This window comes from Anastrepha obliqua, chromosome 1, assembly GCF_027943255.1.
Source record: "Anastrepha obliqua isolate idAnaObli1 chromosome 1, idAnaObli1_1.0, whole genome shotgun sequence".
Taxonomy (NCBI): Eukaryota; Metazoa; Arthropoda; class Insecta; order Diptera; family Tephritidae; genus Anastrepha; species Anastrepha obliqua.
Window position 1 is genome coordinate 25,210,397 of NC_072892.1, and position 60,948 is coordinate 25,271,344.

The 60,948-nt window shown below is 37.9% G+C and overlaps 2 protein-coding genes across 2 annotated transcripts; both read left to right on the forward strand.

The window, feature by feature from the left end:
- The first annotated feature begins 50,273 nt into the window (after positions 1–50,273).
- LOC129252956 (monocarboxylate transporter 9) lies at positions 50,274–54,969 on the forward strand. Its single transcript, XM_054891153.1, has 5 exons — positions 50,274–50,366; positions 50,433–51,488; positions 51,568–51,712; positions 54,499–54,619; positions 54,716–54,969. The coding sequence occupies exons 1-5, from the start codon at positions 50,289–50,291 to the stop codon at positions 54,927–54,929; spliced, it is 1,614 nt and encodes a 537-aa protein (XP_054747128.1). The 5' UTR covers positions 50,274–50,288; the 3' UTR covers positions 54,930–54,969.
- Positions 54,970–57,257: 2,288 nt separating this feature from the next.
- On the forward strand, positions 57,258–59,881 carry LOC129244438 (protein qua-1-like). Its single transcript, XM_054882104.1, has 2 exons — positions 57,258–59,019; positions 59,518–59,881. The coding sequence occupies exons 1-2, from the start codon at positions 57,258–57,260 to the stop codon at positions 59,697–59,699; spliced, it is 1,944 nt and encodes a 647-aa protein (XP_054738079.1). The 3' UTR covers positions 59,700–59,881.
- Positions 59,882–60,948: the final 1,067 nt, after the last annotated feature.

Sequence of the window (60,948 nt, forward strand, 5' to 3'; positions counted from 1 at the left end):
TTATGGCAGGCCTAAGTATTACTTGGCTTCCATTGCTCTAAACAGCAGTGAGAAATTTTTCATTTCATTGTAAATGTAATTTGGAAAAATTTTAAATATTTCATATTCAAAGTAAGTATATAAATTTTTCGTCTGTCTCATTTATTTATTTTTAGTCACCGCTAGCCATCACAAGTACATAAGAAATATTTTTTCAAAGTCTTAATACCTAAATAAAGGAAATAAATAAATAAAGTCTAAGTAGTAAATACCCACCACCTGTTTATGCAAGTCGCGTGAGTCCCTCATTACCGCGAGCATATCAACGTACTGTTTACCAGCAACATTTCACTGACAATCGCCGTAACAATGTGCCCATTTACACGATGTCTCCACTGGAAGGGAAACATTTTGTTCGGGGGTGAAGGACGGCCGGGGAAGAGGGAAGGGAATTTGTCTCCTGTACTGGCGACACGCTTTGCTCTTCTTATTCGTATTTCCAATCTTAAAGCAATTTTTGACAGTTGCTTCATTCGTTTTCTGCTTTTGTGGAAGAAAGTTCTAAGTTATGTGTTGGTTTTCATACAAACGGAAGAAAACAACGATGACAAACATCCGAACGCTGCTTGGGAAATGCACGATTATTTTTGGTAGTAAATTAGGTATAATTTAAAATAGTTATGGGACATGTTTATGTTGATTTCTAATTTTTCCCTGCATTTCTAGATACTCAAGTTAATTTTAAGTTAATTATTTACATATGAAGTATTTTTAATTTAATTTTTTTTATTCAAGTATAAGAATTTATAAATATATTTCAATAAAAAAAACAACAAATTATTTATTATTTAACCAGTTTGCATTTTTCATTCATATATTTTAGAAATTTTTGACGAACGTTTTCCGCTTTACATGTAAGCGCGTGCGAAAATACTTCCGAACCATACGATGCTAAAGTATTAAATGTCAAAATGTCGCCGAAAACAATTTTGCCCGTGTGCCCGCGAATGAGACATGAAAAGAGAATTTCCAGTGTCTCCATTCCAGATGTCTCCGTGTGTAAATGGGGTGAATGCAACATTTGGGATGAACTCTCTGTTTATTCCACTGGAATATACTGGAAAAGACCGTTATACCAGAGGATGTTAATGAAATGAGAAGGCGCAAATGTTACTGTTAAGAATTTTTAATAGAATTTAGTACATTCTCTGGTTATGCCACTCTACAGCAGTGGGTTGTTGTCTCTGACTGTTTTGCTGCTGCTGTATTTTACATTATTTAAAGCAGAGAATATGAATGAAATGAGAGCACAGAATGTTAATGAAATTTTATGGGGAGGATTTCAGATTTTTACTCTTTTTACCACACATAGAATTCAGATTCAACACATGTTAACGGCGAATCGAATAAATAAGCCATTTAGAACAGGCGCTAAGGAGTTAGGCGTTAGCACAAACATGAAAGACGAAGCGTAAACGCACGTTTTGTTCCGTATTTGACTCAGGTTCAAGTCCTGTACACATTTTTCTTTGTTCGATATTTTTATTATAGTTTTTGTATTTGCTTTAATTAGAATAGATTTAAAAGGGAGCGTGTCATTATTCTGTATTACAAAATTCTGGATGACAAAAATCTGTAAATTGCAAAAAAATTCTGCTTTTTAAAATTCTGCTTTTTTAAAATTCTGCTTTTTTAAAATTCTGCTTTTTCAAAATTCTGCATGTTTAATGCGAAAAATTCTGCTTTATTCAAGTTTTGTGATTTTCGTCATAAAAGAAGTAACCAAATAAACATTTATTCCATAAATATACATATGTATGTATATGTTTAAGCGATAACAATATTTTAGTTTAGCCAATTACAATATTTTTTGGAATTCTTTTTAAATATTATATGTAGTGTGACTTAATTCATTTCTTTTCTTAATAATTCTTCGCAGCTGTTCGTTTTTTTTAGAAGAGTTCTACGCAAAAATACGGTGGATTGCGTAGCCGGAGTTGGACTAATGAGGGTTATTTTTTTGAAGCGCGGCCGAAGCCGCCCACGCGAAAAGGAATTCTACGCAAAAATACGGTGGATTGCGTAGCCGGAGTTGGACTGATGAGGGTTATTTTTTTGAAGCGCGGCCGAAGGCCGCCCACGCGAAAAGAAGAAACTGAAGAAAAAATTATTATTATTATTATTTCCCACGCCACTCTCCCCCCCGCATACCGCGCGAGGCGGGGTCCATTTTCACCGAGCACGACGGCAGTTTCGTGCTGCAAGTCGTGTCGGCACTTTTTTTTTTTTTGTGTTATGTTTTGTATTATTTTATTAATATTTATGTCAGTGTTTATTTATTTATGTCAATGTTTTTCTAATAATGTTGCATGTTTTTAAAATGACTGCTTTTTGTATCTTATGATGTATAATTGGGTTGATGTTGAGTTCTTTTAAGTTTTTAATAAATGTTTTGTGGAGTATTCCAGTTACTGAAATCACAAATGGAATTGTTTTTACAGTTTTTTGTTTCCATATTCGTTTTATTTCTTGCGTTAATTCACTATATTTTTCAATTTTTTCTACATATTTTCTGTGTATGTTGCTATCATTTGGGGTGCTGATTTCTATGAAGTATGTTATTTTGTTTATTTTATTTATTAAATTAATATCCGGTCTATTGCTTATTACAGTTTTATCGGTGTGTATTGTAGTGTCCCAGTATAGGGTATGTTCTTCATTGTCTAAGATGTTTGAAGGGATATATTTGTAATATGGATCTTTGTTTTCTTGTAAATGTTGTTTATTGGCTATTTCTTGATGTATTATTTTTGCAACTATGTTGTGTCTAAGTGTATATTCTGTGCCTGCTAAAATTTGACATCCTGCGGTTATGTGGTCTATTGTTTCTGGGTGTATTTGGCATCTTCGACATTTGTCGTTAGTTATACTTGGGTCTTTGATTATGTATTTTTGATAGTTTTTGGTGAGAATTACTTGGTCTTGAACGGCAATTATAAACCCTTCCGTTTCAGGATGAAGCTCTCCTCTCTGAAGCCAAGTGTAGCTATTCATTTTGTCAATATTTGGGTCTTCCATAAGATGTAAGTGTTTTCCGTGTAACTGTTTCTGTGCCCAAATAGTTTTCTTTTCGTCAACAGTTGTTTGGGTGATTGTTATTTCAGTGTTTTGTAGGTTTAGTGGGGTGTAGTGCTTATCTGCAAGGACTATTGCTTTGTGTAGATCAGATGTGTGGGTGTGGAAAAATTGTCTTAATGTTGAGATTTGGCTATTGTGAAGGTTTTGGACATCAATAAATCCTCTTCCTCCTTGTAGTCTTGGTATTGTAGGTCTTTGTGTGCATGAGTTGGGGTGAAGTTTTCTATGTTTGGTAAGTTGTCTTCTCGTTGTTCTTTCCAGGTTGTCAATATCAGTTTTGGTCCAGTTTATTATTCCAAAGGAGTAAGTGAGTATTGGTATGGCATAGGTGTTGATTGCTTTACAGAGGTTTTTGGAATTTAGTTGTGTTTTAAGTATCTGGTTAAGGCGTTTTTTTGTATTGCAGTGAAAGGTGGTTTTTAATAGAGGTGTGGTCTATTTTTGTACTTTGTTGGAATCCAAGATACTTGTACGTTTCATGTTCTTCCATGTTTTCAAGGATTTGATCGTTTAACGTTTCAGTCAGTGTGTCAGTCCATTTTCCTTTCTCTATGTGTTGTGCTTTACATTTACTGATGCCAAAACTCATTTTTATATCGTTTGTTATTTGTTCTGTTATTTTTAAAAGTGCTTTTAGGTGTGTTTGTGTGGAGGCGTATAGTTTGATGTCGTCCATATATAGAAGATGGTTTATCGTGTGTTTTGTAGTCTTTTCGTGTATTATATTGTATCCATATCTTGTATTGTTGAGGGTGTTGGAAAGAGGGTTCAGACAGAGACAAAACCAAAGAGCACTTAGAGAGTCACCTTGGAAGATTCCTTTTTTTATGTCTATTTGTTCTGTTGTTATTGTTTCTGAAGATGTTATTAGATTTATTTGTATTTTCCATTTATTCATTGTGTTTTGTAGAAAGTTTATTAGTTTTGGGTGTATTTTGTATATTTGAAGCACTTTGATTAACCAGCTATGTGGCACGGAGTCGAAAGCTTTCTGGTAGTCTATGTAGCATGAATGTAGGTTCCGTTGTTTTGATGTGGCTTGTTTCATAATTGGTGTGTCAATTATAAATTGCTCCTTGCAGCCCTGACTGTTTTTTTTGCATCCTTTTTGTTCATCAGTTATGACGTTTTGTTGTGTTAGATGAGTTTCTATTTTCGAGGAAATTGTGGAGGTGATTATTTTATATAGTGTAGGTAGGCATGTTATTGGTCTATAGTTGGACGGGTTGGAGAAAAAATTATTATTATTATTATTATTATTATTGTTATTATTTTTTATTTAATATCTCGAGTAATAATAAAAAATAATAATAATAATAAATTAAATAATTACATTCCCTCTTTAACATTGTTAACATTATATTTTAATACAGAATTTTGTAATACAGAATTTTGAAAGCAGAATTTTAAAATGCAGAATTTTAAAAAAGCAGAATTTTAAAAAAGCAGAATTTTAAAAAGCAGAATTTTGTTTTTAGAATTTTGTACATACAGAATTTCGACACCAACCCTATATTTTATGGTATTTCCATAACAGAAAAAAAAATATTTTTTTCATTGTTAAATAACATGTTTTATTTAATAACAAAAAATTACAAAAAATGTTTCTTCATAAGAAAGATATGGCAAATTAAAATAATTCAGTTACAGTTTTGAGGTCACAGCTTAAATGATGCACTAAATTAAAAGTTTTCAAAAAAGATAAACCCATTAATATTTCGATTTCATGATCACGGCTAACACTTAGTGGGGTATCCCTTTTGATTCAGAACAGCTTTTAATCGGGAATTCATAGAATCTACAAGTTTTGCTGTATAATTCTTCTTCTGTGGTGTCCGTTTCAGATCAGAATCATTAGAAATTTTTGGGTTTCCAATTTTATTTTCCAGCACTGATCACAAATTCCCAATAACGTTGAGATCTGGACTCTGTGCAGGTGTCTGTACTACATGTGGGCAGTTCCAGATGAGCCAAGACGTATGCTTGGAATCGTTGTCTTGGTAGAACCTAAACGAATCCCTAATACCCATTTTATCCGCACTTCGTATTAAATTATCTTTTAGCAGATCCAGATACAACTCTTTATTCATGCTTCCTTCGATAAATGTTAAATTTCCACCGCCTGAATAGGGCATGCAATCGCATACCATCACACTGCCCCCGCCGTGTTTAACTGCAGAGCGCAAATTACATGGTTGAAGCGCGGTGCTTGGTTTTCTCCAAACACAAGACTTCCCATCAGACCTGAAAAAGTTTAATTTGTTTTCATCCGCAAAAACAACGGACTTCCGGAACGAAATGCCTTTGTTCAAATGTTGCCTGTAAAACTCTATTCTTTATTTTCTATTACGAGCATTAATCAACGGCTTATTTCGGGCAGTCCTGCCATGAAAATTTTCTTCGCGCAGAACTCTACGAACAGTGTCAGGGTTACAGATCTTGTCTAAATATTTTTCGACTTCGTTCGTTAATTTTGGAGCACTTAAATCGGGTTTTTCGAACAATCCACCTCTGCATCATTAAATATTTTATTTGGCGCAGATCTGCCCTTATCTTCTATCCTGTTTTCGTGGCGAAACCTTTCTATAATGTACTGGATAGCTGAGCAACTAATAGCAACAATTTCCAAAATTTTTCGTTGGCTTTTGCCCTCTTTATAATGACGAATAACGTCTTCCCTTTTCAAGAGAGGTTCGTTTTCCCATTTTAAAAAAATTACATTTTTCCATCTCTTCTTTACAAAACTGTTTTGAGAATGACTTAAGACGCTAAGCTAAACAGAAAAAATACATTTCACCTCAGAGAAAATATAAAATACACTGCATCATTTAAGCTGTGAGCATATTTTGATGAGAAAACTATTTGTTTCTATATTTTTTCAGCAAGCTTTGTTTTTGTTATTGTTCTTTCTGCAATGCTAAACAGTACATACATATCTCATTACAAGACGTATATATTTCTTTTATTAAATTTAATAAACATTAAATAAAAAAAAAAAAAAAAAAATACTACGAGAAGCTCGTTGCGCCAACACCATCCGTAGCAATACAGCCATGTGAATGTCCACGTCACTTGGTAAGACGCGATATCTCCACCACCTTGCCTGATGAGATCGAAGTTATGAACTCAATTAAAGCCCTAAAGGCCAATAAAGCGCCAGGACCAGACAACATCAATCCTGAACTACTTAAGGCTGACCCTCAGGTGAGCGCTCGAAGGCTACTCCCTCTACTGCAAAACATTTGGATGTCCGGGAAGATCCCGAATGACATTAAGGAGGGTGTCATCACGCTCATACCGAAAAAGGGCGATTTATCCGATTGCAAGAATTGGAGAGGCATAACACTATTAAGCATGGTCAATAAAGTAATAGCGCATATAATTAATAAAAGGCTCTCCGACGCACTGCAAAGTGGCCTACGGAATGAACAAGCGGGATTCCGACCACGCTGTTCTTGCGTCGATCAAATCAACACCCTGAGAGTGATTGTCGAGCAATCGGTCGAGTGGCGTTCGCCACTTTATCTCTGCTTCATCGACTTTGAAAAAGCTTTTGATACTCTTAACCACGAGGCAATCTGGGGAGCACTTTACTGCAAAGGAGTACCTGAAAAAATCATTTCACTTGTCAAAGAACTGTACCGTGAAGCAAGCTGCCGTGTGAGACATGAGGGCATCCTGAGCAACGCTATTCCAGTTCGAACAGGAGTAAGACAGGGATGCGTGCTATCTCCGCTCTTATTTAATCTGGTACTGGACTTAGTGATGCGACAAGCCTCAGCGGCGAACAGAGGCATATCCTGGGGCCTGAGCGGCAACCTTGAGGACTTAGACTACGCTGACGATATTTGCCTGCTATCACACAAACACTCACATATGCAAGCAAAAATAGAGGCGGTGAGCGAATTCGCAGCGAGGGCTGGACTGAAAATAAACATTGCGAAGACAAAGATAATGCGCATCAACACCACCGATTCACATATCTTTCAGATACGCGGCACTAACATCGAAGCTGTAGATGAATTCTGCTACCTAGGCAGTGTAATAAATAAAAACGGCGGTTCAGCGGCTGACATACGTAACCGGATATCGAAAGCTCGCGTAGTGTTTGGCATGCTTGATAAAGTTTGGAGAGCAACGCACATAACGAGGCGCACGAAACTGAGAATCTTCGAGTCCAATGTGAAATCTGTCCTCTTGTATGCATGCGAAACGTGGAACGCGTCAACACGTGACATACAAGCAATGCAAGTATTCATCAACCGCAGCCTTCGCAAGATCACGCGCATTTTTTGGCCTAACGTCATATCAAACTCCGATCTGTGGACTATAACGAAACAGACACCAGTCTATCTCGAAATTCGACGCCGCAAATGGAAATGGATCGGTCACACACTTCGAAAGCCATATGGTGATATCACTAGAGCAGCCCTGGATTGGAACCCCCAAGGCAGCCGCAGACCTGGCAGACCATCTAACACGTGGAGGCGACTAGTAGAAACAGAAGTGCAACAAGCAGGCCGCTCCTGGCGGCAAATAAAATTCCTAACTTCTAATAGATTTAACTTTAACTTGTTCATTGAGGCCCTTTGTTCCACCTAGGAACCACGGGAAAATATATATATATATAATAAACATCGAGTCATTTTCTCTTTTCTAAAAAAGTATTACCTGCATCAAATAAGCTGTGAGTCACTGTTTGTGCCTTCGAATACATAAACTATAAATTGAAATACAATATAAAATAAGTGTTGGTTTATCTTCATTATGTAAATACGTAGTGTGTACACTCATTAATGGATGTAATGAAAAAACGCTATGAATTACTTTTCAAAAAATGTATTAAAACTTATGCCGGTCGCACGCAGAGACATCACACAGCTGTGCTTCACAGCGTAGCAGCAGAAACAAACGCACAATGCCTTTATCCCTATTATGTGCATGCATGTCTTGACTTCAATTCCCGGCGCCAATTTTTTTTTTTTTTTACTTTGTTTTTTCGTTTTTGATGTAATTGAAAAAAAAAAATTTGTAATAAATTTTATGTATGCGCTTATTATTTCAAAAATAAGCAAATAGTGTAAAATTTAATTCAATTTATTGTTGAGGTGAGAGATGTGTGGTGTTTTTAATTTGTGTGTGAGCCAAACTCAGTGTGGTGTCTATAAAGTTGGTGTTCTAAAACCCTTTACAAGGAACCTTTCAAAATTCAATTGAACTAAAGATATTTAACAGTAACATTTTCGCCTTCTCATTTCATTAACATTCTCTGCCTGTAGCTGCTAAGGCAAATGTAAAGTTAGCTCGCCGCTGTTAAGCTGAACAAATGTAAGTAACATAGCCACTCAAATATTTAAGAAGCTAAATACTTCATATCAATAAGCACATACATACATAACATAAGTATGTGTTACATTTGAAAATGTTAAAGTGAAAAAAGGAATAAAAAATTGGAAAATTTCTAGCTGTTAAAAACGTATGCTCGCATGTATGGAAGTTCATATTTGTATGCACATTTCGACTACATATTTTTCTTTGAAGTTATAAAAATTATTATAAAAATTGTTTAACTGCTCTTAATTTACGTGCGTTTTAAAAAAATCAAAATTATTTCGGCATAGGTTTTTTTTATATGTAAATTTTTGTGTGGATTTTTATTTATTTTAAGAATAAACCAATTTTGTGTATTCTCAATAATTAATTTTGTAAATCAAAGAAATTTGCAAGTAATAATTTTTTATAGCATTGGCCAAATTTGTCCCAGCAGCCGCGATTATACAAATAATGCAAATAAAAATTGTTTGGTGAAAGAAAATTTTTTTTAATACGTTGCGTGCCATGTGAGTCCAGGTTGGTCTCACAGTGCGAAGAGACTTTCAGGCCTCGTGGTGACACTTGGTCTCGCGGTATAATGTGTGATATTTCGGTTTGTGCTGATGCAGCTGCTTCATAGAGGCTATTAGTAGTAGTGTATTCACGCCATACTAGAGCCATTGCATTGTTTATGCTGCTTGGCCTATAATTTTGGTAGGTGAAATTTTAAAATTATTTATTTTATTATGATTTTATTCGAAACTACTAAACAGACAATGCAAATAGATTCTGTACAAAACCATAATTACACCAGCCTTATGCTATGGAGCTAATTTGCCGACGCTAATTGAAGCAGATAAATCAAAACTATAAACATTCGAACGAAAAACACTCCGATAAATTTTCTGAACAAGCAAAGATCATGGCGAGTGGCGTACAAAGTGGAACGACGAGCTAGACCGGCCTATAAATGGGAAAATGTTTTACGTTTATCTAAGCGCATCGATTCAGATAACTGGGTGATATTACAAGAATGGACGGTACGAGGGTGCAGAAGAAAATTACGGAAGTGTAGTGCGTTTAATACTAGAGCAAGAGGAACCGCGAACAAGCTGGACCGACGAACTAAAAGAGAACATCAATAAACTTGGGATAAGGAATTGGCGAAAAATCGCAAGCAATCGAGATGTACCTTTTGCTCAAATATGAACGAGACGGTTTCAATAAAACGGTCCGCGGATGACATATGGCAAAAATAAATTTTTTGTTTTTTGGTAGGACTGTTATAAGCTTACATGGTAAATTTCAGCGTGATAGGTTACATAGTTTGTTTTCTGTGCTACTGTAAACAAGTCAAGCTCGAGTGTGTGAGTGACATTAGGGGCCAATCGCAAAATTTATAGCATTTTCTGATAGGAGGATTACTTTAGCGCCACCTGTTAGTTATTGAAGGAGAGATGCGTTGTAATAATATTATTTAAATGGATTTGATAGTAAAATGTTAAAGATTATGAATTTGATTTTACCATGTTTTTTTAATTTCATTTTATTTAATTATTATTTTTTTTTTTAAGTAAAGCTAAATAAAACTGAGTGAATTATTGAAATAATTTAAAAAAAATGTATATTTTAAAATTATACTCGTAAACATTACATTTTAATTAGAACCGGCTAGAAAAATGTTATGAAGAAAGATCTAAAACTCCGAGACTAAATAACACAAACAAAATGCTAAATCAAGTTACGAAAATGGTAATCTGGACATACTGGTACTAATACAACGTCACTCATTGCCAAATTTGCTGAGCGCAAAGTAACGGTATCACTATAGGCGCCATCTCATTATTCTTCCCATGATGAGTCGTACCATACAATAGTTATATGAAATTAATATTTTAGTCATTTTTTATAAAAAAATAAATTTAATAATAGTTTATTATGCATTGGGAAGAAGTATTGAAATATTTTGAAAAGTTTTTAAAAAAATTTTATTAAAAACAAAATTGTTATTGTATAACAGCGTTGATCAAATAATTAGTAATTATTTATTAATCTCGATTTTGTAAGAGTTAATGATTCATTCAAGTTAATATGTCAAAATGAAATGTTATTCGTTCGTAAAGGTATCTAGTTTTCTTAGAAATAAATTTTGTTCGCAAATTTTTAATTTTTTTCTACGAAATCAAAAATTTATTAAGGGGTTACATACGTCCAGCAGCGCCAAAAAAGCGCTAAAAGAAAAACTGTTTTTAGAAGGGGTAACAATAGAAATTGATATCATCGGCCTTAACAACCGCGCTGTTAGTTCTGCCTTCTCCAAACTGGATAAAGAGGCAAAGCGAATGGGTTTGGTGGTGAACGAGGACAAAACGAAGTACCTCCTGTCTTCAAACAAACAGTCGGCGCACTCGCGTATCGGCACCCACGTCACTGTAGACAGTTATAATTTCGAGGTTGTAAAAGACTTCGTTTATTTAGGAACCAGCATTAACACCGATAACAATGTCAGCCTTGAAATCCAACGTAGAATCTCTCTTGCCAACAAGTGCTACTTTGGACTAAGTAGGCAATTGAGCAGTAAAGTCCTCTCTCGACGAACAAAACTAACACTCTACAAGGCTCTCATCATGCCCGTCCTAACGTATGGCGCAGAAGCTTGGACGATGACAACATCCGATGAAGCGACGCTTGGAGTGTTCGAGAGAAAGATTCTGCGTAAGATTTTTGGACCTTTGCACGTTGGCAATGGCGAATATCGCAGACGATGGAACGATGAGCTGTATGAGCTTTACGGCGACATAGACATAGCGCAGCGAATAAAGATCCAGCGGCTTCGTTGGCTGGGTCATGTCGTCCGAATGGATACAAACGCTCCGGCTTTAAAAGTATTCGATGCGGTACCAGCTGGTGGTAGCAGAGGAAGAGGAAGGCCTCCTCTGCGTTGGAAAGATCAGGTGGAGAAGGACTTGGCTTCACTTGGTGTGTCCAACTGGCGCCGGTTAGCACGAGAAAGAAACGACTGGCGCGCTTTGTTAAACTCGGCCAAAATCGCGTAAGCGGTTATCGCGCCAATTAAGAAGAAGAAGAACAATAGAAATAAATATAAAAAAATTGTATACATATATTTGTTAGTACTTAAACTTTCTTTTTGTATTTTCTTTTCGTATAAAAAAATCACATAACCCAAAGTACAATGAAAAAAGTGACTCCACGGTCTGCATCATTTCTCGTTGAAATGTTTATGGATCTGTAAAAGTAAAAAAAATCGTGTAAGATAAAGTTATAGATATAGTCTGTCGATTTTTGAGAAAAATTTGGCCTTATGGCTTTTTAAAAAAAGTATGCGTTTTACGTCATAAATGTCACACTTTAATTATGTTTATAAAAATTTTTAATAAAAATATGAAAAATCAAATCTATAGAGAAGACACTTTCGAATATTTAAAAAAAAACCGCATTAAAAAATATTAAAAACTGTAGGAGTTATCATGCAGACCGTGCCGCAAAAAGTAGTACCGAGAAAAACGAATTTAAACTTTCAAGTGCATTTCGCTCGAGGTCGCGCGCATTTAAAGCAAGAAATTAAAATTATTTTTTTAATTTATTTTGTTAACTTACGTCTAATCTCCCATTCACACATACTCTCATAATGTTTTATAGATCTCCCTATACAAACTTTAGAATAACAAAAGAACCGACAGGCTGAAAGGTTCCGAAGGAACGAAGGACAGCTACCTGTGCGCATCAAACTCTCGTGGGAAAGTTACATTTTCTACCATAACTTTGTATCTGTGGGGAATTTTTGCAATCGACTTCCACAGAAATACGCCTACAACTAGAAAGAATAATCGATTTTTTGAAAATTCTGGACGTATGTAGCCCCTTAATTTGACTATTTTAAGGGATAATCAGTATCAATCACAGAAGCAGTGCAAAACATTTTTTTTATATATAAATAAATAAGAAAAAGTTAATGCAAGTCGCAGAAATGAAATATAAAAACTTGAAAAACGTGAATTTTTCTAAAAAATTTCAAACGAATCCGATGAATTTTGAGTTTCGAAAACCATATTGGATCCATCATTTAGAATCTTTTAAATTTGATATTGGATTCGCAATTAGCGACACCAAAAACCCCTAAGTAACGAGTTTAGAAAGAATTCGATGCATTTTTTTAAATTTGTCCGCCATATTGGATCAGCTATTTTGATTTTTTTTTAAATCTCACAACAGATTCGTAATCAGCGGCCGCCAAAACCCCCGAGTGAAAAGTTTCAAGCGGATCTGATGAATTTTGAAAAAATATGTCCGCCATATTGAATTTCTGAAATCTGATATCGGATTCGTAATCAGCAATGCAAAAACCCCCGTGTAAGAGGATCCGTTAAATTAAAACAAACATCCGACATATTGGATCCGTCATTTTGATTTTAAATAATCTCACTTCAGATTCATATTCAGCGACCTCGCAAGCCCCCGAACAACAGTTTTTAAATATTTTAATTAACTTTTGATGTTGAAACAATGCCACAATTCGTGACAAAAATTTTGACAAATCCTTAAAAACCACCATTTATAAAGTTATGAATACATTTTTTGTAACAAATTTTTTGAAAACGGACTTCAGTATCGTATTCATTACACCTCAGACTGTCCAGGAATAGTTCAGTCTTTAATTTGCACAAATTATTGTCTACGTTATTCTAATTAGTATCATGACAAAAAAATCAGTCTTTTTCGTATTTGTACTTTTCTTTTTTTTTTCTTTTAACAAACTTTTAAACAAATTATGACTTTTTGGTTTTCACCATTTTAAAGAGCCTTTCACACACTATTCGAATCAACAAAAAAGTGAAAAATGATTTTTTGACACGTAAGGTACCTTTTCATAGACCAGGTTACATATGATCTTTGTTGCCATAAGAAAAAATGTTATGTACCAATTTTCTTTATAAAATCGAGCCAGCCTTTTTACATTTCTGTATATGTGTATATCATGCCCTATATCCCACGAGGGATCAGGGATCTGATGAAGAAAGAGAAAGATATCGCCCCCTTTCTGTGTTAACCTAGTATCTACAAAATCATAATTTTCAGTAAACCGATAAAAATGTTTAGAGTTACTTAACTTCTATGTATATTTGGAGAGTACATTTTTTGTAAGGTATTTGGCCGAACTTCTGCTGCAGCTGCTAGTGTGTGCCTTGCCGTACATATGAAGGTACTCAACATATCTCAAAACCACCTCTGAATGACTGATATTTTTAAGAGAAGCTTTTTCAGGCAAAACTACACTCGGAGGAAGCACCTTTTTCTATGGCTTCATGTTTCATGTTCACAGTAGGCTTCGTACTCAGGACCGACCATGGTGATCAATCACTTATTTAGCTTTTCAACTGGTTGTATGTAATATCAATAGGTATAAACACGCCCACTCTCATCTTAATATTTTTTTTTTATTTTTATTTTTTTGTTTGAAGGCCATAAATATTTAGGTTTGGAGATTCTGGCTTCAATGCTTTCATATACGAAAAAATAATTTCTTAAACATTTTACTTCGTTATTGTTACAGTGAAGACGTCATGCCAGTTTTTCGCTTTTCGCTTTTCACTTTTCCGTCTCTATTTCCATTAAAGCAGCCATGCGTTATGCAAAAGAGTTGCTCTAATGCTCTAATACTCGTACTCCACTATTTACTTCAGAAATATCTACTTAGTTTTCCTTGACTGCTACAGCAGCACCAACAGCATCAATGCAAGCACGGAAGTATGGCTATGTGAGTATGTAAGTGCATAAAAATATGTGTGTGTGTGTGTCGACCGCTCACGCAAATGTATGTATGTTCGTATGCACGCACGTTTATGCTTCAAGATAATTTTATTACCTTTCTTTCGGTGAAATATATTTTCCTTGCTTGAAAGACGGAAGTGAAAATGTAAAACATGAAAAAAGTAAACCAAAATCATACCACAGCCGGTGCTTATACCTATTATAGAAAAACGTTGCAAAAGTAGGTTTGCTTTTAACTAACAACATTGCTGAACTAAAAATAGATGGGCAAATATCCATTTAAATTGGTAATTTTATACTTGGCCGCTTTTACAAATGAACGTAAAGTTTAACATTTTCAATGGTCATTGCGTATCAAAATTCAAAGCGAATACCGATTAGATTATATACAGAAGATTAACCGAAGTCGGCGCATAAGCTCATGAAGTAAATTTTATTGCAACAATAAAATATTCAAGCAGTAATTACGATCATAGCTGAATATACGGCATGAAATAGCGGAGTAACGGCAAATGATTTGGCTAGCCGCCAAATATGCATCTCGTCATCATCATCAATTTATTTTGTTCCTAATGAAACAAAGTCAATTGTAGAATTATTTCCATATAAACACAAATTCTGCAACTCCAAATCCGACGTCGGATGCCCTATGCTCCAATAGGAACCAAAGGAAAAAAATTATAATGCCATATAATGCCATAGCAGGTGAATATTCCCCACATTTCTGTGGGTACCACTTGGGGACTACATATATTCCTCGCAGGCTTCAATTCAGGTTTTTTACCTGTAACTCGAAAAAGGTGGAGTTATAAGTCTAAGAAGGATCTGGTGAATTCCACAGGTAAGATGACCAGATACTGTATAACATGAGGCCATTTCTAACCTGAAGAACAGATGCTTTTGCAACCGCTCGCTCCGTGGGAGACGCTGCGAACTTCGAAAGGCCATTAAATTGTATATGTCAAAGTAGTTCCGCCGAAGCTTCCTCTCTCCTTAACCCGGACCATGCATCCCACACAGATTGGATACCTCGTCATCAGCTAAGCAACCATTGCTGATGAATAGACAATCCTTCAATATTGGAGAGAACAGCATTGACAAAGTGGGCGGCTTTCAGTATCTTCGAAGCCAATTCACGGCAGTTGGGTGATGCAAAAGTGATGTTTTCACAAGACTGCAGAAACGCATTTACTATTCTCCGACTAATGTGGCTGTCCAAACAATTCAGTGAGCATTCCAAACTTCCAATCTATAATTCAAATGTTAAATCTGTCCTTCGCTATACTTGTGAAACATGGTGTCTATCAGCAGAAAGCGTTCAAAAGCTGCAAGTGTTTGTAAACCGCAGTCTGAGGTACATCCTGCTCATTTAGTGGCCAGACAATTTGATATCGAATGCCGGCTTACAACGACGAAGTCAACAAAAGCCACACGGGCAATCAGAGAGGGAGAAAGGGAAAATGGCTTGGCCAAACACTACGCAAGGCAAGCACGGAGATCAGCAGGCGAGCACTAGACTGGAATTTCCGGAGTCAGCGGAACCAAGGTAGTCATAGGGGCTGATGGCGCCGTTGCATCCAAAGTGAAATAAAAGCTGTGAACAAAAATTTAACGTAGTGCCAAGTAAAAGCAAAAGTTGGGTACAGAACGGAATGGAAAAATTTTGATTTGGCCCGTGGCTCTGCAATGGAGCTAGAGGAACTATGAGGCTGATGATTAGATATGCCAAACTATTTTCATCGTAAACAATTCCAACAATTTAAATTCGGCAGCTACAGCTGGAAATATGTAAGTATTTTAACATCGATGAATTAGACGCTTTCGATTCACCACTTCTCTGCTCGCTATGTTTGGGTTCTGCATTTTTAGGTAGGTAGGTAGGTAGGGTGGTTGTCGTAAGACACACCTTCGGCAGGTCCATTGTGATACCACTGGAGCTTCTCCTTACTCTACGTGTTCCCTTTCAAACCATCCGGTTGCTTTAATAAACGAGCAGAGCTTCGTTAGTTTTAGATGGGCTATATCCGCTACATCGGTTAGAAATGCTGTATCGAGGGTGCGCAGGGGTGCATTTGTGGGAGTTTGAATAAAAATTTTCGCAAGATTCGCACCTCAATAGAATTGGTATTACTCACTACTTTCAATGCTGCCAGCTCTCTTTTCTGATACTTGGTAAGTCCCATTATCCTCGCGTTCATATAGAGAAGCTTTAGTTGCTGCAACTTTCCGAATTCTCTTTTGGTGTTGCCTGTTGGCCTCACACACGATAGCTCCGTTTTCTGCAATTGTTAAGTTTTTAGTCTACAGTCAACAACGGGATTGAGCAGAACAAAAACACAAAGGGTGTTGACAAAGCATGAGCACTACGAGTAACGGGTTGAAGTAACAAATGTTTCCGATTATTTATGTCAAATGGTGCTATTGGTCTCCCATGTCAAATTACGGATTAGCCTAGAAAAAAACACTGATTTTTTAGTCTTTTGGTTCGTTGGTGAGAATGGTGATTCATCCAGAATCAAACTAGCGTTTTCGCGCCATTTTGTTGCCACATCCTCGTTACCAACTTGTTTAACAGTTATTCACAGCAAAACTATATCCAGTCTGTGGGGTTTAGGAACCTTATTAGGCCATTGACGTCTAAGCCAGACAGTTGTTCGAGACTCTCGAACAGCGGTTTGCCCAAGCTAACATTCTGTCCTTCCATAGGTCGGGGCATTCACAGAGGAAATGGAAGATCGTTTCCTTTTTCTCCGTGTGCTTACAACCATGACAGTATGTGTTGTGAGGGGTGCCCATTTTGGCAGCCTTTTCTAATTTTTAGTCTTTAGTTATTAATCTTTTTTCTGTATTCTTGCCTCTTGCATATTTATTTATTTACTAGGGTTACCTGTGAAATAATAATTAAAATGATTTTATTGTTTCTCAAAATATTCTGAAGTCAATGCACTTCTGCTTTCGCTTGAACCAATTTTCATAGCACTTTCGCCACGCAGAAGTGGATACTTCCAAAACGAGCTGTTCAAAGGCTCATCCAGGCGTTGAGAAACGTTGAGCTTGCTTTTTATTTTTGTTGTTCTGAAACAAAATGCTATCATTAGATACCAAATCAGTGCTGTAAGGCGGATTACCCATTACCATCGATCTTTTGAATGCTCAGAACTCGCTTGTGTGAGCCGATACGCGAGGCTCGCAATGGCTTGGTGAAGAACAATTCGTCTTCGGTGGTTGGAGTTAGTGGAGAGTGATACAGGTGACCATTTGTTTTGAAATGCTTCTTCCGCGAACAATTTTTCCGGGATTATACTCATCTTGGAACGAGTTGTCGATTGCTATTTTGTTTCCGCCTTATGTGCATAGATAAGATAAGAATATTCGTGTTTTGAACCACCGTATCTGGATTGCTTTAGCACTTCTTTATACAAATCGACAAGCGTCCTTTTATAGGCAATTGTCAAATTTTCAAATTATAAAGTATCCAACGTATCAAAATGTCAGCCTGGAAATCCAACGTAGAATCTCACTTGCCAACAAGTGCTACTTTGGACTGAGTAGAAAAATGAGTAGTAAAGTTCTCACTCGACGAACAAAACTAACACTCTACAAGGCTCTCATCATGCCCGTCCTAACGTATGGCGCAGAAGCTTGGACGATGACAACATCCGCTGAAGCGACGCTTGGAGTATTTGAGAGAAAGATTCTGCGTAAGATTTGTGAACCTTTGCACTTTGTCAACGACGAATATCGCAGTCGATGGAACGATGAGCTGTGTGAGCTTTACGACGACATAGACATAGCGCAGCGAATAAAGATCCAGCGGCTTCGTTGGCTGGGTCATGTCGTCCGAATGGATACAAACGCTCCGGCTCTGAAAGTATTCGATGCGATACCAACTGGTGGTAGCAGAGGAAGAGGAAGACCTCCTATGCGTTGGAAAGATCAGGTGGAGAAGGACATGGCTTGTGTTCAATTGACGCCGGTTAGGCTGAGAAAGAACCGATTGGCGCGCTCTGTTAAACTCGGCCAAAATCACGTAAGCGGTTATCGCGCCAATTAAGAAGAAGAAGAAGGTATTCAACGAGAAAAAATCTTCTTGACAACCAAATTTTCATGCAATGTAGAATGCGTGCCGGTCCCACTATTAGTCAAGAATGTCTCTGTACATTTCGCAAAATGTCAATGCGTCATATGACGATCTTGCGTTATCGGTTGACGCACAACATCGACTATTTCTGGCACAACTGCCGTTTTTGGAAAATTATCGATTTCTTTTAGAAATGCGCTTCTGATGCCACTTCCGCTTGGCATCTATTTTCACCAGCTGACAAATAAAGTTTATGCCAAATAAATTCTCCAAAGAAGGCGAATAAAACAGCGAGCGTTTATATAATGCAAAAATATGTTTGTATGTGTATTCGTACGTGTGAATGTACAATACATACAAATATGCAAGTCCTAAATAGAAAATATCTATAAAAATAGAGACTGTGCTTTTTATATGTGTATATGTACGTATGCATGTATGTATGCAAACACTTTAATTCTCTTTACTTTGGCTACCACCAGCAGAACTTCGCTTCTTTAGCAAACTTTTACCTTCAATAATCCTCCAATGCTTGTTTGTATGCAGTTCAAATGCGTCGGCGCCCCGACAAAATGGGCAATAAATAAAAGATTTAAATAAACTGCTGCATGCAAAGTAATTTAGGTCGGCTACTCAAACACTTTCACACATTGAATAACTGCTAAGATAGACAGGCTGTCGGCTTGCGGTTTTCGCTCGACTTCGAATTTTAGCGGCTGTGCCTTGAGTCCGTGATGTGCTCCGCACTCTGCGTACGTCTTGTGTATGCACGTGAATGTGTGCAATTTCTAGAGTTTCATTCTGCCCAGTGGCTGATACGCTTTTGTAGGAGCTTTATTCTGGCAAAATTTTAAATATTGTTTTAGCCGCACAGATTTCAATGTAGCTTCTTTGGCAAAAATTGCAATTTATAAAGTTTATTTGTGCGCCACATAAAACGTTATTAATAGCAAAAGTAAGCGTAAGCAGTGGGGGAAGTGAAAAGTAATATTTATTTTACATAACCCAATGGAGTGGAATTTAAGAGTTCAACGCTTTCCCTGCTCACCCGTCAGAGTTTTGCATAGAAATGAAACGCATAAAAATATATTAATCCAGCATTTGGATAGCAGATGTTGCATCAATATTTTTTGGTTGTCGCTTCCTTGGCAATTTCGATTGGAGTATCAAACGTATAAAACGCACACTCAGCTTGGCTTCCTTGAAATGCTATAATATTATGTAAACGTTTTCTGTCATGTAAGCGTTTTTCCCGACATGCCAATTTCTATGTGAGCTAAAATTGAAATGCATTAGCCGTTTTCAGTTGTCTATTCCGGAATTGGAATGGCAGCTAGTAACTAAGAAAGTGAGGAAATTTTGTTGTTGGGTTAAAGAAAGGTTTTTAACAGCTATTTAAAGTAGATAAAGGATGGTGGCCGCCTTAGCCGAATGGGTTTGTGCGTGACTACCATTCGGAATTCATAGAGAGAACGTAGGTTCGAATCACGGTGAAACACCAAAATTAAGAAAAACATTTTTCTAATAGCGGTCGCCCCTCGGCAGGCAATGGCAAACCTCGGAGTGTATTTCTGCCATGAAGCTCCTCATAAAAATATCTGCCGTTCGGAGTCGGCTTAAAACTGTAGGTCCCCTAATTTGTGGAACAACATCAAGACGCACACCACAAATAGGAGGAGGAGCTCGGCCAAACACCCAAAAAGGGTGTACGCGCCAATTAAATATATATATATATTATATATATATATATATAAAGGATGGTGTAAATATAAGTAATTTTTTAAAAATAAAAAATAACAGAATTGCTCAGTAAGAGTAAGGAAGTACTGCAGAGGATAATACTCGTAGCTCCTCAGGAGCCAAACTTGCCTCGGAGCCCTCCATATTTAGAGGCCCTTACTAATAACTATACAAGAGCAATTTTTTTTTACTAAAGGTTTTTCCAATAAGAGGTGTTATTTTGATATTCAAAGAAAAATACTATTTTTTAATATAAATGATCGGATGTTTATCTATACTAATATTATAAAGAGGACAACTTTGTTTGTTTGTTTGTTCGTTTGTTTGTTTGTAACGAATAGGCTCAAAAACCACTGGACCGATTTTAAAAATTCTTTCACTATTCGAAAACTACATTATCCAGGAGTAACATGGATTACATTTTATTTTGGAAAAAATAGGGTTCCGTAAGATATTTGGATTTTTCAGACACAAACTGAAAAAAATCTTATATATAAAATAAAGTCAACTTTTTGTGTGTGTTCGCTAACCGGCCGTGTCTGCACCGAATTAAACCAAACTTACACACATTGTTAAGAAGGTATTGAAGATGGTTTTCGTATAGTTTGGATAACTATTGGTGGATAGGGCTCGAGATATAGGTCAAAACGTGGACCCGGGTAACCTTCGGATGTGTATGTACAATATGGGTATCAAATGGAAGCTGTTGGTGAATGCTTTAGTTCAGAGTATTTTTCATGCCGCTCCGTGACTAGGGTCTCGAGATAGAGACCAAAACGTGGAGCCTAGAATGTGTTTGTACAATATGGATATCAAATTGAAGCTGTTGGTGAATGCTTTAGTACAGAGTATTTTTCATGCCGCTCCGTGACTAAGGTCTCGAAATATATGCCAAAACGTGGACCCGCCGTGTCTTTGCACCGAATTAAACCAAACTTATGCACATTGTTAAGTAAGTATTGAAAATGGGTTTCGTAAAGTTTGGTTGTAATTTGGAGCAGTGGCAACGGGTACAGCGTTCTTTTGAGCCAGCCATAATGTCGCTTACTTTTTTAATGCTTGGGGCGGAACTGAACTGTCAAATTGACAGTGTGAGTTACAATGTGTCAATATTTCTTTCTGATTTAGATGCCATAAGGAAAAAACGTAAGTGCAACATGTAAAAATTGTTTGTGAATTTTTTTGGAGTGGATTTTTGAACAGTGAATAATTTCTTACGAAATTTGAGAATTTAATGTGAAATCCGAATGAAATTATGTGTTCGTGGAAAAAACAATTTTTTTCGTTTTTTTTTTTTTGAAAAATATAAATGGATAATGGTTAAAAAAGCTCCAATGCTTAATAAAACATATAAATTGAAACGAAAAATTCATGGATGATCAGGAAAAAAGACGATTGTTTATTCATATGCGTTGATTTGAAATTTAAAAACAATCTTCTTTTTTCCTGATTTTCAATTTATATTTTATATTTACTCAAAAACAAATAAGAAAACAAAAAATATTGTTTATGCCAAAGCGCTTGAATAAAGAATAAAGAAATAAATAATATGAAAACCATATATTTTCTGTTCTAAACCATATCTATTCTATTTTAGTGTGCCCAGCGAAGGGGGCCGGGTTTGCCACTTTCATTATAAAGTGGAAGGTATGCCGTTAATAGTGGAAAATATCATCAGGCAAATGACCACCACGGCCACGCTTACAGGAGAATATCCTTTTCATGAAATTTTCCATAATCGAATTGCAAAGTGGCTGCCCTGTGTCCTCGATAGCCTCACGAATTCCATCTTTGTGGTCTTGAACCGACCCTGGGCTGTTGGCGTAGACCTTCTCTGTCACGTGGCCTCAAAGAAAAACGTCACAAGGTGTTAAATCACAAGATCTCGGTGGTCAATTGTGATCACATCTACGAGAGATAACACGGTCCGGAAACTTTTCCCGTAAAAGATCAATGGCTTCGTTGCTTGTGTGGCACATAGCGCAACTGGGTCTGCAAAGAAAAACTTGTTTAAACCTCCAGAAGTGGTCTCCAAATATTTAAATGTTTGCGTTTCTTGTGAGATGATGCAAATTTTCAAATTTTTACTGACGCTGGTAATAATTAATAAAAATTCTTATTTGAAACGTTTCAAAATTTGAAATAATGGCGCATACTCTTGAGGTCATGCTACGTCCCAAACTTTAGAGCACTTTTTAAAAGATTCTGATATGTCAAAATGAGAATCATTCACATCCTGCAATGTGAGGAGCTGGAAGTTTCTGCTTTTAACGTCAATGCCAGAGCTGAGCATCTTTTATAATTGATGTGCTTAAGGGAGAACGCCACTGTGGGAGGTCAAAAAATAGTCGATTTTTGGGAAATTTGTTTTGTAAGTAGGAACAATTATTTGAGCTTCGGGCAAAAGGCAATTTATTATATATATATTAAACTATGTTGATGTAAATTTTTATCAAAAAATATTGAAAATTGGCAAATTTATGTAAATAAAGGTAACGAGTTAAAAAAAAATGACGTCATCTGTTGGCAGCGATATAGCAATGAATAAATAAATAATAAAATCAAATAAATAAAAATACAATCTGAAATCAAAAAAACAAAATGTTTATTAATCTACACAATAGTGGCTATCGTTGTACGTAGCCGATTTTTTTTTTTTTCTTTTTTTTGACAAAATGGTGGTGATTTGAATTTCGATGTGTGTTTTTCACCATTTTTTTGATTTTTAACAAGCCCAAAAAAAATAGTTAATATATTTTCAAAATTTTGAAAATCGGCTACGTTCAACGATAGCCAATGTGATAATAAAAATAAAAAAAAGAAAATTAAAATCGGTGCATTAGTCTTCGAGAAATCGTTGCCACCGTATCAAAAAACGTCGTTTCGAGAAAAACGCGTTTGAAATAAAGCATCTTATCGTAAGCGCTACGGGGCTGAACCGACGGGCGCTCATTTAAGTGCACATAGAATCGGGAATAAAGCGAATTTCGCTTTAAATTTTTTACCACATTTTCTTGAGTAGTTATACTAATAATTTATGCAAAAAAAATCGATTTTTTTGAATTTTCACAGTGGCGCTCCCCTTAAAAAATTCAATGAATAACCATGTGAATAAAAAGATAATTAGCAAACTAAACGGTGGCGTAAAATTATTCGTCCAATTTGATTTTTAAATAACTTTTTTTCTAAACAAAACGAAATGATTCTGAATGATGGTAGTAGAGCTGCTTCAACAATATTACGGTACTATTTTTTTTCTAATCAAGTTGTTGCAAAATAATGAAAATCTACATTTCGGGACCCATCACGAAATTTCGGGACCGAGATCCCGTAAAAATTTACATCCGAAATAAAAGGTGGCGCAAAACTAAGCATCCAATTTTGTTTTTGAATACCTTTTTACTAAATAAAAAGAAAAAAATTTATTTGGGTGATGGAAATCTTTATTTTCACTTTTACGCGCTCCATTGCTTGTCTGCTCGTAAACTGCAGCTAACTCGTTCACAAGTGTCAAAAATTATTGATGTACGATGCCATTTGGAAAAATCATAAATTTTCGAAGCTTGAAATTTCATCAATGTTGTTGAGAAATGGCTTGCCAAAAGCTCGTGATCTTGCTCTTGATAAACCCGCACAGAGTCCAGCAGACGGTGCTCAAAAGCACAGCGGATCATATCAATGCGTTGATTAGCGCCCCAAAATACTATGGAATGGACCAACTAACTATCTTCGTGGGGCCCGATAAGGTATCTAAACATCCGCCATATTCAGGGCCGGCACCCGGTTGCAATGCAAAATGCAATGCCAAAAAAGCTCTACCCGCATTTGGGTATTAAAGCACATAAAATACACCTCGTGTGGCGGTGCTCAGGAATAGGTCGGAGCGAACTCCGAGGGCTGCTGCTCGCCGCAGCACCATTTAAGTATCCGACCAGACTTCGTAGACTACTACCAAATTTTTTATGCCATGGACCAAATCTTATAATCATACAGTTTTCGTTTTTCTTTTTCTAGTAAATAATTCTTGAAGTCTTTGTCGCTCAAACTTGTATGAGTATATGAAGAAGAAAAATCTATACTCAACAAATTCTTTTACTTCTGATATTTATCAGTCATTTAATCATTTATCACTCATTTAATTAAATGCTCTTCTTTTACTCCACAAATTGTTCGACAATTCTTAATCTTCGAATGTCCATACATACATACATACATACATATATAAGTTCGTACGTGTGCAATTATTGAATCTGCGCATCCGCTTTATCTGGCTAAGGACAAGCTCAACTCGGAAATTCGAAAATGCGGTGACAAATCGCACAGTTCAACAAAGGTGAGAGAAAACGCATACACATATAAGTGCATACATAGGTAAGCGAATCTATTAACGCAATACAAGCCACTTGCGGTATACTCTCCATTTGCTCTCAAATTGTCGGCATGTGGGGAATGCGCCCAACAATACTGAAAATCAGTTCACTCATTGATTCAATTGACGACCAGATGGAATTATTGCACGAGTAAGTGAAAGTGAGAGCTCGTCAATAGCCTTTAGCCGGATTCATGGTAATTTGAGAATTGATGGCTTTTCAACAATTTTGCAGTGAAATAGCTGACTGTGGGATAGCTGACTGAGCAAATTAAAACCACAAGCATAACACAAGTCCATTGTTTTTTTTAATGCACTTCATAAAATGCGAATATGTACAGGTATGAAGCTATTTAGGTGTTATTGCTGTATGTGTGTATTCTCGGATGGGCACGTGGCTGCCACTACACATCCAATTCATAGAATGAGTTAAATACAACTTTGCAATACTGTGAGGATGTGGTGGTAAAACCCGCAATGAAAGCATATTCGAAATCAAGTATGAGGTTGCTACTTATACAACACAAACAAATGCGTTTATAGTGGAGAACTAATTGAAAATCATACACGGCTCTAAGCATATTTTAAGTACGTGGCTTTTTGAACTAGTAATGGTAAGTAAAATAGAAAATTGCTAGTTTTGTTTCTGCTCAAATATGAATGAGACTTTATCAATAAATCGGTCCGCGGATGACATATGGTAAAAATAAATTTTTTGTTGGATGGTAGGACTGTTATAAGCTTACATGGCAAATTTCAGCGTGATATGTCACATAGTTTGTTTTCTGTGCCACTGTAAACAAGTCAAGCTCGAGTGTGTTTTTCGAATTTAACGATGGAAATTCAAAGAATTTGTTTAAAATTTTGTTATTGCAACAAAATTTCGGCTTCAGACGCCTTAAAAATGTTGCAGACAACCTATGGGGACTCTGCTCTATCGCGTGCACGTGTTTTCCAGTGGTACAAATCGTTCAAAGAGGGCCGTACAGAGGGCCCAAAAAACCACGCCAAAGTCGCTCAAAAATTAAGGTTATGCTGACTGTTTTTTTCGATTACGAAGGTGTGGTGCACTCGGAGTTCCTTCCGCAAGGCCGATCGGTTAGCGCTGAATATTATTTAAACGTTTTAAAGCGTTTGCGCGAGAACATTCGTCTTAAAAGGAAGGAATTGTGGGACAACAAGTCATGGTTCTTGCATCACGATAATGCACCAGCTCACACATCACGTCTTGTTCGCGATTATTTGAACAAAAATAATGTTAATATCGTTCCGCAAGCACCGTATTCGCCTGATATGGCTCTATGTGACTTTTTCCTGTTTCCCAAGCTCAAGTTGCCGCTCCGTGGAAAACGTTTTGAGACAATTTAAGTCATAAAAGAGAATTCGAAGAAGGAACTGAAATCCATACCGAAATCGGCCTTCCAGAAATGCTATGATGATTGGAAAAAACGTTGGCATATGTGTATCGCCTCCAATGGTGATTACTTTGAAGGAGATAAAATAAAAATTGAACAATAATTACCCGTTTGTGTTTTATTAAATCAGTCTCGTTCATATTTGAGTAGAAAACATGGTTTGGCAGCTGAGAATGACAAACTGTATTGATATTTCTATTTACTAATATTTCTGTTCAATACCAGCAGCGCCGTCAGAATTGGGAAGGACCTCTCCGAGCCGTTTGATACCAAACGAGGTTTCAGACAAGGTGACTCGCTATCGTCTGACTTCTTTAACCTGATGTTGGAGGGGATCGTACGAGCCGCAGAACTTAATCGTTCAGGCACAATTTTCTATAAGAGCGTACAATTGCTGGCGTATGCCGATGATATTTAAACCATTGGCCTTAACAACTAACTAACAGCGCAGTATTGCCTTTCCAAACTGGGTAGCGAAGCAAAGCGAATGGGTATCGTGATGAACGAGAACAAAACGGCGCTCTCGCGTATCGGCACCCACGCCATTGCTAATAGTTATGAATTTGAAGTAGAAAGAGACTTCGTTTATTTGCCAACCAGTATTGAAACCGATAATAATAGCAGCCTTGAAATAAAATAGTGAATCTTTTGGCAAACAAGTGTTGCTTTGGACTAAGTTGACAATTGAGTAGTACACTCCTCTCTCGACGAACAAAACTAACACTCTACAAGGCTCTCATCATGCCCGTCCTAACGTATGGCGCAGAAGCGTGGACGATGGCAACATCCGATGAAGCGACGCTTGGAGTGTTTGAGAGAAGGATTTTTGAAACTTTACACGTTGGCGATGGCGAGTACCCTAGGCGATGGAATAATGAGCTGTATGAGCTTTACGACGAACTTTTATAGACATAGTGCAGCAAATAAAGATCCAGCGGCTACGTTGGCTGGAACATGTCTCCCGAATGGATACAAACGCTCCGGCTCTGAAAGTAGTAGGAGAGGAAGACCTCCTCTGCCTTGGAAAGATCAAGTGAGGAAGGACTTGGCTTCTCTTGGTGTTTCCAACTGACGCCGGTTAGCACGAGAAAGAAACAACTGATGCGCTTTGTTAAACTCTGCCAAAATCGCGTAAGCGCCACGTAAGAAGAAGAAGAAGATTTGGAAAGTCATCATGAAGCATTTGACGTCCGAACAACGCTTCCAAATAGTAGAAAATTTACTTCAAAATAAAAAATACATCTGTTCACAAAGTTCGTAAAGCACTTGCCATACAGCGCGTTAAGGGGTCAGTCTACTTTGGAGACTCGAAAAAAAGGCTATATTCGTGATTTTTTTTTTGAGAAAACTATAAATGATAGTAATATAAAATTTGTTTGATTTATTAAATAAAGTCTTAAAATTCAGAAATAAATTTTTTTTTATTCAATTTTATAGTATTTTTAGTAAAAAAATAGCAGTGAAGCGTAACGTCTCAAACATGGGTTGGTGAGGCAGCTCCATCAGAACTCAAGAACGGCTTGTCTGAAACAAAAAAATCAAAATGTTTCAGATTCAGTAAGATACTGGCTACAAAATGACCCTCGGATATTAGGTTTTAATGAAGACAAAAAAAATGGCTGATAAAAATGGAAAATTTTTGATAGAACGGTTTTTTTTTTCGCATATTTAAAAAAAATATATAGTAAAAATTTAAAATTTCAAAACCCCCGAGCGTCAATTTGGTGCAAATTATGTCTAGAATAGGTGATCCAAATTTTATGAAAATCGGTTGATTAGTTTTTGAGATACAGTGGAGCTAGATTTAGAAAACGTTGTTTTGAGAAAAACGCGTTTAAAGTTTTTAATGCACGCTATACGCGCAGGTAGACGAAATGATGTTCAGGTAAAAAAAAAATAGTTAGAGTGCTCGGATTTTCTTAAAATTTTTACACAATATTTCTGGATATATATACTTTCAAATTATGCAAAAAAAAAAAAATTGAAAAATTTTAAAGTGACAAAGTAGACTAACCCCTTAAGGGGTTATATACCTTGTGTTGGACTAAGACATCAAACATTTTATTATGGCATATTCTAAAAGTACACCATCTTAAAAATATAAATTCAAAAAATCAGAAAGACCCGAGCACTAGAACGAAAGTTACAGACCGTGGAAGCGCGCAACCTTTCTTGAAACGAGAAGTGCAGGCAAAACTTTAGACGCGATTATCGCGAAGTCGTGTTTTTTGAAAATTACCGTCGCGATGCCTATTATTTATCAAAAACTATTTGACCGATTTGTAAAACTTTTTTTTTTATTATTCGGTACACTTTTTATAAATATTTGCATAGTTCGCTGGAATTAATTTTTTTTTTTTAATTTTTCAACCCCTCAAAAATCGTTTTTTTGGTGCAAAGCGGTTTTCATATCGAGAAAAATTTTTTTTTGGATAAATAAACCGTTCAGATTCACTAAAAAACATTTTTCTACAATAATCATTTAATTTTTTTGATTTCAGTTGAGCTGCTCATGTGCTACCGTGATCACCGCAAGCCTCTTCTAAAAAACGGCGTTTCGGGGGAGGGGCGATATCAACAATAAATAATAGCATTTTTTAAAAGAAAAACACCAAAATGTATTCTTCGAGAGTTACCCTTCAGTATGATATATGCCGCATTTGAATAAAAGTTCTAAAACATTAAAAAAAAAATTATGACAATCGTCCATTTTTTCGGGCTCACAAGGTATATAACTCCTTAACAATCGATTTATTGTAAAGCCAACTTTCTTTCCAGAAGTGATCCTGTTCGCTGGCCCACTCGTTCGAGCGATTTAACGCCCCTTTACTACTTTTTATGGGACTAAGTTAGGTCATTGGCTTATGCCGACAATCCAGCAACTCCTGAAGCATTGGCAGCCAATATTCAAGCTACTTTAGAAGTCATACGGCCAGATTTATTGGAAAAAGTAGTGAAAAATTTAACCTTTAACTCATAGTCGCGGCGGACATAATGCTAAATTTCATATTCCACAAATAAATGCCATGAAATTCTCACCAGGTTACAATAAAAAAAATTCATTTCAACAAACCTTCAGTTTTGTATTATTATTTTAAGTTCTAAAGTTCTTAAAACACACCCGCTACTAGCAGATCCAGCGTACCTCGTCCCGTTCAAATTAATTTTAAACGCATGAAACACTTTTTGAATTCTGTTGTATGCAATGACTTTTATTCGCAGGTTGAGGAAATCACTGGCCAAATCGCTTGAAACTTACAATTTATTATACCAAAATTCAATTATCTATGAAACTGCGTACCCGAAATACATTTAAGATAATATCTAGTTCAAAAAGTTTTTTTTTTGTGACAAGCGTAAAAGTAATTTCCTTTTAAAGAAGAGGATAACATAATTCTTCACATTCACATTTACATTATTTTTACAGAACCCAAATGTTCCTTGTACATAAATACAAATGCATTGTAAATAAGATTTTTTATGCACGAACGACAAAATGCTGACATTCAGCTGCTTATTCTAATCTCCCAGAAACCTCGGAAGTGCGGTCGTCGTAGCGAAGTGTATTTGTGGGTTCGTTTGTAAACTCCCAATGAGGTAATAACAAACCCCTAAATGCACCTTTGTTGTGTTCAACCTTCTCATAAAAATAATCCGCCGTTCAAAAGTGGAATAAAACTGCTAGACTTTCCATTTGGAAGAGAAAATCGGCCAAACGCCGAGCGAAGAATGTGAGCCATAATTGTCTAATTGTGTATGTACTAATATGTGTGATACACATACATACATATACGCGTGTATTTAATATCATTTTACACTTTGCTTTTACTTTTGTTCGCAAAGTCATAACTAATTTTCAGCCGTCGTTACACAACTTCAATGGCTGTGTTTAACAACAAAACAAAAATAAAATAAAATAAAATAAAGCAAATAAAATTGCAAACTGAGCCTTGTTTATTTCCTAATGCAATGGAGCCGTGCTACTGCATAATGGCGGTCACGGTTATGACCTCAAGTGCACAGCAGGAGGCAGTAGTTGTTCAGAGTGCAAGAAGACGAAAGGGAAATGTGCTAACTGTGTGAGTGTGTGTGTACGCTCAAGATGCAAGAACTTTGGACTTCCGAGCAGCTGTTGCCAGCTGCCAAAAATTGACCGCAAAGTACGAACGGACACCATTCAGCTTGGTTGTAGTCTAGTCTCAGTTAAATTGAAAGTCATACAAACTTTTGGCCAAAACTTTGTTGCTAGCAATTACTGCTGGCCGACGTAGCAATAGCCTTATAAAGACTACAACACTGCCTGAAGAATGTCAAGAGGTTTTCACGCGCACTGGACAACAAATTATAGACCAAATTTGCTGCATATGTATTTCAGTGTGTATGTATGTATGTATTTATATGCATATACTCGCTTCGAGTTGCATACAAAATAGGAAATTTTCTTTCACTTTATCCTAATGACAAAATAGATGTACACTTACAGCAACGGACAGAGAAATAGCGTTTTTATGGGGTCCTCTATACGATTCGTTATTTCTTACGACTCTTATTCTTCGATTAACTGATATTCGTACATATTTTTATGCCGTGAATCCCTTCTCTTTGCCGGTTAAACCTAGAAGCAGATGCCGACCCCCGACTTCTATAAGAGGTGGAGTTGAGATGGTGATTGTTTGTCTTATGCAGAGTTGACCCTGGAGCTCCTGCAATCGACCGACTTGAGGCCGGTTAACCCAAGCCTCCTCGTTCCCCGCTGCCCCCTGAAGTACTCGTACTGGGACCACCCCTTTCGCTCCTAATAGCGGCGGTCTGACCACTCACTACCTTGCTCTCAGTTGTGGCAGTATTCGGAGTCACCTTTTTTGGTTATTTTGGAGGACCGACCTCCTTGTGAGAAATGTTTTTCTGGTTCAAATTCATTTTTGGTCCCACGAGTGTCGGACAAGAGAAGTCCGCCTGTGCAGAGGTCCGTGCGCACAGGTAAGGCTAGATAGAACCGGAGGTCGCCAAGTATCCGGAGCTCTCCGTTCGCGACTGGACTATTTTTGGTCTGGGTCCCCAGCCAGGCTGAACTTCGGCACGGGTTTTATAACACCTTGTTCCGACCCAGAGCAGAGTGGGGTGCATTGGCTCAATACTGGAATGTATTCAAGCGACCACACTACCATCCATTGATAAGGTCTGATTAGTGATTCGACTAAGCCTCCGCACCACGGCAAGGTGTCTGCTTTCGCAAAGGGAAAATCACCCTAAAGGGAATAAAGTGTTTGTTTATCGCACCATTACTCGTTACAATGATACTGGTAGCATCGCGAAACGTCAAGGAGGTGGTCATCAAAAGACTGCAACGTAACGTCGAATGGTTGAAAAAGTGAAGGAGCGACTTGAACGAAATCCCGACGAAATTCCAATCAAATGGCGAATGAACTGAAAATGTCTGACCGTAGCATCCACCGCATATTGAAAAATTATCTCAAAGTCAGGCCTTACAAGATCCAAAAGGCGCTTGATCTCACACCAATGCAGCAACAAGTCAGACTTGAGAGAGCGAAGAAGTTGCTTCCCTTGGCCGAAAGCGGTTCTGACGAGAAAATTTTTCAAATTCAGCAATTCGTAAGCACTCAAAAGGATAGTGTTTATTTGACCGACCGTTCATACTAAAATTTGAGTCATCGATTGGCCACCAGGAAGCAGCGCCCGCCACAGGTAATGGCTTGGACCGTTGTAACCGCAAATGAGCGTTCTCCATCGTTTTCATCGAGCCTGGTGCCAGGGTAAACTCGAAATATTATCGGGAAAGTATTCTGGAGGTTCCTTTGAAGCTGTGGGCAGACAAAGAATTCGGCCGTAGACCAGGGAAGTTTCAACAAGACTCGGTCATATCGAGCAAAAGTAAATTCATTCCAAATTTTGTATTATTTTCACCCATTTTTTACCTTGAATTGTATAAACGTAATTTTCCTAACTAAATTTATGGCCTTTTTAATTGGTTACACTGCGAGTGCCGGGCCCTGTAGAGTAATATTTCCGAGTTATATTTCGTCTATTAGCTCCTGTATTGTACCAATGCCAGACTTGAGTAAGCTGTTAGAAAAAATCATTATACAGGGTTCCCAATATTCGACGGACCCATCTGGCAACCCTGTATCTTTTGACAGAGACGTCGAATCGCTTAATGACATACCGAGTTGGAAGCGCCAGTCCAAGCAGATTTTTACCATGGAACAGTATACGCCTCGCGAGCGCTCCCGAATTGTTGAAATTTACATTCAACAAAAGAAGTCAATTGTGAAAACTCAATGTGCGTATAAAAAATTAAATAATGTGAAAAGCGCGCCTTCTAAAAACACCATTAAACGTTTGTACGAAAGGTTTTCGACTGGTGATGCTCTTTCTAATCCAAAGAGGCCAAATCAAAACCGACCAAGGCGTCGCCAAGGACATCCCAAAATCGCCGTTCTCAGCAGTTGGGCATTGCTCGGACCACTTTACAACGAATTATCTGCATTAATTTGCATTTATTGCCTTATAAGATTCAATTGACGTAAAGAGTCATCAAAATCCGTCGGGTCCGTCGAATATGGGCAACCCTGTATGCTATTGTGGGGAAGTGCTCTATTTCTCTGTCGATAGCTGTATATATTTACAATATATAAAGCGTTTTTCAGTAAGAGCGCTTCAACTTTTTTTTTTAATAAAACACAAACGGTTTGACTTTTTTAACTAATTTTTTTTTATTATCGAGTTTGAACATATGCATTTAAGTATGAAATTCGATTTCTTTTGCATGACTACCGCATGCACGTTTTACGAAGTCCAATCGTTGAACCCAATTTTCGACCACTCTTTTGCATAAATCGGCCGAAATTCCAGCAATTTCGGGTTCAATATTGGCTCTGAGCTCACAAATCGTCGCCGGCTTGTTACTGTAGACCAATGACTTCACATAACCCCAAAGAAAATAGTTTAGAGACGTCAAATCACACGAGCGCGGCGGCCATTCGACCGGCCATTTATGGAAATAATGCGCTCATCGAACTTACTCTTCAACAAATCAATTGTAGCGTGTGCTGTGTGGCTTGTGGCTCCGTCCTATTGAAACCACATGTCGTCTAAGTCCATACCATTCAATTGCGGCCAAAAATAATCGTTTATCATGTCGCGGTATCGATTTCCATTCACAGTAACGTGGCGATCGTTCTCGTCAACGAAAAAATATGGGCCAATTACGCCGCCGGTATGTAAACCGTGTGAGTTTCCTCACTGAAGATGATTTTTTGGAAAAAATCTGGATTAAAATAGCAGCAACAGAACGATTATTTTCATAAAAAATTTGCACGATTTGCAATCGTTGCTCAAGTGTGTAGCGTTCTATGATGAAATGTATACTAATGAAGTTTACAAATGACAAGCGAAAAATAAAAAATATTGCGTCGTTCGCCCTCCCTATCGTCATTCAAATTTGCTTTTGAATAAAACTTTTATTTATTTATTTATTTAAAAAACTATCATATTTTGAGTGATGCAAATATTTACTTTGACCTTTAAGCGCTTCATTGCTTGTCTATTTGCATGATGCAGTCAAAAGTGTAAATATTTCGTTAGGATGATTAATTTTGCGCCACCTTCTATATATTAAATATGTATGTATGTATGTATGTATTTAAATGTGCGCATATTACCATGCCCCGCACCCAGCTGCACTGACTTTGTGCTAAGCTCTGCTTTTATTTATGTGGCTACAATAATTATTTACTTTCGGCAGCATTTGCGTAACAAGTAAATTCGACAATGCATTGTTTTTCTGCAATTTCAATTAAAACCGTTTCGTTTGCCACCAACACAAAAATTGTGAATAAAGTTTGGTGTAAAACTACGAATAGCAGATATTTTGCTATCATTTGGCATGCCCCGATGTAATTAATTTTTATTTGACTGCAGTTGGTACGCATTCGCTTCTCACTGCACGCAATAGACAACAACTACAACAATGGCATCAATTCGGGCATTCAACATACGCACGGAGGCATTGCGAAGCGCCCAGGGAATGGAATTTGCCGTTTGCTACTTTCCAGCAAATAAGTGCGTATAGCTGTGTATGTGTGTGGCAAATCTGTATATGTGTGCATGGTAATTGGAATTTCAGTGTAAAAGTTTTGCCAACAAACTGATGCGCTTGTATGCACACACACACACACCCATACATACACAAACGAAGCAACGCACTTTGTGGCGCGATTACACAATGCGCTCAATGTTGGAAAAGCCTCTGGGGCTGAGTAATGTGGTGATAATCGAGAACTGATATGATATTTATGGCATTTCGAAATTCGCAAACTTTGCCAAATTGGAGGCTAATGTGCAAAACTCACACCGAGCGGGTATGCCTTTAATGAGGTTTGTAGACTCCATTACCATTTCTAATCTTTCTCTAATTTTAGTAATTCTTATCCTGTGTTTTCCTTCTACCAAATCGTATTAGCCTTTAACTTGTGGAGTGATTTTTTTTTTACGTATTTGTAGAGGTGGCAGTAAGTTGTATACCATTTTCTGTCGTTTAATTAAAAAGACGTTTTTGTCAATATTAAAATGATTGCTTATTAAATTAAACGAGTCTAAATTAGTGCCAATTACAGTATTCCGAAATGAACTTACAACTTTCAGTACTTCTCTGAAAAATTGGTGGTTTATTTCAACAGCATTTTTTTAAATAAAATATAAATAAATATTTTTATTAAATTAATGGTAATTTTTCACAGCCTAATAAACAAAAAAAAAAATTTGTTTTCCTTGTTCACTCCTCTCGGGAGCATAGGGCCTCGACAAGACTCTTCTATCGTATACGGCTCTGCGCTGTTGTTTTTGCACCGTCCCATGAGATGCCGGCATCTGCTAGTTCGCGCAGCATCAACCTTCTGCAAGTGTTTTTTGGTCAACCGCGACCTCTGCTCCCTTGCGGGTTCCAGTCCAGTGTCATTCTCGTGATGCTATCTGGTGGTTTTCTCAATGTCTGACCTATCCATCGCCACTCTCTAAGTTTGATTTGCCTAAGGATGATTTCCTCGTTCGTTAATCTCCACATAAACAAAAATTATTATTATTAAATTATTAAAAATAGACATACTGAAATCTTTTATATTTTAGCAAATAACAAAAAATCTTTTGGTTAAATTTTAACCCTCCCTTGGGCACCCGGGTTGGCCAGACTGGCGTTTTTGACTTTGGACATAATTTTCACATATTTTTATTACAGCTAATGACTTAAGCTTTCTAAAACTTAATTTTTTCGATTTTATCGATTTATGGATATAACCTTTTAAAAAAGATCCTCGAACAGAACGAAAAAAGGCCAGGCCCCGGTGTCTAACAAAGGCTTTAAAAAGGTGTTCAAGGGAGGATTAATATCTTGATCAAAAAGCTGCTGGAATATATTCAAAAAATTCGAAATTCAAATTTATTACTCACAAGTGATATTACCGCTCTCAAAGCACTCCCCCTTAAATGCAATGCACCTCTATGGCTGGCGTGCGGTTTATCCAGCTCTCGAAACATTTTTGGAATACCATAGCCATCCGAGCCCTCTTCTTTTTTTCCGTTTCATCCTTTCGGCTGTTAAACGCGTTCCTTGTAGTCGTTTTTTGGACTCGATGAAACAAAAGAAAATCGCAGGCAGCCATACAAGGTAAACTCGATGGCAGTTGGATGACATCACTCAAAAAATTTGTTTTTGTATTCAGTAAAAAACGTATTTAAAACCCAAATTGGAGTTGTATTATCGACGTTTTGGTTTTTTGTATCCGAAGGGGGAATCTTACATAGATACCGTCAACATAGACAGCATGCACGATTCATACTTATCGCTAAAGGTGCACCTCATTCGGGGCCACGCAAAGTCAGTATTAACCTACTAAACTGGACTTGCGAAACAGTACACCTACGTACTAAGCCCTAACTCCGACCTCTGCAGCTTTAGTTTGCCCCTCGCTACTGCCGTTTAAGCATTGCATCGCACGGCCAAGCTGGCCACTATGGCTCTTCAAATATGTTTCTGTCTTTGTCTACCCTTCGTTAATTACCCTATGATCAAAAAGTACCGGGAATGTTTAATTTAAACGAACTGTGCACGTGGGAACCGGTACATATTTTTTTCTTATGTTGGTAGGACTGTTAGACACACATCTGTCACTTTTTAACGCCATCGGATCATTAGTGTATGCATGTCCGGCCGGAAATGTGGGCAAACAAATCATGGATTTTGCATGATGATAACGCGCCATCGCACTGAGCCCAAATTGTGCTGGATTATTTGACCAAACATCAAGTAAATGCCATTGTGCAAGCACCGTATTCACTTGATATGGCCCCGTGCGACTTCATTTTGTTTCCCAAGTTGAAGTTACCACTTCGTGGAAGGAGATTTCAGTCGATAGAAGAGATCGAATAGAATACGACGAAGGAGCTGAAGGCCATCCCTTCGTCGGCCTACCAAGGGTGCATGGAGGACTGGGTTAAACCTTGGTACATGTGTGTTGCTTCAGACGGGTCATATTTTGAAGGAGATAAAATAAATTTGCCTGAAATTTAACTCTGTTTTGTTTTATTGAAACATTCCCGGTACTTTCGAATAATAGGGTATTTGTCTTTTTTCTTTACTGCATTCCCATTCTTTTTTCCGCAGTTGCGGTAACGCATTCGCGGACCTTTGTCTCATCCGGGTCCACACCAACCTCGATTGCAGATGTGATTTACAATGTTGCCTGGGGCTACTTTTTCTTTTAGCATTTCTTCGATCGACGTTCTTTCAGATGGTTATCTCTGGCAGGAGAAGAAGATATGTTCTGCGTGCTCACTACCGTTGCCGCAGAACGAGTAGACTGCTGCGCCCTCACCGAGGAGTCTTTGAAGATACCTTCTGTAGCATTCATGTCCCGTCAGGAATTTGTGTTAGGTAGTAATCCGTGTCACCATGTCTTCTCTCACCCCATGCCTGTACGCTTCTGATGAGTGACGAGTTTATGTGTTCACCTCCCTTTTGTCGCTAGGTCCCAACCATTTTTCCAGTCATTTATGCTCCCCTGTCTTTCCTGCTTACGCTCTTCCGCTGTTAGTCGCTTGTTTAGGCTTTTGGATTTGTCGTAGGTTAGGTTGTAATGGTTGCTCAGAAAGTGGGCCCACTTGGACGAAAGAAGTTTAGTTCATCCTTTGGGATGCCATTGCAAGGGGGAAAAAAGAGGTGAAGGAGAACGATAGGACGAAAAGGAGAGGGGTGGGGTTGAGTATTTGTGGACTATGACTTGACTAATTTGCGGCTGTGTTAGCCGTTTTATGCTGCTGATGAAGTTCATAAGATTTTTGATATCACGACCTGCTATGTCAGCATGCGCAGAAAAGAAGTGAGAATCAAGATGCTTAAATCTTAGTCCCTCGAGATAACCTAAGGAGCAGGTGCTGAGATGATTCCAACTCATCCTCCATATAGCTGACGCAAAAAAGACTCGAAGTAGTTTCGAGTCTCACGGCATGTATGCCCGCGGATAGTGCCCCGTGAGAATGCCCACAAAATTTGAGAGCTGAGATTTTGTCGTCCTCAGAATATCCAACGAACGCCTCCAATTCAAACGTGGCCAGAAGGATTTCGCGACCTTAAATGTTCGTGACCTTTCCCAACGCTCGCTGAGTTGGTGCAAAGCCCATCCTTCCAGGAGTAGAGCGCAGGTTTTCAAGGGGATCCCGATCCTCTCCTTTCGCCCACACACTACCTCACAGGTTTGTTGTCCGGCCAGCTCATCGGCTTTGCAGTTTCCAGCATTATCACTATGACCAGGTACCCAAATTATCCTTATGTCGAAGAATTCTGTTGCAATCGAAAGTGAGACCAAACATTCCCTGGACAGTTTCGAGTGTACCATAAAAGAGCCTTGGCTATCAGAGTAAATATTTACCTTCCAAACAGTTTTGTCGTAGACTCTACCCAGTTCGGACGTGAAGGTTGAGGTTTTTAAAATCTGCTGCAAAAGGATCATCCTAATGCACTTACACACGCAAATATATGGTAGATACATAGCTGTAAAACAGTATGTGTATGTATGTAATGTCAAAGTTGGTAATTTAAAATACACAACTAAGCAAAGTAGATACTCTTTACTGGTATCCGATAGAATTCAAATCAAAGCATTTTATTATAGCTACTTTTGTCCAATACCCGACCGACACCTGCGTGTGTATGACGCACAAATGTAACCAAATTATTTGAGTAGGATTCAACAGACACCAAGTATTTACCCACTTCTAATTGGACAACATCAATAAAGGTCGCTCTTTGCAATGCCAACAATGAACCCAAATACAAAAATTTGTCATATACAGAAGATTCGCTTGAGTGAACAGGACTCACACGCACCCTGAGAAACTGAGCGCACCTTGTATATGAAATACTGCAGATGTATCAGCCAGTTGCAATATGAACGTAACGTTTATTTGTGCTATTTATTATGAATATTTATAAATTTCCAAAGCATAGCTACTGGCTGCAAAAATCATCAAAAACAAAAGTTGTAGTTAAATTTTACGTCAGGATCCTTTCATCTGACGGCCTGGGCATACCGTTACTGGGGCATCGTGATATCCATTTTTCTTCTCCAAATTTGTCATTAAAACACAAGCAAATTAAGTTACGAACAGCATTTTTACTATCCACCTTCATGATAGTCTTCCCGTAACTTCTTTTTCTTAATTGGCGCGATAACCGCTTACGCGATTTTGGCCGAATTTAACCCATCTTCGGCCGCTACAAGAATTCGACATAATTTTTCCATTTCCTTTTTAGTCAGTACTTATAGGACCACACTCAAGAAAAATTAAAAAAAAAAAAATTCTGTACATCGGTGTTTTAGATATGGGCTGGTCGAAAAATCGACCACTGGCCAAAAACCGTCAAATACGAGGGGTGCCTTTATATGTCGGGATTTGGCAACCCTGGTGTTGCAATCTGGCAACTGACAGCTGTATCGCAAAGTTTCACATTTTTTGGCTTTTACGTACTCAGAACGTTTTGAAATACTAGCGCTATTTGTGTTGTTTACAGTAACTTAAAAGATTCATCTCGGTCCAAAAATGAAATTAAATCGTGAACATTTTCGTGTGATTATGTTTTACAACTTTCGACGTGGATTAACTCAGCAACATTGCATGGATGAACTGAATTAATTTTTTGGCGATGAAGCTCCATCAAGGACCAGTGTTTATCGAAGGTATGGTGAATTCAATCGTGGTCGTAGTTCACTCCAAGACGAATTTCGTGAAGGTCGTCCAAAATCAGTTGTTGTTCCGAAAACCATTCATGCTGTGGGCGAACTGATATTGCAAGATCGTCATATGACCTATCGTGAGATTGAGACAATCTTAGGAATTAGTGGGACCAGCATACATTCAATATTGCATAAACATTTGACTGTCAAAAAAATTTGTTCGCGTTTGGATCCCACACAATTTGTCAATCGCTCAAAAAAAGGCTCGTGTCGATTGGTCGAAGGAAATGCTCAAAAAATACGATCGCGGGGCTTCGAAACACGTCTATGACATCATCACAGGTGATGAATCATGGACTTACGCGTATGAGCCCGAAAGTAAACAGCAGTTGACTGTATGGGTGTTTCAAGATGAGACAAATCCAACAAAAGTTGTTCGCGCACGAAGCACTTCCAAGCAAATGGTCGCCTGTTTTTTCGGAAAAACTGGACATGTCGCAACCATACCACTAGAATAACGCTGAACAGTAAATTCTGAGTGGTACACAACCATTTGTTTGGTAGTTGTCTTCCAAGAAATTAGGAAAATCAATCGCCAAAGAGGGATCACTCTTCACCAGGACAATGCGAGCTCTCACACATCGGCTCAAACACTGCATTTTTGAGCACCCAAAACATCGAATTAATGGGTCATCCGCCGTATAGTCCTAACTTGGCACCGAATGACTTCTTTTTATTCCCGTACGTAAAAAACAAACTGAGAGGTCAACGTTTTTCGACACCTGAAGAAGCGGTTGCGGCATTCAGAATGCATGTTTTGGAGGTACCTCATTCAGAGGGGCAAAAGTGCTTCGACAATTGGTTCAAACGCATGCAAAAGTGTATAGATCTTCATGGAGAATATTTTGAAAAACAATAAAGTGATTTTCGATGATTAAAATTTGTTTCTGTTCTCTAATCCCGACATATAAAAGGCACCCCTCGTATATTAAAAAAAAATGCAACATTTATGAAAAAAATTTAGCACACGAAGTCAATTTATTTCATTTTATTTCAAATACAAATATTTTTTTGTTGTTTTTTTGATAGAAAAGTCAGCTTACAAATTTGTATGATAATCATCAAAACATTTAGTATGTAAAGGAATATTACATTTTTTGCAAGTAAAAATAGTATGTTTCTTGCAAAATTTACACCGCCAAAATTTGTTTTCAATGCTTCTCATGACGTCGTGTACCCTTTCTTTGATCCGAGGAAGGTTCGATGGACCTTCATCTCCATGTTCGTTTTCATACTCGTCCTCGTCCTTGCCGTAATTCAATAATTCTGTTGTGACTTTATTCTATAATTTGCCACCGCATTATCATGGAGATCCACACCACCCATACCATGACTATACTCTTGAATAGCTTTTGGCTGCGGGATAGTGATAGTTTGTTTTTTCTTCCGACAATATCTTTTAGTGCTAATAATTGGATTGACTGTGGAGTTATTAGTTATAACATTGACTACAGCATTATCATTCCACCGAACAGTAAATATTTCTTGCTGATGATCAAGTAGTTGGTCAAATGTTCCTCGTATTTCTTTTTTTAAATTTCTCAAAGGAGAATCGCCCATTCTATTTTCGCGTATAGTACCAGTTGTAAAAAATTGACGTTCGTTCAGAGGGCACATTAGATGGTATGAAGAGAAAAAAATTATTAAAGAAAATGATGTGGCACTCAGGGTCAGATACGTTGGCAAGCAAGTCTAAGACTGTTTGTGCGCCTAGACCAATAGTCTTATCGTGAGGGGTTGCTGCTCCCCCGTACAATGAACTAGAAAATAAGTACCCACTTTCAGAGCACAAGCACCATGTTTTAAACCCAAACCGGATTGGCTTTCCCTTGATAAACATTTTGCAGAAGTGGCGTCCAAAGTATGGAATCATCTGTTCGTCTATATAGAGATTATGGCTAAAGACTCCAAACTGCATAAACTTTTTGTTGAGAGCGTCAGTAATAGGACGAACTTTCGCAAAACGGTCTGCTGCGTTTAAATTCGTGTTGTCAGCGAGATGGAAAAACTGCTTAATTTTTTTAAACCAATTACGACTCATAGCCTGCTTCACAATTGGAACTCCCATGTCCGGTCGAACAGACCAGTAGTGGTCAATGTGTGGCAAAGTATGGTACCCCGATAGGTACAATATTCCAATAAACCTACGTATTTCGATTGGCGTGATGTTAATTGGAGCATTGTGTTGGTTTGCATACTCATTTGTGAAAGTGGTAATATTTGTGATCAAAAAACAATGTAAAGAGATCATAGGGGGATTTTGAGCCTACAAAATAGTGCAAGTATATATACGTATACAAAAAGGATTGATTGCTTACCAATTTCAGAAAACATTTCTTCCAATTTGATTGCTTCCACATTTATTGCGGTCCTTGTGTTTGAAAATCTCTGGGTTTTCGCCATATGGGACGGGCAAAATCCGATTTACTCAAGCGAAAAACTCTAGAACTAAAAATCTTAGCGGAATGCCAACATTCCACCGCTGCATCCCTTTTAGGATAGTTCCGCCCTAGTTCGATATTAGACGAATGAGAACTAGTTCGATTTGTAGGTATTTTCTAATAGTCCCGTACCATCCAATATAGGACAGGTTCGATTTTGGAGGTAAGGTACTAGTGCTGAACTAGAATTTTGGTTCATTAAGTGATTTTCCCTGCAGGGGTAGTATTTACCTTTCCTATACCACAAAGATACTTACTTCCATCTCTTTCAATAAGAAAAAAATATTGCTAGATTTTGTTCTATCCTACATGACAGTTTCTGGCCAGCGGTCGATTTCTCGACCACTAAAGTTTACTTCCATGAAACAGTAAAAATTATTGCAATATCGATATGTTACTTTTTTGATTCTCTTAATTTCATCTTTTCTCTTCACAATAAATTAGTAACAATTATTTGTTTTTTTGTTTTTCATTATTTTTTCATCTGCACAAAAAACACGTAAAAATAGTGATAATTTCATTCTTTTACAAAAATCTGCCCTGAACCTTTTTTTCTTAAAAAATTATGCTCTGGAAATTAAGTAAATTCCAAGTTTGAAAATTGTGAAAACTGATCAATAAATTTACATTTAGTTTCTGAGATATTGGAGTACGAAGTTGGTGGTCGAAAAATCGACCAGTTGCCGAAAATGGGTTAACAAAGCGCGTCAGTCGTTTCTTTCTCGGGCTAATCGACTGTTCGTTTGAAGACAGGAGGTACTTCGTTTTGTCCTCGTTTCCCACCAGACCCATTCGCTTTGCCTCGTTATTCAGTTTGGAAAAGGCAGAACTAACAGCGCGGTTGTTAAGGCCGATGATGTCAATATCCTCGCGTAACTAATGATTCCAATTTCCGCCCACGATTGAAAGAACTCTTGGTAAGCCTCCGAAATGAAACTGTTCTAACAGTGCTATATTTGTTATTCGCCATTGGTTTTTCTTAAAATAAGCATTTCAAAATTTGCATCGCTGAGTTTTCGCCTTCTGCACCGAAAACAACCTTTCTACAGGTGCAGATGACCAAATGGGGCTTTTTATTTTCGAAAAACCTTTTTAATACCCTGATGTTTATTTCTGACTTCGCCTTCTACTTGCGTTGTTGGTGTTTCTAAAGGGGCTTTTACAAATCACAATTTATTGTAAAGGACAGAGAGGCAGGCAATAACAGCATCGCAGTCAATAAGTTCTGCGGTTTGCTAAGAAAAACACAATTTTATTGTTTGAAATACACTTTATTATTCAGTATAGTCTCCCTGAATACCAATACACCTTCTCCAACGAGATTCCAATTTATGAATTCCATACCTGAAGTGAGAATCTGGAAGGGTTGCAAATTCGCTCCCACCCGCTGTTATGAACTCATCATTTGCTGAAAAATGCTTTCCATGCAGATGAAAGGCGCAGGGGATACTCCAACAATTCGAATTTTCTTTCATGGGTTTGAGCCATTATCAAAATGTTCTTGTGACACGGTGCATTGACTTGATGAAAATTATTTTTTTTTTCTTTTGCAAACTGTGTCTTTTTTCACGGTTTATTTTAGTGAATGCGACTCACTGCTTTCTGAAATCGAATACTTCAGATGCTTTCCATTTCAATTCAACCGGGCTATTCGGGTCATGTTCTTCGATTTCGATGAAACTTAAATATGTTGCTCTCTGGTGAAAATAATGAGACACGTATTTTTTTGTTCGCCCGAAAAAAAAATGTTTCAAGAGTTATCGGCAATTTTGTTTTTCGGCTCAAACTCGATTTTTTTTAATTATATAAGAAAAAATTTTTTTTAAACGCCCATAACTTAGTCAAATATAAACCGATTTTAATAATTCTGGGTTCAAAATGATCGTAATTACTTACACGAGCGACTTCATGTAGAAACAATTGCAAAAAAGTAGTTGAAAATTGTTTATTTAGCTAAAAAGAAAAAAAATGAAATTTTTCGAAATTCAATATTTCAAAAAGTGTATTTTTTTTTTTTTATAACTTTTTCCAAATCAAGAGGACACCTCAAACTTCAATTAAGCTGAATGCCCAGTAGCTAAAATGAGTTGTTATTGAGTAATGAATTTTTGAGTAAAAAACCTGTTTCGCACTTTTTGTTTTTTGCAAAATAAAAAGTTTTCAACTACTTTTTTGCAATTGTTTCTACATAAAGTCGCTCGCTGGTTCCCCTTTAACAACTGTTAGGAGGCTAGGAGGTCTCTGAGGCCAATTTAGTCCCCTTCCTTCCCTCTAAGTTCCTATGCCCTGGAACCCAGATCAGAGAAATGTTACCTGCACACCCAAGGGATTTGATCTCCTCTTTCCCATGGCGTCGTCAGAGCCTTAATCGTGGCTTGACTATCGGAGAAAATGTTAATATCTCCCTCGCTCCCTTTTTCCCTAAGCATGGGTCGCAAAGATTTTTGCTTGAAAAATACTAGCAGGGTTGGGCAACTTAAAAGAGATAGATAAATTGGCTGATTTAGAGAAAACCGCTGCCCAGACTCCCGATTTCATCTTGGAACCGTCAGTGAAGACAGAGGTGAAAATCAGGAAAAACACTACCAGTAGTTGTTCGTGAGCACACCTTGAAGTAAATAAAGTTTTTGTTTATCGCACCATTACTCGTTACAATGTACCGTTAGCATCGCGAATCGTCATGGAGGTGGTCATCGAAAGACTGCAACGTCCCGTGAAATGGTGCAAAAAGTGAAGAAGCGACTTGAGCGAAATCCCCGACGAAATGCCAATCAAATGGCGAATGAACTGAAAATATTTGACCGTAGCATCCGCCGCATTCCGAAAAATGATCTCAAAGTCAAGCCTTACAAGATCCTAAATGCGTCACAAGGTTGAAAGGTCAATTTTTCTTAGACGGCGCTCCAGTAACCATTCTTAGTATTTTAGATTACATTCGTTGTATAATTGCACTATTGCTGGTACTTACATTACCCCACAGTTGTGACGCATACGTCCAGATTGGCTTGGTGATTGTATTGTGATGAAGGCTAAGTCCGGAACGAGAATTGATTAGCCAATGAAGATCTTTCGTTTTTAGCTGCATCTGTCCACTTTTGGCCTCAATGTGCCTTTCCCATGTCAGGGGCCTGTCCATACGAGCACGAAGGTATGGACACTCGGAGCGACAAAGGATTGCAGTGTCGTCAGCAAACGTGGATGTAAATATTTGTGGGTTTGTTGGAAGGTCAGCCGTGTATATTACATATAAAAGCGGACCCAGTACACTGTCTTGTGGTACGCCGGCTTTAATATCGACTTCATCAGTTAGGTAGCTTTTATATTTTACCATAAACATACGATTTGTAAGATAAGATTCTAATATTTTGTGTAAGCAGTGAGCGTTGGATTTTGTAGACAAGTCCCCCGAGCCATACTCTGTCGAACGCTTGAGCTGCATCAAGAAATATCGCTGAGCAACATTCCCGTCGTTCAAAGGTATTCCTTATTTCGGAGCTGATGTGATTGACTTCCTCAATTGTGCCGCGTTTTTCACGAAAACTGAATTGATAAGCTGGAACAATGTTGTTTCGCTGCAGATGCGCCATCAGTTTTCCAATTATATTACCAATATTTTTTCTAGAATTTCTTGCAGCAATCAGTAAAATTTTACAGGCAATGCAAACTAAATTCCAATATCAGTAAAAAACTACAATATATTTACTTCATTTTTACTGCTACTGCAAAGTGCCCATCTATGTCAAGTGCATAGGTCTCACCTCTAGTGACAACTCGGTTCATCCAACCACTGATGTAGTTCTGAATGCCGGACAAGTTACTTACTTGCCATCCAATTCAAGTTTCGACTTGGACAAAAGGAAAGTTCGCCTTTTCCAGACATACGCTGCCGATTCCCGAGTTATAGCTAAATTATCGAACCTTAATTACCACACCTCGTAAGTGTATATTTCCTTAATAAACCCCTACTTCAGACCAAGAAATTTTTCAATAAATAAACAAATTCACTCAAAACGAAAATTTCTTGTGCATATCTTCTGAAAAAATATATGATTGTGTTTGCTTGTGCTCGTCATAACCATTTCAAAGTTAACCAGAGTAACTGAGCGAAAAGTTATTATTACAAAATTTGCGGCAGTGATAAATGTAGAGACTCAAGATAAGTATGTTGGCAATGGAATAGGGGCTCGTCCAATGAATGCGTGCATCGACTTTTATGACCAAACTTCCTTATCTGATTTATAAAGCTAATTTATGAAATGAATTGCGCTCGTAACGTTAATGTTCACTAACAACTCCAAATGGGGTTACACTTGGTACTACGAAATAAAAATATAGCTACTTACAAGTATTTATGGCACTTAAGTAGGGCATTTGCGAGCACTGTTACATGCGCAGTGAAAAAAGTAAAAAAAAATATATATAAATAAATAATTGGCGCCTACACTTCTGTTAGGTGTTTGGCCAATATCCTCCTCCTATTTGTGGGGTGCGTCTTGATGTTGCTCCACACATGGCGGGACCTATAGTTTCAAGCCGACTCCGACAAATGTTTTTTATGCGAAGCTTTCTCATGGCAAAAATACATTCGGAGGTTTGCCATTGCCTGCCAAGGGGCGAGCACTATTAGAAAAAAGTTTTCCTATGATTTTGCTGTTTCACGCACGGAGATTCGCACGTTCATTTCAAGCTTCCACTTTATTACTAAGTTTTTCAATAAGCTATGCGGCTCGATAAAAGAGGCGGTTGTACCAGCCTCAATTTTTTTGTTATGTTGGTAGATATGAATGTAGGAAATAAACATTTCAAGTAAAATAAAAAAAAAAATATTAAAAAATAATAATAAAAAAATATACAATATAATTTAATTAAAAAAAAAAAATATTTTAAAAGTGTGTATTACCCAAAACCAAACTATAATTTTTTTTATTTAATTTGATAACTATATTTTTTAAAATGCGTGCAACCCTCCCCAAGGATAATCTAAAGATGCTCACGGGCATCCTCACTGACCAAGTCATCTGCACATGATCGGGATTTGGTCTACGGACTCTTGCCGCTTCTGCGACTAATCTCAGAAGACTCCAATGCAACTTCTCCTGGAATGCAGCGCTATAGCGCGGAGAGAGTTGAAGGTCTTGGCCAATTGCAGCCAGAAGAAAGGCACATACCCTCAATCCAACCCAGCTCTGTCCTAAGTTTAATAAGGGAACTGGGCTTGGATGAGGTACTGTGATAGGTAGTGGACACAAAAGACCATAAGGTCGAAATGCAAACCTCATTCATACATCTATCTATCTAAGTATTGTCTAAGAAAATAAAAAGTTATTTAATTTAAAAACATTTTTTTGATGGTGTAAATGGCTAAAAAAAACTAAAAAAAATTTGCTGAAAAAAAATTTAAAAAATTGTGATATAATTTAAAATAATTTTTTAAGTGTATATGCATTGTCTAAAAAAATATTCAAAATTTATTTTAAAGGGTGGTTAAATTCCAAAGGCCGATGTTGAATGTTAACCACACCTAAACATCAAGTTTTTTTCTACATTTCATTTGACATTTTTCAATTCCAGATTAACTCAATTTGAATCATGGAAAGATACACAATCGAGCAACGCGTTAAAGTTATTCAGGCTTATTATGAAAACGGGCGTTCAAATCAAAATGCATATCGCGCGCTTCGAGAAGAAAATCATCTTCAGTGATGAGGCACATTTTCACCTCAGTGGATTCGTCAATAAGCAGAATTGCCGCATTTGGGCGAATGATAATTTGGCGGATTGCCGAAAAACCAATGCACCCACAAAGAGTGACTGTTTGGTACGGTTTATGGGTCGGCGGCATCATTGGGCCGGTCAGGCAGTTACTGTGAATAGTGTTCGCTATCGTGAGATGATAACGAACTTTTTGAAGTGAAACTTCTTTTGCCTCGAAGGATGAAACGCTGTGAGGAGTAAAACCATAGCGTTTCATCGACATGTGACGCTACGCCAGCGCCATCTGTTAAAAGCGTGGCGTGGATGAAACGCTGTGAGGAGTAAAACTACGCTAAACTACGTAAAACTCACGCTATGCCAGCGCCATCTGTTAAAAGACTGGCGTGGCGTGTCGTCGTGAAGTGAAACTTGGATAGATAACGAACAAGAACAAAGCATTCCTAATTTCAACTGTATCGTGAAATATAAAAATCCAGGCCCTCGAGGGGGAGGTGTCGCGATATATCACAACTCCACTGACACTTCAAGGATATTAACTCCTCATATGGATATCGACATGCATTCTGTACAGAATGTATCCGTCAATTTGGGAACGATTGGAGAACTATGTGCTGCAGAGTGCCAACTTGAAAATGGACAAGTAATTTTACTTGTCTCTCTTTATATTCATGTAAATAAGAAAATAGACGATATAATATATTTTATTCATAAAATATTGTTACCATATACTATGGCAGGGTCTGAGTTGCTAGGACAACATGATCATCAAATTCCGATGATTTTAAGTGGCGACTTTAATGTCAATTTTGCAGAAGAGCGATCAAAGACTCTAATAAGTTTCCTCAAAGAAAAATTAAATTTAAATATGGTTAATGATTGTGAAGGACCAAGAACAAGATGCGGAACTACCATTGATGCAGTATTTCATCGATACCTTGATAGATTAGAATGTAGATCATTTTTTACGTATTTCAGTTACCATAAAGCCCTTGTTTCATTTTTGGAAAACGAATCCAATAATGATAATGACAATGCCGAGAACCAAATGTAATTGAGTACAATAAATTCATTTCTTTTTATATTAAAATAAATAAATAATTCTGTTTAATAAAATTCCATTCCATGCTTTCCATGACTTCTGCATGCATTATATTGAAATAATAGTTAAATTATTGATTTGTTGATAAAAGAAGTTTCACTTCAATCGTGCGGGTTCCGTGAACTACCACACACTTTCTTTTTTTTATGGCCCGAATTGGAAGATATGGATGTGGACGATATGTGGTTTCAACAGGACGGTACCACTTGTCACACAGCTAACGAAACAATGGCTCGTTTGGGCGAAAAATTTCATGGCCGAATAATCTCACGTCGCGGAGATGTCAATTGGCCGACAAGATCATGTGATTTGACACCGTTGGACTTCTTTTTTTTGGGGTTATTTGAAAGAAAAGGTGTACGTCGATAAGCCAGCAACCATTCAAGAGCTAAAGGATGAGATAATTCGCCACATTAACGGCATAGAACCTCAATTATGCCTCAGCGTCATCGAAAATTTGGACCATCGGATGGAGGTGTGCCGCCGAGGCCGCGGCGGTCATTTGGCCAATAATTTGTTTCATACGTAATTGAGCCATACTAATATTATCATAATAAAGAGAAATGACAATAATTTCCTAAAAAAATTGTATTTTATTCAAAATCAACACCGGCTCCTGAAACTTAACCACCCTTTATTGAACTTTTTTTGTAACTTAATTAAAATTTTTTTTTTTCAAAAGTGTATATTGTCTAAAAACAAATTAAAAAATTTTGTTTAATAGAAAAATTTTAAAAGTGTATTTTGTCTAAAAAAATAAAAAAAATGTATTTGGATTAAAATTTATTTTAAGCGCATATTGTAGCGCATATTTTTTAAAAAATGTAATTTAAACTGAAAAAAATTAAGTTTCTATAGTCTACACAAAATTAAAAAAAAATCTATTTAATTAAAGTGTATATTTTCTAAAAAAATTAATCAAAAACATTATTTAATATAAAAAAAGAAAGAAACTATTATTATTTAATTAAATTTTTTTTAAGTGCTAAAAAATTGTGAAAAAAAATTATTTAATAAAAAGAAATTTCGAAAGTGTAAAATGTTGCCTAAAAAATACAACGTAATACATTTTTTTGATGTGTTGCCTAAACAAACTTTAAACAAAAAATGTAAGTTAAAAAATTTTTTTTAAGTTCATATTGTCTAACAACATGAAAAAAATGAAATTTAACTAACATTTTTTTAAACGTACATTGTCAAAAAAAAAAATTTATTTAACTAAAAGTCTATTTTATTTAATTTTTTTAAGTGTATAGTATATCAACATCGACTATATACACAACACGGACTATAAAACCACATACTCGAATTTTTTTCCAAATTTATTAAATGTTTAAAAGGCTTAAAATTTTGGTGAAAATTTATTGAATTTTGTAAGATTTTATACTAAAACTAAAAAATACTATTCTGAACTATACCATTTTTGTTGTATTATAAACTATATTTTTATAAAAAGAAAAAAAAGTATATGGTATAAAACGAAAAAAAATAATTAAATGGTCCAGAATTTGCAATAAATTGCGCTGCTTTTATTGTGAGCGCAGGTGTCTGTGCTTCTCATGGACACGAAGCAAATCCAAATTTACCTGCACTTGATTTACAATTTTGTTTGCCAACGGGTGAAGTAGCCGCCGTATAGCTTACAGGTTGATTATAATCCTGGGTAATTTAATTAAAAAAGCGGCTTCTGCATTAACCAAACTAACGGACAGGTGCATTTAGATCATAAAAAGCGGAAAACCTCTTTCCGCCACGCATTTGATGAGCAACATTTGCTATCTTATCACTTGACTAACTGCTGTTCTTCTGATTAAAACAAGCTGAATGATGCTGAAGATGTGATGCTGAGAATCCCACTGGAAATCAGTCAAATCTTAGAAGTTTAAGTGAAAGGTTTCAAAATGAAGACACAGATTCAACAGAAAGCACCGGATGGAGGCTGGGGCGTTTTCGTGTGCATTGGCATGGCGCTGCCATTTGTGAGTTATTCTTCTATTAAAGAATTTTTAAACATTCACTCAACTGGCGGCAATAACCTTCCACAGATCAGTGGCTTGGCGGCACTGCCTTCATTTGGTTTGATATTTGGTGATTTCCTAAAAAGTATTGGAGCCGAAACAAGCGCTGTGGCCTTTATAACCAGCGCCTTCTTTTGTGCGTTCAGTTTTGCTGGGTTGTTCTCTGGCTCGCTATTTAGGCGCTTCGGGCTACGCGCCGTAGGTTTGCTGGGAGGCTTCTTGTACTTTTTCGGTTCGTTGCTGCAGGTATTCACACGCTCCACACTGGATCTGTTGTTCGCTTTCAGCGTCATTCAAGGCATTGGTTTCGGCCTGATTGTGCCCACCTCATATACGACTTTCAATAATTATTTCGTCAAGAAGCGGGTTATGTGGATGAGTTTTGCGCAGTCGCTCATCGGCTTGGGCACCATGTTCTATCCGGTAGGCATGCAAAAACTAATGGACCTATATGGATTTCGTGGTTGTCTACTGGTGCTCGCTGCTATCAATTCGCACGCAATTCTGGGCATGTTGCTGATGCAGCCGGTGGAGTGGCACATGCGCAACTCACACGTCCCAGGGGATCAGCAAATGAGTGCAATACCAGCAAGCGAAAAGGGAATAGAGGCTGCAAATGCGCAAGCAACTACTGTAACAGCAATAAATAATAACGAGACAATAGTTAAATTTGCCTGTGGAAGCGCTTTGGAAGCAGCAGAGCTCAATCATTTATCGCCTCTTGTATGCAAGTACAGCAGAGAAGGTTCACAAAGCCGCTCAAGCGAAGATTTGAAAATGCACTCAAGTGGCTCGTCAAGCATTGCAAGTCTGGGGAATTGGACTGGGCCGGTTGTCGTGCGCGATGCTTCGCCGGAAATGACGCGCGTGCAATCAGCGCTGGTGATCAACACAGAAACAGAAGCAGCCGAAAGTCAGCGGGGGCGTAGTTATTGTCAAGTTCTAGTTGACTTCTTGGACCTAACTTTGTTGAAGCAGCCAATTTATGTTAACATTGTGCTGGGTATTTCTTTTGCGCTCTACTCGGATATTGCATTCTTCACATTGCAGCCACTTTATTTATTTGAGTTGGGCTTCACAAAGGTGATTTCGATTTGTTCATCTTAGGCACCTTCTTTTCCTCGATTGTATATGAAAGAAATATTTATTTTTATATTTTCAGCCAGATACCGCAAGTATTATAGCCATTGGCGCTGCTGCTGACTTAATTTCGCGCATAGTTCTGGCCTTTTCTGCTGTTTTCATTCAAATGCCTTCGCGTCATATCTACTTGGCCGGTTCCTTCTTTACAGTGATTGCCCGCTTTGGTAAGTAAAGGAGTTTCCGACAAGAACTTTTTTTTCGAAACAAAATAAAACAAAGAGCTCAGATGGCAGTTATTCAAATATTTAGAGTATTAGAAATAGTGAGGTTTGGCAATTATAAATGAAAAATGATGATCGAATAGATGACCAGCACGACCATGGCTAAATGATGGACCTATTTCGTTAATCACGTCACGGACTATGAGTTTTAAGGCAGCCTTTAGCTTTAATATACTTACTTACTACCTTAATTGGTCGTAACAGCCCGTTACCGAGTTACAGCCTACCGAATAATGTCTCGTCTCGTCAGATATCACTGTTTTCCGCACAGCAGGTTATCTTCACAAACACAATAGCGCTGGTATTTCAAAACGTTCTGACTACGTAAAAGCCAAAAAATGTCAACTTTGCGATACAGCTGTCAGTTGCCAGATTGCCACACCAGTTTGCCAAATCCCGAAATATAAAAGGCACCCCTCGTAGCCCACATCTATGCGTGCACGGCCAAAAGCCTTGCGAAGCACTTTCCTCTCGAAAACTCCCAGAGCAGCGGCTCCATCTGATTGTTTGACTGTCCAAGCTTCAGCGTCATAGAGAAGCACCGGCATGATGAGCGTCTTGTAGAGCGCACTTGGCCTAAAGCAGCACCTGTTGGCAAGAGTTATCCTTCTCTTCATTTCAAGGCTAACATCATCGTTGCTGGTAATAGCGGAAATAAGATAATTGACGCCCTTGATCACTTTATAGTTGTTAACTTCGATCTGTGGTTCAGAACGTCGCGACTGCCTGCACGATGTCAGCATATACTTGGTTTTGCTCTCATTTACCGTCACCCAATCGTGCGGACTCTTCAATAGCCGTAAAATCGCTGGTAACATCCCGCTTAGTATGACCGGTGATGACGATGTCATCAGCATACGCAAGAAACTGGATACTTTTATAGAAAAAAGTTCCGTTTCGTTTTAACCCCGCCCTGCGAATCATACTCTGCATAGCAAAGATGAAGAGATCGCATGACAATGGATCCCTTGGATGAAACCTCGAACGGTATCAAAAGGTTCGGAGAGGTCCTTTCCTAGCTTAACGGAGCTTTGTGCGCATAGAAGGGATACCGAACTCAGACATTATGCGATATAGTTGGTCGCAAAACGGGGTATCAAAGGCTACCTTGTAGTCGACTAGTAGATTGTGAGTGTTGACTTGGTCCTCATGGGGTTTCTTCAGGATCTTTAATACAGCCCCACAAAAAAATAATCCAATTGTGTTGAATTGCATGATACATGTACCGGGTGTTTTTTTTTTAGCTACTTGAGAACTATCGATCTCCACAACTATGGACAGCTGAGAATGACAAACATGTTTTGACATTTTTGTTCGGGGAAGGTTTGGCAAATCATCATGAATCGTTTAACGCCAAAACAACGCTTCCAAATTGTGTGAATTAAATTTGAAAAAAAAAAAATTAGGACTGGCGGCATCATCGATCCTTCGGTCATTCGAAATGAGGAAGGAGCTGCTGTTACGGTGGACGACAAGCGCTATCGAGACATGCTGACTGAATTTTTGTTTCCAAAAGTTAATCAGCTAAACATCGGCGACGTTTGGTTCCGACAAGACAACGCAACTTGCCATACAGCGCGCTTAACAATCGATTTGTTGCAATATTCAAGCCACCATTGCCCATTGGGGCCAGATTCATTGGAGAAGATAAAGGCTTTTCAGCAATCACTCATGGATTTTCAGATCCCAAAATTAGCCGATTTTACTTTTTTGTGTATACAGGAATATGCAAATAAGCTTTAAAATGAATTTTATTAAGCAGAGACAGATTCAATAGATTTTGAGCCCGCACAAATAGACAAAGACAAAACACGTCGAAGACAGCACACGAATAGACTCTAAGGACATGCGATTTATTAATAAGCAGCGAAAGCGATAGGTCGTAATGGGGTCAACGAATTTTATCGAACGCAAAGCAAAGCGCACAAAAGCTCTCTTAACAGACTCCTATCTATTGACACAGACTAAATGAAATTACCTCCAAACGAATATCGCATATTCTAGCCTGGACCAAACTAAGGACGAGTACAAAAGTTTGAGAGTATTGGGATGAGAAAACAAAGAACTGTTTCGATAAATAAAGGCCAGTGATGAAGTGATGAAGTTCAGCTCGAAATAAAAATAGACACACAGGTCCTTTAATTCACTCAACTAAAGTGACATTTACTAATGTTGAGGAACAAACGACGATTACGCACACACCAACTATACTAATCAGATATTCAACTCACCACTAACCCACTTAACATACCACACTCGATTGCACATAGTTTTTAACGTTGTTTTTATAATTGACGTACTCACGAAACTTTGTTGATGTATTGAGAAAGCAACAAATATAAGCAGGTATGTTTGTATCTCTCTGAGATTAATGCATTGATTTACAATGACACAGCGCTTATCAGCATCATACTCATACAATCACACTCGTCGTACTCGTATGTGAAGCTTGGCAGAGAATGACGCTTCCCTTATTTATATTTAGTTGTTACACGAAACACAACTAAAACTATGGTGCGCTGAACTCTTTATTTAAGAGATGCGAACTTTTATCGCAATATATTTCAATATTTACAAAAGCGCAGATAAGCAAATGTGATATATGGCACTATAACGGGGCAAAGTGGGTGAGAGCGCATACGTACGCGTAGTTATTTGTGTTTGGCAACTGAATGTGTTATAATGATGTTTTTGTTTTTGTTTTGAGTTCTTTTTTATTTTTATTTTAGCTTTTCTGAACGTTTTCAACTTTAGCGACATGGCTTGCACCACAGCTGTGATGGGTTTCTTGCGCACCTGGATTCATGTGCCATTGCCACTCGTCTTTGCTGAGTATTTGCCAAAGGAGAGGTGAGGCTGGCGAAGTGATGAAGAAGTGAAGATGAAATAAGTTTCGCTGATTTGCAATATTTATGGACAAATGTGTATATGTGTATGTATTTGCAGGTTTGCCACTGGCTATGGTTTGTTCATGTTTCTGCAGGGCAATATAATGTTTGCCATTGGGCCGCTGGTTGGTTATTTGCGCGACCGTACACGGGATTACATACTGACATTTCATTGCCTTAACTTTTTTATGGCGCTTTGTGCGGTACCCTGGCTTCTAGAGATAGTCTTTGTAAAGTTTCGAATGAAAAAGTCTCTTGCCAGTGTGAAATAAATAGAAATGCAATAAAAGCGTACTGTTTTTTTTTACAAAATGTGAAATTTAAATTTAAGTATTTAAGTATCATAAAGCGAATATGGAGCGCAGCCGCCGCCCATACGGGCATTTGAATGATCTGAACGTCCAAACTTATCTTTGGCTTTTGACGTATTCTAAAGAATGTTACTGTGACAAATAACTTGCTTTTTGAATAAAAAGAAGTTTAAGTAACAAAAAAACAAAGGGTATGTAGCAATTTGTACAGGGTCCGGCACTCCAATTAAAAGGGACATACATTTAGTTCGGGAAATTATTTTTGCACAATTCAAAGTACAAAATGTGTGAAAATAATACAGAATTAAGAATCTATTTACTTTTGCTCGATATGACCACCTTGAGACTGTCCAGAAACGAATTGCAAGCAGCCCAAATGTGACTTGCAGATATTTTGGCCACTCGCGGACAACGGCTTTTTTCAGCGCCTCGAGAGTGGTAAATCTTTTACTCTCCAAAATGGCCTAAAGAGAATCGGATTTGCGTCTAGTGAATTTCAGAGCCATTGTGTGGGCGTTATGAAGTTCGGAGCGTTGTTGTTTAGCCATTCTGGGTTCTCTCGAGCTCTGTGAGACGGTGCCGAGTCCTGTTGAAACGTCTATGGTCTACCACCGAAATGTTTGTCTGCCCACGGCTTCAAAGCAACCTCCAAAATACTTTCCCCGATGGAAAGATCAGAGTCAATTGATACGTAAAAAGTGCTTAAAATAATTTTTAAAAACCGATGGCCTTGTAATCATTAAGAAAACAATGGCTTATGAGCGAAAAAAATTAATATAAATATTCGTGTTTTAAAATGTACTTTTTGATTAACAATAATTATTGTTCACACATCTGAACTCCAGTTGTTCATACACTGGGACACACATTCCTACGTACAGCAAATACTAACGACTTATTGAAAATATTTAAAATTTCAATTCAATCTGTGTAAATATAATAAAAAAATCGTTTTTCGAACCAAAAAGCAGGTAGACGCAAATATTTGGATTGGCTGAGTACACACAGTTTTATGCGAAAATTTAAGACTACCAGAGCTCAGCCAAAAATATTAACTCAAGTAGAGTTTTTATGCATTTACAGTTCTTCTTTATAAAAAATAGTTTGAAAACTTCCAGCCCTAGAAAATGTACTAAAACGCTTGTGAATTTCATGCAAAATTTAGGCTCGGAAATTCATTAAAGTGGTTGCATTTTTCACCACAATCCAAAGATAATTTAAGAATTTTGGTTTTAGTTTGTAAAGTAAGTAAAACTTACCTAAAGCAGATAATAAAAAGAGACTCCGAAAGCGACACGAAAAGGAATTGCCTTTAAGCCGCGTTAGTTTAGTTTGATAACTTCGTATATGATTGTATACGAGTAAACAAGCCTTGAAAGAATTGGGAAAGACATCTCCAAGCCGTGTAATATCAAAGGAACTTTCAAGCTGGCTGATGTTGGAAAAGATTGTTCAAGCTTTAGGACTGAATTCATGATTAGGATCACCGCAATTTATAGATTTTGCATATTGTGAAAGAGTAGACCTGCTTCATGCCATAAAATCTAGAACAGATTTGTAACGAAATCTGGCAAAGAAAACTCCGCTCCAAAAGCTTCGCATGACACAGAGAGCTCTGAAAGTCGTGCTATGGCGGGAATTGATTTGCCAAAAAATTACAAACCATCACAGACATCATCATTTTATAGACTGCATTACTTACCACTTAAGACTTGATCGAAAGAAAAAATTGGAAGCTCACTCCAACTTGTAGCGAATGCAATAAGAGGCGAGTATCGTTTGCAGCATGGGCGATTCCATCCGAAGTGCGTAAAAAGCAAGTTCACGAAGGTGCACATCGAAATCCTTACGTGCAAAGTCATGCCTTGGTATGGATACACCGAATCCTGCATTATAAGCGGTATGTTTAACCAGGAACCAAATACGTCGAAGCTCTGCTTAATTTCCTCTGACATCCGTTGAATAGAAAATGCCACTGCCTGGGGGGAAATGTCTTATGTTCCACCAGGAAAGGAAATACATACACAAACAAAATGTGTCGATTCCATTCCCCAAAGAAAGAAATTGTTGTTAAAAACATTAAACATGAAAATGCAATACTGTATTTATTTAAAAAGAGGTCTTAAAAAGTTGCACCAGACTGTATGTGTGTACATTTTCAGATACATATGAGTCATGCATTGCATTTGATGGAGCTTTGAGTTTTGGTATAAAACCAAGGTCGTGTTTTACAACTTGCACAGTTCACTTTCTGCATCCGATCAACTAGATTCTAGAAAGTGAAAAGCAATGAAGTATTTAATTATTTTTTTGATAGGAATCGTTGCGACGATCAATGCAGTTGAGGACCAGAATTGGGCCGCTGCTAAAGACGCTGAGCAACCTGCGAATCAAACACCAGCTGCGGTTCCAGAACAGCCTCTCAACACAACGCAATCAGTGAATGGAACAAATGGAGCACCACCTGCGCCTACCGACGCAACGCAATCAGTGAATGGAACAGGAGTTGAGACTGGACAGCAATCAACGAATGGAACAAATGCAGCGCCAGCTGCGGCGCCAGCTGCGGCGCCTCTCAACGCAACGAAATCAACGAATGGAGAACGAACTGCAGCTGGACAACAGCTGGGTAAGCGAGGAAATCGTGGATATAGAGCACAAGATAAGGATAAAGCAGCTGGTAATCAGCAGCATCAAAGAAATGCACATCGACGTCGTGGACATCGGCGACATAATCAGGGGTCCTCAGAAGAAGGGAAAAAGGTCAAGTCTGCAAATCAAGCACCAGAAAAAAATCCAACAGTACCAGTCAATCCAACAATAGCAGGAAATCAAAATCAAACTGGAAATGAAACACAAGCGCCACAGAACGCTACCTCGGTTCAACAGCCTAACAACGCAACGCAATCAATGAATGAAACAAATGCAGCACGAGCTGCGCCTACCAACGAAACGCAATCAGTGAATGGAACAGGAGTTCAGAATGGACAGCAATCAACGAATGGAACAAATGCAGCGCCAGCTGCGGTGCCTCTCAACGCAACGCAGTCATTGAATGGAGAACGAAGTGCAGCTGGACTACAGCCGGGTAAGCGAGGAAATCGTGGATATAGGGCACAAGGTAAGGATAAAGCAGCTGGTAATCAGCAGCATCAAAGAAATGCACATCGACGTCGTGGACATCGGCGACATAATCAGGGGTCCTCAGAAGAAGGGAAAAAGGTCAAATCTGCAAATCAAGCACCAGAAAAAAATCCAACACTACCAGTCAATCCAACAATAGCAGGAAATCAAAATCAAACTGGAAATGAAACACAAGCGCCACAGAATGCTACTTCGGTTCAACAGCCTAACAACGCAACGCAATCAATGAATGAAACAAATGCAGCACCAGCTGCGCCTACCAACGAAACGCAATCAGTGAATGGAACAAATGGAGCACCAGTTGCGCCTATCAACGAAACGCAATCAGTGAATGGAACAGGAGTTGATAATGGACAGCAATCAACGAATGGAACAAATGCAGCGCCAGCTGCGGCGCCTCTCAACGCAACGCAGTCATTGAATGGAGAACGAAGTGCAGCTGGACTACAGCCGGGTAAGCGAGGAAATCGTGGATATAGAGCACAAGGTAAGGATAAAGCAGCTGGTAATCAGCAGCATCAAAGAAATGCACATCGACGTCGTGGACATCGGCGACATAATCAGGGGTCCTCAGAAGAAGGGAAAAAGGTCAAATCTGCAAATCAAGCACCAGAAAAAAATCCAACACTACCAGTCAATCCAACAATAGCAGGAAATCAAAATCAAACTGGAAATGAAACACAAGCGCCACAGAACGCTACTTCGGTTCAACAGCCTAACAACGCAACGCAATCAGTGAATGAAACAAATGCAGCACCAGCTGCGCCTACCAACGAAACGCAATCAGTGAATGGAACAAATGGAGCACCAGTTGCGCCTATCAACGAAACGCAATCAGTGAATGGAACAGGAGTTGATAATGGACAGCAATCAACGAATGGAACAAATGCAGCGCCAGCTGCGGCGCCTCTCAACGCAACGCAGTCATTGAATGGAGAACGAAGTGCAGCTGGACTACAGCCGGGTAAGCGAGGAAATCGTGGATATAGAGCACAAGGTAAGGATAAAGCAGCTGGTAATCAGCAGCATCAAAGAAATGCACATCGACGTCGTGGACATCGGCGACATAATCAGGGGTCCTCAGAAGAAGGGAAAAAGGTCAAATCTGCAAATCAAGCACCAGAAAAAAATCCAACACTACCAGTCAATCCAACAATAGCAGGAAATCAAAATCAAACTGGAAATGAAACACAAGCGCCACAGAATGCTACTTCGGTTCAACAGCCTAACAACGCAACGCAATCAGTGAATGAAACAAATGCAGCACCAGCTGCGCCTACCAACGAAACGCAATCAGTGAATGGAACAAATGGAGCACCAGTTGCGCCTATCAACGAAACGCAATCAGTGAATGGAACAGGAGTTGATAATGGACAGCAATCAACGAATGGAACAAATGCAGCGCCAGCTGCGGCGCCTCTCAACGCAACGCAATCAACGAATGGAATACGAACTGACGATGGTAAGCAAGGAGCGAGTGACCACGTACCACCAGGACAGGCTAAAAAAGGTATTATATTACCTTTTTGGGTAAGACGCCGGGGCTCGCCTTTCGTGCCAAACGCAAATAATCCTGTAATGTTTTAAACCAATTTGATTGTATCCTCGAAACACCCCTTTTTATCTGACAAAATTTTATTTCTATTTTAATTTTTATCAATCGCGAACATTTATAGTGTACTTACTCTAGAAAAATACTAATATATACGAGTAATATGGGGTTATAAATCTGTTATAAATAAAGGATGCACTAATATTTTTCAATTATATTTTGGTTTTTTATTGGAAAGAGTAAAACTTGTATTTAAACACTGGGCGCGTAGTGTTCGTTAAGAGATTTCCATTGCTAACGATTTCTCGCTATTGCCTTTAGCCAAGGCGAATCTATTAAAGCTGGTATCCAAGGCGAATTGAGTATCTAAGGTGGCGCCATTAAAAAACATTTACTTTATTTTTCGCGATTTCGACAAGTCTGACGTCAGCTCCCTTCGCAATACAAAACAAACAAAAGTAGCAGAAATTACATGTTTGTGAGAATTCAGTGAATGGCTTGAAAGTATTGCGGTTTGTGAGATTTAACTAATAAAACTAATGAAAACGTGTGTTAAATTGTGAAAGCACAAATTAATATAAAGCCTCCGAATGCAGTTTGTTTGCGTTTTTATGCGGAAGACGCCGGGGTTAGCAAGTATGTGGGTGTGCGTATAATTTCTTGTTTTTGGTTGTTTCCATTCGCGTTGTGCGAATTCGGAAGACGCAATCGTGTAGTCGATCATTCTTAGGTGTTATCGGTAAATCTGCTGATTGGTTTTTTTTCTGTCGCCGTGTCCATGTGGCTATCAGCCCAGAATGAAACAAGGCGAATCCATTCCTTGTTTTCTACTTTGCCAATAGTTTGCTTTGACAATCAAACGTACAAAACATTGTTGTTGGTCTAGTGCCACCACCTTTAATGAACGCGCCTTGCCTTTAGCTGATTCCGGTATAAAGAGCTACCAACAGCTAGAAACCCAGAATGTATAGATCTGCACAAATATCCTTTAGGTCGTCCTCGTCCGCGTGAGCTTTGCGCGTTCCATTCTAGCGGCATCCCACTAAGAGAATAATCTGGCTTTTGAAGGGTATACCCCAGCCATCTGCACTTTCTTTCTCTAATTTTCACATTGGCCGATTTTTTTGCTTGCTACGCTTCTACGAAAAGTTCTTCGCTAGAAATTCAGCTGTCTGGCCACCATATCCGCAAAATGGTGCGAATGTTTAGAATGGTCTGCCGTCTGTTCGATGATTCTTTAGAAACCAAACACGTTTCACGGCCATAAAGCAGCACAGGTTTGTC

What these genes read in the sequence shown, in the direction of transcription:
- LOC129252956 (XM_054891153.1), top strand. Translation starts at nt 50,289, where the DNA reads ATGAAGACACAGATTCAACAGAAAGCACCGGATGGAGGCTGGGGCGTT. An exon ending in TTGAGTTGGGCTTCACAAAG is followed by an intron (nt 51,489 to 51,567) that starts GTGATTTCGATT and finishes TTATATTTTCAG; the next exon opens with CCAGATACCGCAAGTATTAT. An exon ending in GAGTATTTGCCAAAGGAGAG is followed by an intron (nt 54,620 to 54,715) that starts GTGAGGCTGGCG and finishes ATGTATTTGCAG; the next exon opens with GTTTGCCACTGGCTATGGTT.
- LOC129244438 (XM_054882104.1), top strand. Translation starts at nt 57,258, where the DNA reads ATGAAGTATTTAATTATTTTTTTGATAGGAATCGTTGCGACGATCAAT. An exon ending in TGCAGCGCCAGCTGCGGCGC is followed by an intron (nt 59,020 to 59,517) that starts CTCTCAACGCAA and finishes CAAATGCAGCGC; the next exon opens with CAGCTGCGGCGCCTCTCAAC.